The 72,089-nt window shown below is 38.6% G+C and overlaps 1 long non-coding RNA gene across 1 annotated transcript; it reads right to left on the bottom strand.

Moving 5' to 3' along the window:
- Positions 1 to 12,897: 12,897 nt before the first annotated feature.
- Positions 12,898 to 39,004, bottom strand: LOC308658132. Its single transcript, XR_014024146.1, has 5 exons — positions 38,922 to 39,004; positions 37,611 to 37,677; positions 36,053 to 36,575; positions 17,443 to 17,609; positions 12,898 to 14,605 (listed from the first exon to the last, which is right to left on the bottom strand). It is a non-coding gene; the product is annotated as an uncharacterized lncRNA (long non-coding RNA).
- Positions 39,005 to 72,089: the final 33,085 nt, after the last annotated feature.

Genomic DNA, 72,089 nt, shown 5'->3' on the forward strand with positions numbered 1-72,089 from the left:
ACATTTTCTCTATGTCATACTGAAAATACTTTGTTTTTTTTGTTCTGCATCATCTAATTGCATGACAATCCACTTGACAGTGGTTGAAGTGATTGCGTAATGTGGAAGCACTGGACATAGGGTGGAAATGAATACCCAAGTGCTGAGTGTTATGGTTTGAATGGGAGAAGTGCCCCCCTAAAGCTCATGTGTGAAGCAAAGCAGGAATGTTTAGTGGTGAAATGATCAGATTATGAAAGCTGTAACTTAATCAGTGAATGGATTAATAATTTAAATGGATTAATGGTTGGTAACTGTAGGCAGGTAGGGTGTGGCTGGAAGAAGTATGTCACTGGGATTGTGCCCTTGGGGATTATATCATCCCTGGCTCCTTGAACTTGAGCTCTCTCTGCTTCCTGGCTGATGTGAACTGAGGGCCCTTCCACCATGATATTCTTCCTCACTTTGGGCCCAGAGCTATGGAGTTGGCTGACTATGGACTGAACCTCTGAAACCAGTCCTCCTCTAAGTTGTCCTTATCATATAGCTCACAGTGATGCAAAACTGACTAACATGATAGGTCACTGTAAATCACCAAGGAAGGCTGAGGATGCAGTCAAAACTACAACCACCCCAGAAGCTTCTGGAACTAAAACTCACAAGTTTGCTGGCTGTTTAGAGGCAGAGGTAAGCACAGAACTCTAGAAAAAGGAAGCAAAAATGCAGATGACAGGTATAGGGCATATTGTAAGTCGGCCCATATTTGGTGAAGAGTGAGATAGGCTTGTACCATTTAAATATAGTTCAGGGAACATAAATAATCAGAGAAAGAGGAACTTTCTACAGAAAGGAAGATGGTTTCATAAGCTGTTAGAGACAATGACGCTGCTCAATGTGAACTTCTCTCTTCATGGCCTGTACATTCAGACAATGAGTAAAGATGATTTATGGGTTAGGCAACCTATTATATGACCTACAAATCCACCATTAAATTTTCTCTGTGAACTTGGGAGTGATTTTTTTTTTAATGTAACAAGCTGAGGCTCAGAAACTTTTTTTTTTTTTTTTAAAGACAGGGTGAGAGAATTTTTAATATTTATTTATTTTTTTTAGTTCTCGGTGGACACAACATCTTTGTTGGTATGTGGTGCTGAGGATCGAACCCGGGCCGCACGCATGCCACAGGAGCGTGCTACTGCCTGAGCCACATTCCCAGCCCAAGAAACTTTTAAGATACATTCTCAAGTAACTGGAAGGTCTTAAATCCAAAAAGTTCTTTTGACTTCCAATCCAGTTGCTATTGTCTACATAATACTCAAAATATTAGACAGAAGTTGGAATTTGACTTTGCCCAACTTTGACAATTCTTTCATTCACTTGGCAATTTAGTTTTCATCCAATTTTATCAAAGGAGAAGTGCATTTAGAGAACCTCAACAGTAAATTTTAATTTCTGTAAATAAAATGTGCTTTCTGAATGCATTGTATTGCATTAAACCAAGCAGTGGAAATAAAGATCTGAATGCGCTGGGCTGGAAATGGGAGAAGAATAATTTTAGGCATTTTCCTCATTCTGTTTAAACAGACTGAAGATTCTTTTTGGCAGGAGGCCTTTGTTTAACCAGTGTTACTGAATATAGAATAATCATGGGTGGGGAGTATGTTTTCCTTAATTGAGTATGTTTTCTTGAGATAAATGTGGATCTCAGGCTCCTAACTAAGTTAAAGCAAAAGTTTCCAAATTGTGTAAGGTTGTAAAAACCTTAGAGGGAGACTGCTCAGAGACAGGAAGCACAGAGCAAATGTGCCTACAAGGAGGTTAAAACTGCCTTCGCAGATGGGACCACTTCCATTCCCATCACTGACTCTGTCTTCCCTTGCTTCCTGAGTCTCTCCCACAAAGATCATGTCCAAAGGCATGTCCAGGAGGCTATACCGTCAGTGCCCCACTGCTCACTCCCCCTTTGCTGCTGGCTTCAACGCAGACCTCCCCAAACACAGAGGCTTTGTATTTGGGCAATTTAGGCTGAGTGACTGGTTGAATCCTCTTTGGGGAGCATTCAATTGTCTTTTTACACTTAAGGGATTAGTCCTTGAAACAAATAGATTGTCCCTTCCCTTCCCTTTGGCCCTATTGATCTAGGAAACCCAAGGAGGACAGGATGCCCACCCAGGTAGCATCTGCATACATGTAGCTAATTTCTTCATTGCTAGCTCAGCTGCAGGAGATGAAAAGGGGAGAGAGCCTTTAAACATTAGGCCTCAGAGGGTCAGTTGGCACCTGGTTTGATGCTGCCCCATCACAGATTGGATATTAGTCTCCTAGGGCTGCCATAATAAATTACAATCAATAGGGTGGCTTATACCATAGAGAAATTACCTTCCATGGTTCAGGAAGCCATGATGCCAGAACTGAGGTGTTAGCAGAGAGAGCTTCTTCTTGGAGACCCATTTTTTTCCCACTTTTCCAAGCCTCTCCCAGCTTCTGGTGACTGACATCAATCCTTGGTGTTCCTGGGCTCGTCGCAGCATCACCCTAACTCTTCTCGTCACCTCCTTTTTTCTAGGTCTCTATGTCACTTCCTATGAAGATTATTGAAATTATTGAAATAGGGCCCACTCAGACAGATCCAGCATAATCTCATCTTAACTAATTGTATCTGCAAAGACCCTCTTTCAAAATAAGGCCCTGAGTTACCGTGAATTTTGATGGAATTTACACACACACACACACACACACATATATATATATATATATATATATATATATATATATATATATATATATATTTATCTGTAGTTTTCATTTACTTTGCTCAACCAGCCATTGGACATCTTGACCTTGTAAAATATCTATCTAGAAATTTCAGGACAATGAACAAACTCTTACCCGCTACATATACCAAAGTCTAAAATTTCCAAACTTACATTTTATACTTTGAATTGGGCTTCCTTAGATATAAAATAACTCCTTGACTGAGTCACACATTATTGTTCCTTGCAAACACCCTTTGGTTGAATTAATGTAATTAATTTTTGATTTCACCCACAAAGAAATGCAGCATGTGAGGAATCTGTCCAATCTGTCCTGATTTTCAGAAGTGTATGATGATCAGATAACCTGTATATCCAACATTAGGTTACCTTGAAGCATTCCATTATTCCATTGGCCCAGAAAATAATTGCTGGTCAATTTGAATAGTTGGTTACCTAATGGCTTGCTACTCAAAGTCTGACCTTTGGACCTTCATTAGTAGAGCATGCCAGAAATGCAAAATATCCCAAGGATATACTCAAACCTACTGTATCCGGGTCTGCCTTGAATGTTGATCCATCAGGGATTCACAAATGCACATTAGAGTTGGAAAACACTGCTCTAAAAATATCTTTGTAAAATTGAACTGGGGGAAACCTGGGCTTTGGGATAGGATATTAAGGCCAGGTAATGTTCCAAGGAGTGGAAAAAAGTTACCTAGGAAGTCTGGGGCAAGAACAGATAAAGAGAGTAGAATGTGCAATCATAACTACCAGGGACAAGACATAGTCTAGATACTTTGTTTTGCAGAGATCATCTCTTTTAATATTAAAAAAATTAATAAGTTGGGTACTCAAATGATCATGAACACTATTTTTTCCATTGCTGCATCATAGTTATTTTGATGGGATTTGTTGTTACATATTTATACATGCACACAATATAATTTGGCCAATATCACTCCTCAGCACTTCTCCCTCCCTGCCTTCCACCCCTTGGTTCCTTTCTTATACTATCTCCTTTTGACTTTTATGAGCACTATTTTATATGTGAGGACACTAAGGCAGAAAGGCTTAAGAATGTGCTCAACATAAGGGTAAGCATTTGACCCTGAAGAGTGAGATTCAAAAATGGAGTTCTTAACCACTAGGCTCTTCTGCTTACCAGAGACCAGGTACAGAGGCCCCAACTCACTGGCAAACTGATTATGTTAAACTTTGGTTCAGAGCCCCGCTTGAGCATGCATTTCAGCTCACACTATTTTGAAGGCATAGATGGCCCTGGAATGAATCCATTTTCTTCATTTTAATCAAGTCAGGCAATTGATCCTGGAACTCATCCTTAGACTCCCAAATTCCAGCCCATTCGCAGGGCTCTGGGATCACCATCCACTAACACTGACACCACAGCAACTCGTCCTGAGCCTGGAATCTTCCCTCTTGCAGGGCCTTCTTTAGAGCATATGCCTGGAGAGAGGTGACTACAGCTTAGCTTCTCTAGTTTTATCCTCTCCTGGGCCACTGGAATAATTTACTCTTACTCAGCAAACCAGTAATTGTGTGTTACCTGTAAGTGGTAAGATTTTTAGGCAGATGAGGGTTCTAACTATCTGATGTGATCCTCAAATGGCCCTAAGATTTTGCACAATTGTTTGCAATTAAATAAAATCCAAATTGCATTTAGGATAAGAAATGTATTTATATAACTTCTTTTGTGTTGGGGGTGGGGGTGGGGAGTCACTACGGGTGTTTCTGATTCATTTACTCTTAGTTCTTAAAAATATCGCCCTCAGGAAGGATGGATGTTTGTTTGCCATGTCAAGAATATTTTATTGGTTTCCTTTTAGAGAAAAAAAATCCACATACAGCCAATTTTAAACTGACTAGAGTGCCCTAAAGATGTTTACAAATTTCAAAATTCTGTTTCTCTCCAAATACCTTCAAAACATTAAGCGGGGCTCTGTAGAGAAATGCAAAAGGAGGTGAAATGTGGAGTCTCATGAGCAGAAGGTTCAAAAATCAGAAAAATCAAGTGAAACTTAGAGGAACTCACAATTTATACTAAGATATTCATACTTTTTGAGAACTGACTTTTATGTTGCATCTGATTATGTTTAATTTCAGTGACTTTTTTCATTCACATTATATTATAAACACATTTACTTACAGACTTCTTTTGTTTATAGACACTAATAACTTTGCATTGATAGAAAATCTTATTGCTTTGTATGATCCTGATCATGACTCTGGGGTGAACTTGATCCACTATTATTATCCTCTTTTACAAATAGGAAAACTTGATTGTACAACACGTATACAGCAGAATCAGATCTTTAGTTCTTTAGTTCTTAGGGAACTATTTTTCCCATGACACTCACACAATGGCAGGCAGTTTGGGCAGAGTTGGGAGAAACACTTGAACATGTAAGATTTGTCAGGATAAAGTTATCACTACAAATATTTAGCATTAATTAACAACTCACTACCACAATAGGCTAGGGAAGCCTTCATAGCCTTCTTGATGACTTGCAACACATAAACCCAACGGGTTCTGTAATCTCTAAACTACCAGCTGCAACAGATTTCACAGGACGGCAAGAACTGCAGAAAAATAAGTGCCTGTGGCTAGATGGCGACCGTCAAGTTCACAAAGAATAGAGCTTGTGGGAGGGTGATTTCCCTCCTCCCTAAATCCCCAAAATCCTGTGGTTGTTTTTCTCTTCCTTTTTTCTAAGCAGAGAACCTGGAACATTCTATGTGAGCAGAAACTACATCTCCTTAAACTGAATACATTCATTACAGTGTCATATTTATGTTTACCTGGCTGGGAGTTAGGCTGTGTTTACCATTTGTGTTTACCATCTGTGGTGTCAGAAACTAAGATTTCCTGTGTCCCCTGTTGTTGCGGGGTTGTTCTAGACTCCTGAAATAGGGTTTGAGGCTTGCAGTTTTTTTGAGTTGCAATCCCTGGTTATTATACAGGAACATATGATATGTTGGTATGTGTGATGTTCTACAGTCCTGTGATTGGTTCTGTCTTTTCATGAAGCTGAGTTGGGTATTTCCCTTCCCCAGGCTGGTTTGGCCCCTGGTAAAACCCCCATGAGTCAGGCTCCAATGAACTAGTTTCCCTTGAGGCTGGGTCTTATTTAAGAAGAACAGAGAGCTCTGGGTATCTTTCAAACAGCTACTTCCCCTCCTTCCAGAAAGAAGAGTGTTTTTGTTGTTGTTGTAGTTGTTGTTTTCCCCTTGGTCTTCACAGTAGAAACCTGATGGAGGTAAAATTCAGGAAAATGTGGAAAGGCCCCTAGAATTGGACCCTCTGGAGTTTTTCCTTCCGAAACTTGTCCACATGGACCTCCCAAACAATGTCAGTTAGCATTCAGGTCACTGGTTTCTGGAGAGGTTTCTGCTTCTGCACTTCTGCTTTTGGTAAACTGAAGTTCTCTGTATGCATCTGTCTGTCCAGTTTTGAAGCAGTAATCTGTGACCTCAGTTCTCTGAAGGGTCTAAGAGGAGTCTCTAGTTTTCAGTTTGTTCAGGTTTTTGTTTGTTTGTTTGTTTTGTTTTTCCTTGTATGTATGGGAGTGATGATTTCCAAGTTCTTTCCATGTCACATGGGAAACTGGAACAGCCCTCAGTTTCTCTACACAGTGTTTGTTGTTGTTGTTGTTGGTTGTTTGTTTGTTTTCCCAGATTCCCTTGAACCTGGAATCTTCCCAAAGGTAGTTGTGGTCCCAAGTCCAAAAACTAATAAAATTAATGGGAATCAAGAGTCTGGAGTCAACAAATTGGGCAAACCATAAGGCAGGGCCCAAACTTTGGAACAGCCTCTCTTCTTGAGGTGTTCTGTTCCCAAATGGGCCCACTAAGGGCAGCACTGCCCTTTCAAAGCCCACTGCTGAATACGGGTGATGCAAACAGAATGTTCTCTTATGCTCACAACAACTGCCTTTACACACAGGCCAGTTGTTTAGAACACCCTCCTGGGAGGGTGACTGACTTGTTCTGTTTTTTAGATATTTGAGTGCAAAATATATTTGCTCCACATTTTCCAGTGTAACATTCACAGATCAGTGGAAGCCAGTGACATGGAAGAAGAGTGTGTCACTCATGGAAGTTATAGGAAGAGATTGTTGGGTTTGAGGTAAAGTGAGAGAAAGGAAGCATCACTCATGATCCCAAGTTCACCAACAGAAACCCCAGCCTCTACACAAGAGGGAGAAGGGAGGGGGAATGGAAGACAGAGGGCTAGGGAAAATAGAAAGGAAAGAAATATGAGTCCGCTTTAAGTTTCTTAGAGATCTTAAAGAAGGGAAATGAGAGGTATGGTGGACCTAGTTCTTTAAGGCAGTACTTCTTGAACTTAAATGTGCCTCTAAATCACATGAAGAATCTTGTAAAAATGCAGATTCTGGGCTGGGGTTGTAGCTCAGTGGTACAGTGCTTGCCTAGCATGTGGGAGGCACTGGGTTTGATTCTCAGCACCATATACAAACAAATAAAAATGATAATAAATGTCCATCGATAACTAAAAAAATATTTTAAAAAATTCAGATTCTGATTGAGTGGCTCTGGAACAGGGCTGAAGATTATGCATTTTTAAAAAGCACCCTGGGGACAGTGACAACATTGGTTCTTACAGCATATTTGAGGAGCAAGAGTCTAATGGGGCATCTCTCAGTTCCCCTCTATACTCACTTATTGAAAAACAGTAACATCTACTCACCTTACATGCTGAATTCAACATGTATGTCCTTAGTGCAAGATAATCCCATTTCTGGTACAACATGTGGCCTCTTCTCTGTTTCTAGGTCCTCAACATCACTCAAATATCCCTCCTCTACCACTTGAGGTCTCTGTAATTAATGACTTCTTAAGACCTTTCTTGGTGCTTAGCCTTCTTTGCATGCATAGAAGCCTGCTGACCCTGTACATGCGTCTCCTAACTAGATTGCAGCCTCTCAAATACAGAGCCTGTGTCTTATTACTCCTTCACTCTTAGGCCTAAAACAGAGCCTTGCTCATTAGGAGATTGGATTGTGTAGTGAAACCATCCCAGGCTTGGGTTCAAATCTCAGCTCTATCACTCAACAGCTATTGAAGCCAAGATAAACGGTCACTCCTTGAGTCCTGATAGTGGTGATATATGCATGGAATATTTATACCTCACAGGATTTTGGAAGAGAATGAAGAAAATAAAGTTAGCCAAGTGCTGAACCAATTGTCTGACACAAAGTCAACACAATAAATTTAAATCTTCTCCCTGCCAATCCATTTATCCTCACTCACTCCTGAATAGGGTTTTGATGATCTATTCTCTTTGTGACACTCTTTCTTTGAAAAGTACCATGTCAAATACAACAATTGTGGAGATTTTCTTTTATCTCAGTTTAAGGGTCTGTGAATACCTTGGAGGAATGTTCCCTACTTCATTTAAAAAAATGATACTCCTCAAATCCATAGTTAAAACCAGCAACATGCATGATATCAATATCTGATATGATCAGAAATTTAAAACATATTTGGAGCCAATACCACCAAATCACATGAATGCTGTCTTTATCACTTTCCCACATTTTCCAATATTTTCATTTTCCATGAGAGTTCTTCAATCTGTGTGGTGACTCTCAATGTATCCAGGGGACTGCAGGCTGGTATTTATGTCTGAGGGATGATCTCTCTGGTGTTTGGTGGCAAGAAATGTAAATGCCCAGACACACTGAAAAAAAGTGACCTACAAATTACACATGCTTGGGCTGAGGCTCACCAATGAGTATTAGGACATGAATTGATACAGAAGGCCCCTTTTGGGAAGCTATACCAGACAGCCTGGACTACTAAATTAGAAAGAAGATATCAAGCCCGTCCCCTGGCAAAGCAGAGAAGATGGCGTGCATATAAGATGATGGGACAGACCCAGGCTTGACAATACAAGCATGTTGGTTTGAATGTCAGCCCCTTGCTGTTAGCTGTGTGACCTTAGGCAAATTCTCAACCTCTTTAGCCTACTCTTTAAAAACTGAACTAGCATGATCTATCTTACAAGTGTGTTCGAGAATTAAATGGAACCAAGCACCTAAGGCATGCAAAGTGCCAAAGAGGGTAAATGTGCATACCAGGAGTCCAGTGAACATTAGCCCCCTTCTAATACCTCAGGGACAGATGGCACTTGGGGCAGACAGTCAAGAAGGTCTCGCTGTTGTACAATTCTCCCATTGGGTGAGTTTTGAAATGGGACAACACCTGAGACTGAGTGGCTGAGGGACAAACAGTTCTGCTTTTTGAGTCTTTAACAGCTGGTGCTATTATTGTTATTCCTTTCCTCTTCCTCTTCCTCCTTCTCTTTTACTTCCTCTTCTTTTCCCTCTCTCTCTCCTCCCCTCCTTCAAATTTGCTTTAATGGTAACATAGAAACAAATGGCTTATCCATAGTAGATAAGTAACGATTGCTCATAAATTGACTTGGAATTCTACCAAACCCTTGGTTCCTCTGCACTGTGGTAGTTCTGTTTGGTAGTTCTTTCATTTTTTTACCCCACTATTTTTATTGGTGCATTATAGTTGTACATAATGATGGGATTTTTGTTACATATTTGTACATGCACACAACGTAACAATATAATTTGGCTAATGTCACTCCCCAGCACTTCTCCCCCCTCTCCCTGCCTCCCACTCCTTGGTTCCTTTCTTCTACTGATTTCCCTTTGTATTAAGGAAACCCACCACCATCTTTCTTTTCCTTTCTCATCTCCAGATTCTGTATGTGAAAGAAAACATATAACCCTTGACCTTCTGAGTTTAATTTTGCTTAACATGATGGTCTCTAGTTCTATCCACTTTGCTGAAAATGACATAATTTCTTTTTTTATGGCTGAATAAAATTCCATTGTGCATATACATCATATTTTCTTTATTCATTCATCTATGGTTGAACACCTAGGGTGGTTCTGTAGTTTGGCTGTTGTGAATTTTGCTGCTATAAACATGGGTATGCATGTATCACTTGTAGCATGGTGATTTTAATTTTAGGATAAATACTAAAGAGTAGTACAGTTGAGTCGTACAGTGGTTCCATGGCTAGTCTTTATAGTATTTTTTTTTTCTGTATCAGGGATTGAACTCAGGGGCACTCACCCTCTGAGCCACATCCCTATCCCTATGTTGCATTTTATTCAGAGATAAATAAAATGTATTTTATTTATTTAGGGTCTCACTGAGTTGCTTAGTGCTTTGCCGTTGCTGAAGCTGGCTTTGAACTCACGATCCCCCTGCCTCAGCCTCCTGAACCACTGGAATTACAGGTGTGTGCCACTGAACCCGGCTTCATGCCTAGTCTTTTGAGGAACATCCGTACCAATTTCCATAGTGGTTGTCCTATCAACAGTGTGAATGTTCCTTTTTCCCCACATCTTCTCCATCTGTTTGGTCTTTATAAATGAGCTTTCCCACGCTGGGCTTTCTTCAGAGTTTGAAGGTCTCTCTGAATATTAAATTCAGTTATGAACTCCAACCTCTTGGCTTCCACAAATCTTGAAACAAGCATATATGGGAAATGTAGGGAACAAACATGATCACCCAAGTCCTGTCAATGACACTGTACCTGAAGGTCACACATAACTGCAGATGCTTTTACAATGGGAAATCACATCCTGATAAATCCATTGTGGGTTGAAAATATCTCAAGTTGAAAAGGCACTTAGCACATCTTGCTTCCAGAACATCATAGCTGAATAACACATGAAGCTGTAGAGAATTCTGTGATCACATAGCTGTCTGGGAGCAGCAATTTGCTGTGGCTGCTGAGTCTCATGAGAGAGTTTTGTACCACATATTTTGAGCCCATGATAATATCACAATTCTAAACTTAAAATACAGTTCCTACTAAAATCATGTTGTTTTCGTGCTATCGCAAAGTTAACCAATTGTGAACTGAACTATCATAAATTGGGAATCATCTGTACTCAAGACAACTTTGGCAGAAGTTAGGGAAAGAATAGGAATTTTTTGTTGTTTCTTTATATCAAATTCACATGAACCAGTCACTTAGGTAATCTAGAAATACAGTTACAAATCACTCTTGTAGTCTGGGGGTGTAGCTCAATGGTAGAATACATGTTTACCATGCATGAGGCTCTGGGTTCAATCACTAGAATGCCCCCCCCTCGAAAAAAATCATTATTGGATTTTTATCTTAAAACAGTACACCTGTATTATAACAAATTCAAACAATATACTCCATTAGATTTCTTAATTGATTTTTTTTCTGTTAATGTAAATTATTTTGGGGTAAGCCAGGATGTTTTCTTTATATGAGATGTCTAGTCAAAATCACATGCTACCCACTACTAAGCAATGCAGGCTGTGGGTCCCCTACATGTCATGGATGGAGGCAGTGTTATCACATTGGAAACCATGTCCTTGTTCAGAAGTAATCCATTTTAAAGCAGCCAATTCTCTACCCAGGGTCAAAGTAGAGAAGGCAGGAATAAGGAACTGTGATCAGATGATATCCAAGGATTGAGGCAGGGTAAAGAACCTCTAGCAAAATGCAAAGGTCTTTCTTGTGTGTATTACTCTTCAGGTCTTGGGGATTAGCTCCCAACGTGTTTCTACAAAAGGAAAATGTTAAGAGATCAAAAAAAAAAAAAAAAAAGAGAGAGAGAGAGAGAGAAAGTCTGGGATTAAAGGAGATTTCATTCAGTGTTAAGCCCTAGGAAAACATCACATGTGCAAGTGAATTTGAAAGAATCCTGTAGAGTCTTGGATAACAGGAAATATGGGTGGATAGAAGTGGCTACTGCAGGGGTAGATGGTGACTGATTAAAAGGAAGCAGCCACACACCCACTCATTTCTCTGACAATTAGCAGCTGTTGGCTGATAGACACCTTTCCTGCACATGCTCCTGCTCAAGTGATAAGAAGTGAGAAGAGCTCTAGGCAGGGCTATTTTGGGTTCCAGGCGATCTGTGTTGCTATGCCATCTGAGATTCGTGGTTGGGTTGAAGCCGGATGTCATCCAGCAGCTGATCACAAAACCTCTAAAAGTTCAGTTCACTTCTCCGAAATCATCTGTCTGTGTGGGCTATTCGAGAAGGTGATTGGACTGTTCTGTTTCTTGGGGTTTCCCCACCCCCAGCTTAAGTGTACTAAAGGGATTAGTGGCTTTGGTTCTATAAGCACTTTTAAAAAAGTCACCATGTTATTTAAAATGCCAGTATGAGCTCTCCTAGACTGACTGGAGTTGCCACTAATTCAAGTATTGCCCTGTATTTTATGGTGATCATTTTGTAATTGCACCAGAATATCATTTCAGCTTCTTACTAATCATTAGGTAATAGACACTTATTGAAGCATGATATTTCAAAGTGAAATGAATTAGTGAAAACTGTCCCCTAAAGGGTATTGGATACCTGTCACCTGAGACCTTACTGTGGCAGTTTGGAAGCTAAACTTGCAGCTTGGGGGTAGAGAACAGCAGCGGCTAAGCCACTTGTGAATGGCAATTTTCATTCCACATTTAGGGGTGCCCACTTAATTGCTTCAGCCACTATGTAATCCTGGGAAAGATACCCAAATTTTTCCTGCTTCTGTTTCTTCTTCTATAACATGTAGTTAATAATAAAACGCCTACTCCATAGGTTCCTAACACACAGTATGTGCCTGATTAACATTATCTTTCAATATTGTTATTATTAAATATTGTTTTGACTACAGAAAAGTCCTGCACATCAGTCTCCAACAAATCATTAGCAAAGATCAACTTTGATAAAGAAGACCAGGGAGCTTGGTGGTTAGACTCCAGAGTCAGGCTTTCATAGTTATAGGGTACTTGTAGGAGCCCTGAAGACCAAAGAGCGTTAAGAAAGAACATCATCCAAGAATACTTAGAACAAGTATTTCAAAAATCACAATGTTCCCATTTCCTAGATTGACTTCTGGTGCTGCAATCCACTTATTTATGACATATGAGAATCACAGGATACCTGGAGCTTTGGAGATCATCTACTTCAATCACTGAGAAGTCCAATGCCTGCCTGAGGGAGTATCTGCAGCATCACCTTCTTATTCTGCCACATATTTTGTCTCCTCTCTTGTCCTCCTTCTCCAAATTCATATGACCTGGCAGCATATGCAGAGAAATGCCCAGCTCACAAGGAAAAAAAGGGCAAAGAAATTCATGCTGAGACAATGGTGTGAGATTTTATACCAAGAAAGTGTGTGCTGGTGTTTTGTTTGTTTTTAAGTTTTCAAAAGGAGGAAAATAAAAGTCCCAAACACCAGCTGAGTAGACATCCTTGGTGCTAGAGGACTTTTGCCAATGTGTTCTGAACCCAAAGATATTCACACTAACAGATGACCTTAGCCAATTCTCCCGAGTGCTAGTAAGCTGCGGTAGTCACTGTGAGTAAGCAGGTGAACCTCACCTGGGCAGTAACTTGCCCTCAGATGGAAAAGACCAAGTACAATACACTAGAAATTTGTGGACATAAATATAAAAATCTTCTCTTGAAAATAAAAAAGATTTATAGTGATATAAGAGATCTGGCTCCTCCATCATGTCTATATAAAATTTTAAAAATTTTTCAAAGAAAGTAAGGTCAATATATACCAAGTGGGTGTAGTGGTGAGTAAAAAAGCTAATGAGATATTAGGCTACATAAATAAATGGATAGTTGCTAAAAATAAGAATGCCCTGGTTCTTCTGCTTTCTGCACTGGTCAGTGCTTACCAAGAACTTGTAGTCTGCTAAGTGTGCTACCTTCTTCAAAGGGCTCCAGACACACAGTACCACAATCTTAGAAGAGTGACCAGATTAGGGCAGGAAGCCAAATGAGGTCATGTAGAGAATAGATGAAGATTCTGGAAGTACTCAGAATAGTGGCAGAGATAACCTTCAAACACTCAAGGATAAAGATGAGCACAAACAGAACCAATCTGTGACATGTTGACAACTAATTGAGAGTTTATTACACGTCAGGCACAAGTTAGGAAGAACATGAATTAATTTACAAGAAAAAAGACTCTGAGAAACTAAGAATTGCCCACAGTTGAAAGAGTTGGGGTATAAACTCCAGCAGCCTGACTCTGAAGCCCACGTTCATAAGTTGTGTGCCATCTTACCAATGCAGCAAAACACAGCTCAACTCAACAGAACAGAACTCTCAAACTGCTTGGGATATCCAAAGGTGAATTGTGCCACCTTACTCAAAAGGTAGTGCATTTTTTAGTTTCCCCAAGTAGTGAGCTTCCTGTCACTAGAGAAATTTTAGGGGAGACCACATAACCAGTCAGAGTCAAGGCAGAGATGGCCAGCGTTACTGTCCTCATTTTCTTTTTCTGGGTGCACAGTTCCACTGCAGTGTATTTAGGGGTGGGTGGATGGCTGGGTTCTGGCTGATGAATATGGGTGAAAGTGATTCATGGCACATCCGGGCTGCCCTTCTATCCACCCCACCCCACCCGGACACATGCCTCCCCAGTGCATGGGCCTCACCCTCTTACCCCATCTGCTGACTGGAAGGAGACTTAGCTATATCTAAATGAGGGCAGAGCTATAAACAGAAAAACCTGGGGCCCCTAGTGACACAGCCTAAGGTGAGCTGCTAAACAGAGGTGGGGTAAACAGAAGCGAGAAATGGTCTGCACTGTGGTGAAGCCAATGAAATATGGAGGCTGTTTGTTAAAGCCATTACTCTCTTCCAATACAAACCCATACTATGGAGAAAATTTAGGTACTTGATGAACGGTTGGAATTGTTCTCTATGGAGGTCTTCTCAATTTTGACATTCTTTGATTTTTAAATTAAGAAGCAAAGCAGATTTTGAGACTATCCCAGTAAAGAAACTCAGAATTCAATGATTAACAAATGCCTGGAGAGAAAAAAGAGAGAGAGAGAGAGAGAGAGAGAGAGAGAGAGAGAGAGAGAGAGAAAATGAAAGAGAGGCTCTAAAAATCATTACAGTGAAGAAACAGTTTCTTCTGCCCCTCAGACTATTTTTTGGAGAGGACCTCTGGGGGATGTAGCTCAGTAGCACAGTGCTTGCCTAGCATGTGTGAGGCCTGAGTTCAATCCCCAGCTCTGAAAGGGGAAAAAAATTCTCTAATCTAATATACAACTCAGCTATAGTTAAGTTAGAAGGAATGTAAATGGCCAAAGCTGAGCCTGTCCCCAAATACCTTTAGTCAAAAGCATTTGTCCAGGGAACTTACAGCCAGGCTGGCAAATCACAGCCTTGTTTAGCTGTTCAGAAAGTATTCATAAATGAGGGAGATGTCAATGCACCACATCTCCCAGAGCATCGCTGTGGTTCTGAGTGCAAAGAGCTCCAGACATCCACCCCTGTCCCAGGCAGATGTTAGGTGGTTGTAGAGAACAGAATCTGAGCTTTAGGGAGTTAATCAACAACAAAAGCCAGCAGACAACCTAGAAAAAGGTGAATAGCTAAGCCTTAGAAGGGACACAGACCAGGGTATCTGGTTACTTTCTATTCAGGATGCCAACTACTATTGGCATGGACCATCTTCAAAATTTCTGGCTTCCTTTATCATTTAGCTCAGCATTCCAGTTGCAGGAAGAAAGGGTCTAACAGGCCAACTTCTCATTATATTACTTTTCTATTGCTGCTGTTACAAACTACAACTAACTTAATGGCTTAAAACAATCCAAATTTACTTCCTCAGAGTTTCTGTAGGTAGAAGAATCTCATAATGCTTAAATCAAGGTGTCAACAGGTCTGGTTTCTTTACTGGAGAATCTGGGGAATAACTGACTTTCAACTTCATTCAGATTGTTTGCCAAATTCAGTTCCTAGTAGCTGTAAGGCTGAAGACACTCTGGCCTTGCTGGCTGTCAGCCTAGGCCTGGTCATTGCTCCTGGAGTCTGCCCCCATATCCCTTCTCATGTTTTATATGTGACTCCCTCCAGCTTTGGTATGGTGGTTCTCTTTGATACTTTGAATCTCTCTGACTTTTCCAGAAGGAAAAGCTGCATCTTCTGACTCCAGCTGCAGAACGTTGTCTGCTTTTAAGGGCTTATATAATTATTGTGCATCCACCAGGAAATTCAAAGTTCATCTATCTCATAATCGATAACCATAATTACATCTGCACAGTCTCTTTGGATATGTAATGTGACATATCCACAGGTTCCAGGGATTAGGGCATCTTTGGAGAACTATTCTGTCTATTGCAGTTATGCTTTGACTGCCAGACCCATCAGGCTGGACTTCCCTGAGTCAAGATAGGTCTCCCAAAGGAATTCAAGGTGCTATTACTAAAAGAAGAGTAGATAGCATGCTAGGAAGATTAAAGCAAAATCTCTTTCTGTCTTTCCTTACATTCCAATTAGAGTTAGCATCCAGAACCAATCTCTGAAACAAGCAGATTCTTGAAACAGATGTCTGAGCAGCTAGGCTCAAGACCAGAAAATTGAAAAGTATGAAAAGATGAAAGAGAATAAATGATGGGTTCAATCTTCTTAAGTCACTCCAAGCAGTGAGTTTGGAAATTTATTTTTTTTCATTGAATCATCAACCAACCGCACATCATAAGTATCATTCAAGGCTCTTTGTTAGGGGCTAGATGCAAAGTCACATAAAACCCCATGCTCTGGATTTGAAGAGTTCATATGGTCTGCAAACTTTGGAGGTCATAAAAATTATTTAGGAACTTGTTAAAAAAATGAAGATTCCCTGTCCTGCTTCTATGGTTGGAATGTGGAGCCCCTCCAAAATTCATCTTGAAAACCTAATCACCAAGGTGATAAGGTGATGGTACTAGGAGGCACATCCTCTTGGAGGTGATTAGGTTGGGAGGTCTCCTTTCATGAATGGATTAGTGCCCTGTAAAAGGGCTTTGGGGAATGGGTTCACTTTCTGCTGCTCTTCTGCCATGTGAGGATATAGGTTCCTCTCCTCTGGAGGAAGCAGCATCAGGCACCATCTTGGAAGTAGACAGCAGTCCACATCAGACCATTAAATCTATCAGAGCCTTGGTCTTAGCCTTCCCAATCTCCAGAACATAAGAGATAAATATGTATTCTCTATAAATTACTCATTCTCAGGTATTCTGTTATATTAGCACAAAACAGACTGTCGACCTCCAAAAATACTAATTCAGGAGATATGGGAAAGTTCCACAAATCAACATCTAATGCAATGTCCAGCACATACTAAGTATGAGGCAGTTTGGATGAGTGAATGATTGAATTTAATAAACAAGCCTGGTGATTCCAATGAGACAGTCTGGGGAAAAGTTGACCATCGGGGTAAAGACAGAATCATGCAGTTAGTAGAGGATCCATTACATAAGGTACTTTGGCTTTATAGTTCAAAATGTTCTCAAAAAAAAAAAGAAAAGAAAAGAAAAACAGTTCTTTATGAAATTGTTACCTGTTTCCTTTTAAAGAAACTCAATTTAGTCTAAAAGTAAGAAGTGTGGAACCAGAAAGGAAATAAGAGGCATATCCAGGAATTTTAAGCAGAATGAGGTCATAGGAAGCTGTTGTTTTCCTGCATCTTTTTTTTTTTTTAAGCAGAAAAATTCCACCAGAGAAACAGACCAGTTGATCTTGCACCTGTGCTTCTATGTCTGGCACTTTCCTGGATCAAACTGGGGAGAGCAGTTCCAGGCCCTGGAAATAGATGACCCACCCTATCTCTGGGACACACAGCACAAACAACCATTCTTATTGACAGCAGTTCTCACCCAGCATCTTTGTGGGAGCAGATTCCATGTCATTTTAGGCAGCATAGCAGACTGAAAAAATCACACAGGGCTGTCCTTCCCTTTCCACATGCATCATCTCCCAGTCCCAGATGCATGAGGTGCCTCCTTTTGGTGTTCATGGAAATGCATCTGATATGTTTTGCTTTCTGAAAAGTTAAGAGAACAGGTTTTTGAGTTCAGATGGTCTGGGCTCAACTCTTACCAAGAGTTTCCTAGGCATGGGCCTTAGGACCAATTACATAAGCTTTCTATCCTCAGTTGACTCATATTTAAATTTAAGATGCTAGTAATACTCACCTCTTAAGGCTCCTAGGAGGATTCAATGAGAAAATGCATGCAAAGTACAGTACTCAGAATGCATAAGTGCTATAGGTCCAGTCAACCATGGCTAGAAGTTATCTGAGATTCTAATCCTTTCTCCGACCTGTCTATACTCCTGGATAAACCCTGACTTCAGAGTTCATGGGCCAGTCTACAGCCAGAGATCCCAATTTGGTGATGGTTCTGTGTCACTGCTGCCCAGTGTGTGTTCAGAGTGTTCTACCCTGCCCTCCCAATTATACCTCAGCCTGCCTCACCATATCTGTAAATTGTGGCCGTTTTTCAAAAAGGAAAGCACTTATTTAGTTGCTTTGATGACCGACATACAGAGAGAAGCACGGTTTTTCAGATTAACTCACAGACTAATTCTTACCCCTTAAATCACATCTCTGAATCTCACACTGTAAATGTTAATCATCTTTGTTTCTTAACAGCCATGTCAGTCCTATAGGGAAACTGAGGTATAAATGACATTCAAAAAGCACTTGCGATTTTTCTTTGCCAAACACTTAGAACTTTTTCTCATGTAACTTTCAAAAGCCCACTGAAATATTTGTATGTATCATTTGCAGATGTGGAAATTAATATTCAAATGGCCCAAGTTCCCGAAGTCAGAAAATGAAGAGATGAGATTGAATTAAAGATCTCCTACTCCACAGTTCATGCTGTTTTGATTAAGTTGGGTGATGAATGTATGAACGAACATGCTTCCACATGTTTCAGATGCTTATAAAATACACATTTTCTACTAAGATCTGTACTCAGATCACCTGCAGCTGCTGATGACTTGTCCTTTGGCCTTTATCACTCTCCATGGGACTTGGCTTTGGCAAAGTTTTATTGTCATTAAAAAATATTATTCAACTCTAAATGTCAAAATCCTGGAAATTGTGTTAAAAATGTGACTAATGTCACATGTAATGTCTCACAATCATTTCTGAAAGTCTTCATTTCAAACATAAGCAGTGATCAAATTAATTACGGAAGATTTTTAGAAATCGAAGTATTTCTACAGAGACATGTTTCAAGTGGCTACTTCTAGATTTACTTTCTGGTAGCTTCTCTAGTTAGAATTTGGTATCTGTGATTGATGTCTATTACCATTCAGCTTGGTAACGTTTGTGGAATTATAACTGTCTTCACTTTTTCTGAATGAACTAGGAATGAACTTTCAGATTAAATCCAGTTTATTAATTTTCTGGTTCTTCAGTAAAATTAATAACATTTTTTTCATACTGTGCCTTCCACAAATGAATAACTTGGATATGATTGCTCTTTCTTTTCTCCCTTATCCTATCAAAGGAGTTACTAATAAAAATTAGCATGGCTGGGCCAGAATAATGAAGGAAATGTTTGACTATGAAAGTAGAAAAAAATGCAGTATGATTCAAAATACCATATATTTATTGAGTAGTGATTCTATATTCTGTTGGAAATTAAAAAGTGATATATGATCTCTTTCTGGGTTTCAAGCATGTAGAATCTAGCTAAGGGAACAGCATTTACACATAAAATAAAATTTGACAACACTATGAGCTAGAATCTCCATGAGCCAAAGACTTTGGCAAAGACATTAGTAACCTAGGGAGTCAGGAAAGAAGAAATTACTGTGGGCTGGAGATGGCTGGGAACATGAGACAAGGAAAACTGGCTTGTGACTGGTAAAAGAGAGAAATTTAGAGAGAAAAAGAGAGAGAGAAAGAGAAGAAGTGAGAAAAAGTTGTCAGAAATAACAAGGAAGGAGGGGGACAGATAAGTAGTACTTTTTCGTACAAAAAAAGCAATGTAATCAGAAATGGCCATCCCCAATGGCCAGGCTGGACACTTGGGCCTTCCCTCATTTTTATGTGCAGAGATTCAAATCTGGAAGACCAGAATAACCTAACAGTAAATAAGTGCTTTTTTTTTTTTTATTACTAGTACATATTTACATCAATGATTTTTTTTTTATTTTTTAAGAAAAATCTGTTCCCCACTATAACATATTTGTCAAAACCCTGGTTTCAAAATACTTGCTCTACTTTTTTAAACCAAAGGAAGGAATATTTTCTCTGCCAAAACTCTCTGACCTTACTTTTAACCAGTTTCTCCACCACGTCTGCACTTAAGCCTATTTAATACCATGTGCAACTTATTTCTAAATAAATCCCCTAGCAGCCAGGCATGGCAGCCCTTGCCAATAGTTCCAGCTATTCAAAAGACTGAGGCAAGAGGATCCATTTAGCCCAGAAATTTGAGGACAATCTAAGCAACATAGCATGACTCTGTCCCATCCCCACCCCCCACCCCCCGCAAAAAAAAAAAAAAAAAAATTTAAATTCTACATAATATTCTTACAAAGATATTCAGGTAATTCAATTGCTACTTCTTTATAAACTTAGGCATTTTCAGGGGATTATTCATTGAAATGGCCTCTTGCTGTGCTTCTACTGATTATTACCACTGTAACAGTCTAAAGTGCATGAAGGCCACCTACTAAATATTTCATTTCCTTGGTGGTCATTTACAATTTCAAGGTTTTTGTAATAGTACAGAAAGATTTAACTTACTTTCTAGACTCGTCCCAACTTATGATTTCTATTAAGATAAATTTCCTTCGTGTTACATAGAAACTTTTGAAAAAGAGAAAACTAGTGAATCTATTCCGGCCAAAAATGAGAGCAGCATTCTATCAAATTCTGGAAAGTCACTGCTGAAAATTATTCAGTTAATAACAATGATGACAATTAATTATTAGACGTATGTGTGTGTGTGTGTGTGTGTGTGTGTGTGTGTGTGAGCCACATAATATGTGAACCATGTAGATTTTAAGATGTAAATGTGAGAAGGTTCTAGAAGGACCTTCCTGGTACAATTGCTGATGATTTAAATGAACTACTACATCCAAAGAACTCGGCACAGAAATCAGTAACTTTTAGTTTTTAGGATTGTTACTATTCTGATATTTGAATTAAAGGTTAATCAGCTGAGAAACATTCATAAGAGTGGACCATTTTAACATGTCCAAACTTCCGGCACTGGATGTTTCTATTGTAGGTCTTTGTACTATTTTCCACCTTTGGACTAGGTCCATTCTGAAGCAAATGTACTTCTAAACACCAGATGAGTTTTGTACCACATCTTGACATTTTTGTTTTTACTATGACTCAGCTTATAATAAAACAAAGCCACGCATTTTCTCTGCACTGTTAATCAAGGTAATGAAAGGTTGACTTTATGAACAAAATTATCTAACTTGTGGATCTTCTCATTGTTTTCCTTGCTAAGGACATTAGGACTTGACTGTCTTGTGCAAATCAATTATTATGGACTAAAGCTTATCACAAATATTTGACAAATATTTTCAAGTAATAGGAAATGTTGAATTTCACCTAGATACCTTTTATTAGTAAATTATTTCATCTGATTTTAAAACTTTTTGAAAATATTCTGCAGTCATGGATTTTATAAATGATTTTATGACATTGCCATAGTTCCTCACGATTATTCAGAATGTATATCATAACTGTCATTTAATATTTTTACATAAATTATAATTCAAACAAAGACTGGTCAGAACAAGAGCACACATACATTTGACAAGTGCTGTGAAAACTGGAAGATGCCACCCTGACCCCACTGCCGGGAGAACAGTCAGTTTGTTGTCCTCTCTCAGGACCAGAGACCTGGTGTTCCTGAAGTCAACACCACACTTTGCATTTCAGAGTGACACCTCTGAAATCTCTTCGCTTCTCAGCCCCCTTGGAGAGTCTTCTCACATAGCACCAAACAATAAGTGTAGGAAGTGAAGTTCCTAGAGTGAATAGGTTTCTAAAATTAAAACTGAGAACAATTCCAAGGACTGGGAAGGGGAGGAAACATTCTACAGGAATGTTACCGAAAAAATACAAGACAGTGTGACTTCCTATGGGGATGGCCCAGAAACTTGGGAAACACAGGAAGAAAAAAAGAGATTGGAGTTTGAACCCCACTGCGATGGTTCGTTTTCTGCATCAACTTGAATGGTCTAAGTGATACCCAGATAGCTGGAAAAGCACAATTTCTGGGTGTGTCTTTGAGGGTGTTTCCCAATGAGACTAGCATTTGAATTCACAGACTGAATAAAGCAGATGGTCCTCACCAGTGAGCGTGGACATTATCAAACCTGGTAAGTGCCCTATAGAACAAAAAGGTAGAAGAAGAGCAAATTCCCTTTTTCTTCTTAAGCTAAGACATTGATCCTTTCCTGCCCTCCCACATCAGACATCCAGGTTCTCTGAACTCTAGCATTTCAACAGGTGGCCCTTGCTGTCCTGAGGCAGGAAGTTAGACCATTAACTTACATGGTGCTCAGGCCAGAGGACTCAGACTGAAAAACACCTCCAGCTTCTCAACAACAGCTCATGAAACTTTTCAGCCTCCATAGCCATATGAGCCAATTCCCACAATAAATCTTCCCTTACATATCTGTATATATCCCATTAGTTTTGTTTCTCTGAAGAATCCTGACTAACATATACAAACTACTTGAGCTTAGTACCTAATAATAATGACTTTATGGACATTTTCTAGCATAATTATGTGTGATTCAGATGGTAGCGTTCCCAGAATCAGGAGTATGAGCTAGGATGACCAACCACCCTCGTGTGCCCGAGACTAATGGGATTCCCAGGATGTGAGACATTCAGTGCCAAAGCCAGGAATATCTCAGGAACTTGTGGATGAGCTGGTTGTGCCACATGAGCTTGATTATCTAGATGGCCATTGAAAACTTTCCGTGGCTCTCCACTGGGTTGCTTTGCTGCCCACTGGAACTGCCCCAGTCAGACTGGAAGGAAGCGAAGTCGCAGTGAGGGAGAATTCATCACTGATGTTTCTACAGTTCTTTCCTGGTATGTGCTCCTTCTTGTCAGGAACCCTATTTGTTGAGAAACACCATAATATTTTCCTTCCTTAGAGCTGTTCAAGGTGCTCTTTCTTATAGATTTTTTTCCTAAACCACTTCCATTAGGTCAAAGTACAATATTCCCATCACTATAGCTCATGGCCCTTTTCCTGACCATCTGAAGAGAAGATCAGCTCTTCTTTCTTACGTGTGGCTACATAGGAAGAACCAATTGCTAGGTAATGAAATATGACCTGGAATAAAGGTAATTTCAAGGTAAAGCTCAGAGAAGAAAACATTTTCTTCATATGACAGATGCAGGGGGAGGAGAGAGCATCTGCTAAGTGATTGTGAATAAAGACCAAGGTCAAGCTTCACAACGGTAGAACTCATTTTAAATAAAAGGCATTGGGTCAAATCTTTATGAGAGTTTCCAGCTTTCTTCTCTTCCAAATAAGTGCCCATTATACATGGATCTCAAGAGCAAAATTATCAAGGAAGTTCATGTCCATGAATACTTCAATGTCTCTCATGAACTGTGTTCCCATCATTATTCAACATATTGCATGAACAGTATTCTACTCAAAATGGGTACTCTGTAATTGCTGATGAGATAATAAAGGGTCTTGTGCACCACAATCATTCATGCAAACGGCCCACAAGAATCATCAGGCTCTTGGATGCACCTTTTGTTTTTACTTTTTGAAAAAGAAACAGTGGTTTGTCCTGGACTCCATGGGTTATGAGAAGAAAAGTGTTAGGACCATGAGTGTGGGGCCATGAGATAGGAGAGAATAAGGAGAAAAGGAAGAAAACAGAACTATGGGGCAAACAAACCTATAAAGCCCGAGAATCTTTTAAATGCTAAAATGCACGCTCACTTAAAGAGAAAGGTGCTAAACAGCCAGGCTTCTCCATTCTTGGCAGCAAAACACTTACCACCGTGTCCAAACTGCCTTAGGAAATGAACAGTAGAGTCAAACCTAAAAGCACCTGAAATTTAAAACAAACACCAGTTTACATGTTATTTAAGAAAAGCCAACAGATGGGCCTGCTAATAATGTCAAAATCCAGTTTACACAGAGAAAAACAAATATGGATCCCCAAGTCAAACGAGTCTGAAATTAAAAGGAAACTATTCAAAAAGAAATAAACATGGACAGAAGTTGCCACCGCCTCCCTCAGCCTGTGAAATTTTGGCACCTCTCATTTTCCCTTCTTCTCACACTTGGGTCGGGGCAAAACATTCAGGGACCACACACTCTGGCAAAATGCAGGAATCTTGGCAAAGCCAAGGTTATCTTTGGGTCTTCTGCAGGGACTTGAAAAGAAAGCAAACTATGCTCGAAAAAATGGCTTCATGTCTATTGGTTTGAACCGTGTGAAATTTATAAGTAAAAAAAGTATACATATTGGCAATTTCAAATGATTAAAGCTACTAATGTGTGATTTTGATTATAGATTTAAACAGATGCAGGTGATTATTCAAACCTTATATCTACACAGTTCAATACAAAATCAGGTATATTCCTGACTATAATTAAAACAAAGACAGTTTCCTTTAGCTTCTAATCCTTTTGATGTTAGGTATGAACTATCAAGTTCAAGAGCCCACTTGTCCAGGTCTGGGTTGTTTCTCCACTTCTCAATGGTTCTGCTCTCCTAGCCATTCCCCGGGTTCTGAGTTGTCAAATAAAATGACTGCTGTGGCTCTACTTCCTCGTGTTGGGGTGTGTTTTTATTCTTGCAAGTGCATTGGTCTCACTTGGTATATTTTACACTCTAGTTTCCAAATTAATGTTCTTGTTTTTATTGGCATTCCTCTTCCACGTTCATGTGTTTCTCCTGATCTCTCTCACCTCCATTTTTCTTGTATTTTCTTCTGTGCTTCCCTTATCCCATAAATGTCACTCAAGTGTCTTCTTTCTTTTTCCTTGGCACGTCTCTGATGTCCACAGACATAGCCTTTTATTTTTGATCTGAAATGCCATTGTTTGGAAGGCAAACATTTTAGCAAGGCCCACTGAGAATTTCCCCTTAAGAGAATCAAATCACCATTTCCCTCATTTCCTAGATTCTAGGAACCAGACCCAAACAACTCACTACCTCAGCATGTTTAGCTTAGGTTCAAGTTCAGGCCGAAGTAGGGTGACCGAAGTGAACTTCTGAGTGCTGATTCAAACATTTGGCTTTATCCAGAGGCAATTAGATTCAAAACCAATAGACAAGACTTATCTATGAGTGTTCACTATCGATAACACAAAGAACCAAGAGGTCATTAGTCACTGAAGTCCTCATTTAACTTGACTAGCTCATTATAATTAGGGATATTTCCCCTTTATTCTCACATGATCCTCAGTGTGGGGTAATGAATGAATTGACCACCTCAGTCAAGAGAGGTAGGAGTCAAAAGAAGATCTCCGGTCAACAGAACTCACTATAGACCTGTATACAGACAGAGTTGGATTTAACACAAAGGATGACTACTGGGCACCTAGCACCACAGAGTGTGATTGGACAGGACAGATATTTCCACAGTACGCTAAGCAGTAGAGGAATGGAGAACTGGGTCATAGCACAGAAGGAAACTTCAAGTTGACAAGCTATCACCTTCAATTACCCGAGAGCCCTCTGGGGAAATTATAATCTGTAATTATGATAGAGCTGACACTGTTCAAAGAACTATGCTAAGCCCTTTAAATGGATTGTTTTTTAAAATTTAATTCTCATGAATAACCTAAGCAGTGCATACTATTATTATCCCACTTTACAGAAGGGGAAATTGAAGCTCCTAAAGGTTAAGTACCAAGACCAAATTAAAAGAACTTGTCTGGCCAGGCATGGTTGTGCACACCTATAATCCCAGTGACTCAGGAGGCTGAGGTCTGAGGATTGCAAGTTCAAAGCCAGCCTTAGCAACGATGAGGAGCTAAGCAACTCAGTGAGACACTGTCTCTAAATAAATACAAAACAGGGCGGGCGATTTGGCTCAGTGGCTGAGTGCCTCTGAGTTCAATCTCCAGTACCAACCAAACAAAAAAAGAGCTTGTCTGCCAAAGTTACTAACTCGGGTAGTCTAACTCAGGTACAATAGCACGTTTACAGTGTCAGATATGCCTGAATTATAGCAGCATGCTCTCTAGCTAAAAGAACATATGGATCAATTTCCTATGAGGGGAGAAAATATTGTATAAAGTGATAATGCAGAATTTAAATTTTTTGTAAACCGTCCAAATTTAGGTATTACTACTGTGATGGGAGTGGGAGGGAGAGAAAGAGCTAAGAAATAGAAATACCACCGGAAAGGAATAAAGGGAAGAAGAGAGTAAATTGTCTTCCAACATTCAGTTTCTACAAATTGGAAAAATGACATTTTTCTTATCAATTAATGAAAAAAATACTTCATCTAATATTTTATTAAGACTAAAAGATGCTAGAAAAACAGTACATCATTTGGCCTAATATAACTTCCTCAGGAAAAGAGAAAAGTAAAGAGAACAGTAGAGAAGCAAACAAAACCATCAGAAAAAATATACAATTGGAGAAGGTTGTTAAAAATTTGGGCTTAAACTAAATTATATTATAATCTTAGCATCCTATTTCTTCAAAGTTTGGTCTGCATCAATATCACTAGGGAACTTATTATAAATGCAGAATGTTAAGGCCTACCCCAGACTTGCTGAATCATGATGCATATTTTGAAGAGATCCTCAGGGATTCATCTGCATATTAAAGTTTAAGAAGCTCTGATGTAGCATGTGATTGTTTTCCATAATTTAGCATACCTAAATTTCTTAAGGATAAAACCCATGCATTAGATTCCGTCAGACTTGTGCTTGCTGTAAAACTCACTAGCTATAGGACCACAAGCAAAAGACTCCATCTTCATAAGCCTTCATGTTCTCATCTGAAAAATGGGGATTATAATAATTTTCCCTTTGGTTTGTTTTGGGGGTATTATGGTTTGGATAGAAGTTGTTCCCCAAAAGCTCATGATAGACAATGCAAGAATGTTCAGAGACAAAATGATCAGATTATGAGATATGGAAACTAATTAGTAAATTAATCCATTTGATGGATCAATAATTTCAATGGATTATTGGGTGGTTCAGTGGGTAGTTCTAGTGGAAGTTCAGAATCTGCTCTCTGGGTGCTAATGCCTCCCTCCACCTCTTTCTTTCTCTCTCTCCTTCCAAGCTGCTATAAGCTGAACAACTTTTTCCCCTTGTGCCCTTCTGCCATACCTTAGACCTAAAGCAATGGAATTGGCCATCCATGGACTGAACCTCTGAAACCATGAGTCCCAAATTAAACTTTCCCCCCTTCTAAGTTGTTATTTTCAGATATTTTCTGTCACAGCAATGAAAAGTTTACTAACACAGAAATTGGTATGGAGAACTGGGGTCATTTCTGTGACTAACCTGAGCCTGTGGTTCAGAAGTCTTTGGAATGGGTTTATAGGAAAAAATTAGAAAACTTTGGAGATGCAGGCTTGAGAAATCTTAGAATGCTGTAAGCAGATTTTAGTGAATAATTCTGGTGGGGGTTCAGAAAACCAGAATTATCCTGCCCATAGGAATGTGGACAATAAAACACTGTGCTCATGAGGCTTCAGAGGGAAATAGCGTTTTGGAAATTGTACTAGAAGTCATTCATGTTACATTTTAGTGAAGGCCTTGTCTACATTTTGCCCATGTCCTGAGACTGTGTGAGGCTAAATTTAAAGGTGATTAATCAATCTGATATAATGCATTTTTTACTAATTTTTTTTGAGAGAGAGAGGTGCTAGGGATTGAACTCAGAGTGTTTTTACCAGCTTTTTTCATTAAAAATAAATAAATAAATAAAACAGGGTCTCACTTAGTTGCTTTAGGGCTTTATTAAGTTGCTGAGGTTGGTCTTGGACTCGTGATCCTCCCAAGTTACTGGGATTACAGGTGTGTGCCACTGTGCCCAGCTGATAGAGGAAATTTCAAGGCAGTACAGCATTTATGTGGTGGCATTGATATTGCTGGCTGGTTTTAGCCAGGTTTACTATGATAATCAGGAACCAAAAGCAGAAAGCAAAATTTCAAAAAGCTTGCAGAAGTTCTTCAGCTGTAAAAAATATAAACCCAGATCAAATTGCAAGGAATTATAGTAACTTCCTTGGGCCAAGGAAGTTACAATTGCTGCAGAGATTACCTCCACTACAGAGAAGCTAAGTACTTCCCACAGAAATTATGGAAAACATGACTTGAGGGCATCTCACGAATCAGTGAGACCACACTTACCACAGGTTCAATTATGTAAAAGTGAAAACTCAGTTGAGAAGATACTGTGGGGGCACCCCGCTCACACAGGGGGCCTTGGAAATTGTTTCCCTGGGATTTGAATTACCTTTCTTAGCCACTCAGGCAATAGGAGATCACTGCTTACCTGTGATCCAAGAGGGCCTACCCTGCTTGCACTGGCAGCAGACCATGGTATCATCTATATGATACTGGCTCTGAAAGAGTATGAGATGCTGGGATAAATGTGTGTGTGTGTGTGTGTGTGTGTGTGTGTGTGTGTGTATTCATCCCCCACCAGATTTGCACAGACTTTCCCATTCTCCTCATTTGCCCAGCTGCCACAAGCTAAAAAACTTTTCTCAACCAAACCCTTCTGCTATAATGTTTTGCCTGGATTTCCTATAGACTGAACCTCTGAAATTTTGAGCCTTAAATGAAGATTTTTTCTTCTCTAAGTTGGTCATAGTGATGAAAAGCTGACTAAACAGGGTTTGTTCAATAAATGTTCCTTTTATTCATTTATTTATAGAACCCAACTCAGACAAGTCTGCTACCAGTCTTTGAGGTATTGTTTGCTTTCTAAAGTTAACAATATATGTAATTGCATGCTACCTGGTTTTATCTAAACTAAACTGATTATTCACTAATTTTTTCAATACAATAGAATATGGCTTAGCAAATTGCCTCTTACGGATATTATTTTACATTCTATATTCTCTTACCCTGAGTTGATGGGTAAATGATATGTCACCTCCATAAATCCAATTACATTATTTATATAGATAGATAGATAGATAGATATAGATAAATAACAAGCTTGAACTTATATTAACACATATTGAAAAGCTGCTCTGTGACCTGCACTAGGATAGAGTGCACCATATACTACTACAATTAGCTATAATTATTAATAATTACCTTATAGAACTGCTATGAGAATTAAGTAATAGAATTTTCCTCCATTATACCAAGAAGGAAAATAAGTTCAGAAAGCATGAAATGCATTATTGATGATCACATGTAGTAAGTAGTAAAAATTCGGAAATCTTTTTACTGATTATATAGCTCTTTGGGAAGGCATACCAGGAAATAATTTCTTAATAAACCCAATTTTTTTTATTGAGATCCAAGCAAAACCAGGCTAACATGAACCTCTGTAGACAGATTCTTTCTCAAGCTATAGTTGAGTCCTGAATATCTGTGATCACAGATATTGTGTACTACCACACACACACACACACACACACACACACACAAATGTTTGCGAGGCCAGAGGGTTAGGTTGGTGTTATGTTCCCTTATACCAATCATCTCTACATGGTAGCCATATGAGTACCAAGTCTTTGAATGCCTAGTCTTTTTACACCACTCTGCTTTGATTTCCTGCCTATCAGATCTGTGGTCTTCCCTAATTAGAAGTTCTTCAACTGTAAAAAATATAGACCCAGATCAAATTGCAAGGAATTATAGGCAATAATTGAGAAGTCCATGAGAAAAACTGGCTTCAGACGTAGCTGAATCCAAGGACCAGGCACTACTACAGAACTAAGCTGTCTCCTTCCCTACCTCTTTCGTTGCTTTCCCCTTCAATGGATTCCTTTCCAGACACAAAATAGAGGCTGGCAGTCACAGACTCACACACTGCCATCTTAGTGCTCCAAGAAAAGGGAACTTCTCTGTGTCTTTGGTCCAGCCTAAGTTCTGGCATTACGCTTCTCTGGACTGACATGGGTCAAGTTCCCATTCCAAGGAAGGGGGATAAAATTCTCTGGACTCACTAGTTCTAGCTATTCATTCATCCCAGGGTGGCCAGGAAAGGACTTCTGTCCTACTCCATCTGGGAGGTCTCAGAGATTAGGAATGATTCTTCAAGGTAAATCAAGGCACCAAGGACAAGTTTATAGATGGTTGATAGAAAAAAGTAAAGGGCTTCTACACACAGGTCTATTTAGATATGTGGTGTCTCTTTCTAATCTAAATCCAGACATCTGGACTATTGGGCAGACACTTCTTAACCTTCAATCTTTCCCTTTAATCTCTGGATGCCCTAGTCTCAGCTCTGCACACACACACACACATACATTGTGACCAACTGCCATTGTGGGAAAACCTTCAGGGCCAAAAAAGAACTAAAAGCTTCTCTAATCATTTTAGTTTGGAAAGTAACTGAAGAAGCTCTGTGGAATCTGTGAGGCAATCTATTGATGCTTTGTAAATTCTACCTCCTGAACTCAGTCAATGATCCTGAGGAAAGAAGAGTAGGTAATTCAAGGACTAATGAAAGGAGGCCTGGGCAGAGGACGAAATTCAGGAAAGCTTTGGTCCATTTTCTTGTCACTATAACCAAATAGCAGATAATTTATGAAGAATAGAGATTTATTTAGCCCACAGTTGTGGAGACTAAGAAGCATGCCGGCATCCACTCAGCACCCTGTGAGGGCTTTCTTGCCGCCTCATAACACAATGGAGGGCATCAATGATGAGACAGAGCAAATGTGCCAAAAGAGCTCTCTTTTATAACAAAATCACTCCCATCATAACCCATGGATCCATTCATTCAAACCACTTCCCAAAGGTCCCACTTCAAAATACCATTAAGATAGGAGTTTGGAGATTAAGTTTCCAACACATGAAATTTGAGGGACACATTTCAACCACAGCAGAGAGTCTATTTTTCTAAATAACTCATTCTAAGTTGGGTATTTATAAATTTATAATAGGTAATATTTTGACCATTGATTCTGAATTTCAAACTAAGTTGATTGGGCAATAAAATATATGTCTAAGCATCCTATTGATGAAATCCATGGGAAAAAAAGAAAAATGTTACATGCTGTCAGAGAATATATTAGTGGCAAATACTTGAAAAGTAAAAATATCATGCTATACTATCAGAGCACATTGAAATTTTAACAATATCTATGAAATGATTCAATACAGTTTTCCTACTTAAATATCCCAAAGTCCCTGTATACGTATCCCTTGCATGAGTTAAATTACATTTTTGAGTTAAGTTAATTTTCAAATATCTGGTCAATTTGTGCCTTTTTTTCCCCAGCTGTGAAAATAAAATAATTATTTAAAAATTTTCAATTCTTTAATAAGCAAAAATTAACTTACATCACAAATAGATCTGGGAGTAGGAACTGGAAGAGGCCAATGGGTTAAAAAAATAGATGGGTACATAATTAGAAGAACAAAAATGGGCAGAATTGTCCTCCTTATGTCTAACTTTCCTAGATGTCCTCATAACCCTTTACACTGGCTCTGTGACCTCTTCAGAGAAACTCTTCATATGTCCTTGTTTATGACAGGACTTTGCTGAGCACCTGTCTCTACCTTCTCACCATCTGTATTTTTTTCCTTCATTGAAATAACCACGTTATGGTATTGTATGATATACTTATTTTTTAATCTGTTCAGTTAACTCTTTTCCACAGAGTAGAAGCTACAAAGGCAGATGCCCATTGTGTTGACCTGTGTATTCTTCAGGCCTCAACAGGGGCCTGGCATGGGGCAGAGCATTAATGGTAGAATGGACATCTTCAAACTGTATTGATGATTAAATTCACAAGTTAGGAAAGGATGATATTGTGATTTTTATTACTTTAAGTTTAAATTTTGAAAAATTAGAGACTGGTGGAAATTTCTATTAGTTTCTCAACCTTACAGAACTCTGACTTCATGCCACTGAATATAACCTTGAATGCAAGTGTTTTTGGTGAAGAAAACAGCTGTTGGGGTCTGTGTTCCCCAGTGGTCATCTCATTGTTGGCCTATTCTTTATAAATTTTAAAAGATAAACAAAAGCAAACAAAGAAATCCAAACCTTCTATCTTTCAGACACTTTGTGAAAATTCAAGTTCATTCTGAATGGATGGAAAATTACATTTGGGGAGAAAGTTTTTCAAAAGATCAACAACGATGTCATTAGCTGGTGCTTTGTAATCCCACAGAAAACACTAAGTAGTTATTTTAATTCCTATTTTCCCATTCACCCTTGAATTTATTAAGTAGCATATAATGTAATATCATGGAAAGTTTAAGAAATTAGAGTTTTAGGGTTTCAGTCCTGAATCTACTAATTCATGGCCATGTGAGTTTGGAAAAGTTATCCATCTTCTGGAGTCTTGTTTTCATCTGAAAAAATGGGGGGAAATAACAAAACCTATAGCACCAGAGTTATAAGGTTTAATGAAATGATGCAAAACTAATCAACAACAGTCACAAAAGCCCTTCAAGAATTCTTTAAAATAGGGCCTGACATAGAACAGGGACTTGCTAAATATTTATCAGTATTACTTCTTCATTTATTCTAGGTTTTCAGCCAAGAGTTTTAAATTTCAACTTTTTTTGTGTTGGTAATCTGAAACAGATTCAATACAGTTTTCCTGTTTAAATATCCCAAACTCCCTGTAAACATATTCCTTGCATGAGTTAAGTTACATTAAAATCATATTTATGTGAGATATTATAGACTAAAGTAAATTAAAACAATGTTCCACATAAGAAAATGAAGGGCATTTCAAAAAAATGTGTGTGCACACTCACTTGTTTGTGTGTGTGTGTGTGTGTGTGTGTGTGTGCACGCTGTGTATGTGCAAGATACACTTTGGTTGTCTCTATAAACCAGTGGCTATGATTTATAAGACTAAGTTTTCTAAAGAAAATGAGATGATAACAAAAGCCCTCTTTGTGTTTAACTCTTATCGGGGGCAAAAAAAAAAAAAGAAAGAGATAAAACAGCATGAAATGACGAGACCAAGTGATGAAATTCATTCACAATGATTACTTTCAAGAGTAATTTCTCTTGGGTAATTGAGCGGCCTGTTACTATGGCTCTCCAGAGTGATAGCTAATGTAAATGAAGCTACTAAAAGTGGATTATCATGGTAAGAATATACTCAACCAATAATGCAATAGAAATCCATTCAAAGCATTCGGGAAAAATTCAAAAGGAGAAATGCCCTTTTTTATTTTGTTTTATTTCAGTTAATGACCTACAAAACACTTCTTCCCTGACTAACAACCAGTAAGCACTTAAAAATATCCAGCCAGGAAAAGAAATGAGTCAACTCATTTGGATGAAGTAGGAACCCACCTGAATTGTCGGTATTTGTGTTTGGTCCCAGGGACTCAGATTCTGAGCTAATTCTTTGAGCGATCTTGGCAAAAGTCTGAAATTATTTTTTTGCCAGTTTTTCTTTATCCTGGAAAAGCTAGAGTAATGTTTTATGGATAGGTATCAAGGAATTTATTAATTTCAGAAACCTTTCTTGCAGAGGTGTATAGTACTTTAAAGGTTTTAATGAAAATAATCAGTATCCTGTAGCATGAATAACATTGGAAGGATGCCTTCTTTCACAAACCCATACAAATTGCTTTTTGAATGCCCACACTGAGCAGCTGTATTTTCGCTTTCTGTGTATCTACATCTTGGCTGGGTGAAGACAGGTTCTAAAACAGTGATTCTCGCTCTTCTTTCTGGAAATATTCACCCTGGTCAATTGGTTTACAGGTTTAAGCCATGTCCTTATGGTCAGCGCTGATGAAGGGGCAGCAGGCAGAGGAACAGAGTAAGTTACATTTAGAAGCATGCCCAGGGAATGTCATGCAAGAGGGGATGAACTCAAAGGTAGTCTTTGCAGAAACAGAAGAGGTGGGTGATTCTATGTGGGGCAGAATCTGTTATCTGAAAATTCTGATGAGAGAAGAAAAAGAGGAGAATCAAAAAGAATTACAGTTTTCATCTACTGATTTTGCAGGAGGGAGAATCAGCTAAAGAAAAGGAAGTCAACTTGGCTAAGTCTCATAAATCCAGGTGTAAATAATGTGGACTTGGGGGCTGGGGATGTGGCTCAAGCGGTAGCGCGCTCGCCTGGCATGCGTGCAGCCCGGGTTCGATCCTCAGCACCACATACCAACAAAGATGTTGTGTCCGCCGAGAACTAAAAAAAAAAATAAATATTAAAAATTCTCTCTCTCTCTCTCTCTCTCTCTCTCTCTCTCTCTCTCTCTCTCTCTCCCCTCTCTCACTCTCTCTTTAAAAAAAAATAATAATGTGAACTAGAGTAATTTCACTAAGGACAGGAAGAAAAATCACGAATAATAATTCAGAAATCAATGGGGTTTGACTTTAGGACATATATGGGGACTACTCAATTTGAAATGAGAAGACAGTTGACATTTTTTTTTCTTTACTTTTTTTGGGGGTGGGGGGTCATCTTTTTAGTTAGACATGCAGTAGAATCCACTTTACATAATGATAAAAGCATGGAATAGACCTTGTTCTAATTCAGTCCCTAGTACCTCTCCTTCTCTTTCCTGTTCCCTTCCCTCTATTGATCTTTCTGCTATTTACCTATAGTTATTTTATATTTTTCATAGTTTTTAAATTAATTTCTTGCAAATGTACACAATGGTGAGATTCACTGTGGTGTTAAACAAAAGATTCAACCAACTTATGAGTTTATTAAAAAAAAAAACTTGAAAAGTTTTCTTCTTCTACTCACACTTAAGCTAACTCCCTCAAATTTCTTATTATGTGATGCAATGACATTATTTTACTTATTTATATATTTATTATGAGACCCAAGGCAAGAAACCTACCAAGGTAGAGCAGTTTTATTTCTAATTGTTGCAAGGGTGAACTGGGTAACGAGCAGAACTACTGTGGAAGGGAACTTTAAGTTGTCCTCATGTAGACTGAGCATGATGGTGCATACCTGTAATCCAAGGAAGCTGAGGCAGGAGGATCCCGAGTTTAAGGCCAAATTGGGCGACTTAGAGAGTCCTTGCCTCAAGATGAAAAAAAAAACTTTTAAAAGTGCTGGGGATGCAGTTCCGTGGTAGAGAACTTACCAAGCCATGTGTAAGGCCCTGACTTCTATTCCCACTACATTAGGAAAAAAAAAATGGCCCCATGGGAGTGAATTTTCAGGAATCCCAGTTCCTCTTTCTCATCCTTTGCCCCATTTCCATTGTTTCATAGTCAATGATGACAATATCTCATTCCTCAATCTTATGAGGTCTTCTCCCATTTATGAAAACTACTTTCAGGGAAATTTTTAAACCCTGTCCCCCAAAGTCTGACTGGATCCCTACCCTAGATCACAGGTTTGAGCTGAAGGAAGGAAGGGCACCTAGGAAATTTCAGACATCCATGAGTCAGAAACTTGTGAAACCATATCAACAGCTCTCACTTAGTTGACCACCTAGAATGGGGCAGGCGCTGCCCTTTTGTTTCTGAAGAGAGATTAGTGAGACAAGTAAGGTTCACCCTTCTGAAAGAGGTGCTACCTCATCCTATATAAACCATACTATTCTAGAGACTAAGGATTTTTCTAGCACATTGGAGTATCCAGTAGAAAAATCTCAAGAGTGAGAAGTATAAGGGTGCCAAATAGTTTAGAATAAAGGGCAGAAACATTGGGAAAAATGGAACCAAGTCATAATTATAAGCAAGACAAATACTGGCAGTGCAGCCTAGTGGTAAAGAACATGGACAGCAGAGATGGACCATGGGGTCAAATCCTGGCCCATTGCTGCCATTGTGCAGTCTTAACTGTGGTTCTTTAAACACCTTGTACCTCAGTTTGATCATTTGTAGAAGAGGGGTAATGATAATAAAAGCGTCTACCTTCTAAGTTTATTAAAAGCATTAAGTGCCCAAAACATGGTTCCAAAATAGTTTGTTAAATGAAAATCTTAAGAAATTATTCACCCCCATATAAACCTTCACCTCTTAATCACTGAAAATGATCAAGACCCAGAATCTGAGCAGGTCTCCACAAAGACAAAAATTCTCATTTCTTTTGCTCAGAACTGTGCCTAGATCCATACTCGGTGATACGTCATGCTCGATGAATATTGTTGAATGAATAAATAAACCTATTTTGGTAGTTATACATAAATGTTTTGCATGAGTATAAATTGCAACAAAGTGACCTTCAAGAAACTTTCCACTTTAAGGATCTGTGATTTCTTTAAGGAACTAATGAATTGGAATGATATGACACCAAAAACATGCCTTTATGATTTGAGAAAAAAATCTCTCTCTCTCTCTCAATCTCTCTCTCCCCTCCCTCCCTCCCTCTCTCTGTAAAACAGAATGTGTCTACTAAGTGAATACCTTTTTCTAGTTAAAAGGTTAAACAGGAATGTGAAGCACAAGAGTCTCCAGTCACCTCCACAGTGTCAAATCATTATCTTCTTTTACAATTTCCTATCTCCAGGCCTTTCAGTTGGGTCAGGTTGGCATTTCACTGCCCTTTGTGTGTGACAAGTAAAAAAAAAAAACTTGGAAAGAAAAGAAACATAAGTGAAGAAACCCAGAATCCACACAGCAATATGAGGATGGTGGTCAATGGCACCCACTCTGCTGCCTCGTCAGGATGCCAGCATCCTGCCTCTGGCTCACCTTGCACCCTTGTGTCAGTTCCATACTTCCTTTCCCAGAGCATAGTTTCCCACTCTTCTGCATGCCACCCCACACTTAGCCAGACAAGCAAACAGGACCCTCAAAGCTGACCTGCTTCCCCAGGCACTGATGTCATGCCTTCACCCCAAGGATAGAAGTCTCAGGCTGGGTTGTGGCTGAGTGGTAGCATGCTTGCCTTGCATGTGTGGGGCACGGGATTCAATCCTCAGCACCACTTCAATAAATAAAATAAAGGTATTATGTCCATCTACGACTAAACAATTTTTTTTTTAAAAAAAGGATAGAAGTCTACCAGAAACAATGTTGAAAAAGTGTGGATCCCCCAAAATCTCCCTCCTAAAACTCAGTTCTCCTAATTCCCTCAAGATACTAGAATGTGACTGCTTACTTCTCCAAAGAACTGAAAATAGTCGATTCAGATACTTAGATCTGCCTTAAAAAATCTCAACCCCAAAAATATTAAATAATTTTTGTTGGAACAATGAAATAACTAGCTTGCTAAAAGTTGGGCATCCACAGATGTGGGGAAAATATTTTCGATCAGGTCAAATCACTCTACCTTTGGGATTATAAATTTATTCACATTCTCAAAGAAAAAACATTCAGTTATAGTGGAGAAGATAGAATTAGTCCTTTAGCTCAATAAGCAACCAGAAGTTCTTCCTTTAAACCTTGACATTTAATCAATCTCAATTTGGTTTTGGAAAACTGTTTCCTAAGAGGTCCTCTCCACCTGTAGCATCTGGACATCTTTTACCGCATTGGTCAGACTTTTACTGGTCAATTTCCACCGGGGTCTTAACTCCCAACAGAAACAGTTAATACTGCCTTCTCTTCATGTCCCCTAATGGTGACAAATGTTTGTTAAAATTGAGCATTAAGCATATTTTATTTCATTTGCCCCTGCGTGGGCTGCTAAATTTTGATCTAATTCAAAAGATTGGTAAAACTCTTCAATATTAATAATATTTTGTTTCTGCATTATCTTAGAATTTATCCATTAAGACAGATATCTTAGTATGGTCCCCAATTTTTGAAAAATAAAGCTAAGATTCAGAAGTGTTAAGAGAGTCTTCTAAGATCACTCAGGTAACAGAGTTGGGTTTTGGTCCAGGTCTGTCTGTCTATATCTCTCAGGGACATACATACCTTTTTTATAACATGTCATGAATTCATTAACAAGGCCATGTTCAGGGACACAAGTCAGAGGCCAGCAACCTTTTTTTCTGAAAAGAACAAGTGGTAGTACCTTAGGCTTTGTGGACTATATGATCTGTGTCACAACTCTTCACCTCTGTCATGTAGCACAAAAGCAGCTGCATGAAAAATAAATGAACCAAAGTGGCTGTGTTAAAGACACAAACAACACACACACACACACACACACAAAAAAAAAAAAAAAAAAAAAAAAAAAAAACAACCTTTATTGCAGAAAGTTGGCAGCAGGGTAGATTCAGCCCATGCACTATAGATTTCTTGACCCCTAAGTAAATCTGACATTTAGAGGCAAAATTTAGATTGTGTCCTGCTGAGTAGGAGTAAGACATTGCCTCAATTGAAGGTCAAGGCTAGAATTGGGAAGTGAAGAGGATGTCTAGAGCTAATGGTAAGTGAAAAGCTAAAGTAGAAGATGCCAGTAATAAGAAGCAGAGAGGTACAATAGTTATGACCAGAGACATAGGATAGGAATGTCTCCATTCCTGGCCTGGGCACCCTAGTTGTGTGGTTTTGGTCAAGTTACTTATTTTCTGTGTGTCTCCATTTTCTTACCTATAAAATAGGGGTAATACAGACATTTTTCCTTGTAGAACTGTACATTAATGCATGCTAAGCATATAGAATAAGGTCTAGCCTATATTAATTAGTCCATCATAAATGCCAACTATACTTGTTTGCTATATATTTTCATTCATTATCAACAAGTATTGATCTACAAATTGGCAACACAAGGATGGAGCATTACTTGATATGGACCAAGTTAAGAAAAGGAGGAAGCAGAAATTAATGTAAAGATTATTCTTGTTACTGTTGATCTGTAACTGCCTCAGAATAGTGACTTACAGGAAAACAATCATTCATTTTGCATTCAGCTCTGCAAATTGGACATAGCTTATCAGGGAAGGTTAGTCTTTTTTCCATGTGGTTTCACCTGGGGAAGCTAGATGGAAGGTTGAGTGTTCACTTCCAAAATGTTCAGCTCCAATTTACTCACAGGCCTGCAGGCTGGTGCTAGCTGGGGCTGGGAGCTCAGCTGGGATGGAGAATGGGGGGCTTAACTTATTTCAATTTGGTACCAACCATGTGGCCTGAGCTTCCTCACATCAGGATGGCTGTATCACAAGGATAAGCATTCCAAAAGAGCCAGGATAAAAGTGCATTATCTTTTAAAACCTAGACTTGAGAATTAGAGTAGCACCACTGCCAGTCCTAATGTATGTTTTGAAAGTGAGTAACTAAGGTCAATTCATATTGAAAAGAATAGGAATTAAACTCCACTTCTGTGGAATAAGTGTTGACAATATTATGAACATGTTTTAAACTCCACAGTCTAGGTACTTACCCAAATTATTTACATTTCTCCCACATACAAAGTACACTCATGTGTTCTATGCCTCTCACAAGACTCAGATGCAGATACAGATGTACCAATCCTCTCAAACTGAACACCTGTAAACTAAGTGATAAGTTATTTGCAGCCTACACCTGTAAAAATCAATGGTTACATATACTTAGGATGGGCACTATAGAAGCTATTTAAAGCAGAAGAAAATAAGAGCACATGAAAGTCATTGATTCATAGTAACTATGAAATCCAGCTAACAAACACTATCTGTTTTGTTTTGCTTTGCTTTGGTCCCAATCCCAATGCTTTGGAAGGATCCTCTACTACTCTTGAATCTCCTAGAGTTCTTGGTTTTTAGACCTCTTTTCATTTAATTCTATTCCTGTCCTCTTTAGTCTAAACTGACAAAATACATGTTAGTGCAATTCTGTTAAAAATTCTTTAGACTTCCTATTATTCTTATTAGCATATATTCCATTAGACAAAAAAACCTACCTACAAATCTCTTTGATGGAAGCTCTTCTTTACCTAGGTCCCTGCAAAGTGCTACAGACCACAACCTTAAGATTATTAGAAGCCTTATTCTTTAACTGAAAGAACCTGCTGTGGCCCTTAGATCCCTAGAAGAACTTTGACTGTTTTAAAGGGTTTATGAGACACTACTCCATATCTTTCTAAAGTATTAACAAAGGTTCTTTTTCTTTTATATTTGATATTTGACCTTATGCCTTTTCTTAATTTGAGAATTCTACTGTACAGAGGAACTGAAAAGGAGAAATAGTTTTATAAATGTATTTCACAAGTCCCCAATCTTTTATACTTATTATTTAAATTTTCTTGAAACGGTGTCTTTGTGAAAGTCATCTTTCTACATACTTATATCATGTGATGAAAGAAACCATTGACATTTTCAATATTCAATGGGATTTTTCTCAGCCAAATCTACCAATTCCTGACGTACATTTGGTATTTCCCACATCATGGCAGATGACAGTTCTGCTAAGATTTCTGCCACAACACAACAAGAATTCCTTTATCCAGTTTTTAGTAACAATCTCCTCACTTTTCTTTAAGCCATTACTGATAGCCTCTCTCCAGGGCTTCTACTAAAAGTCGTTTTTAGCTCCTTTCAATTTCTGCCCATCAACTAGTTTCAGTGTCAATGCCCCATATTTTAGGTTTTCTCACAGTAGCAAATAACTTCCAGTTCTTAGAACCTATTCCGAACATCTTTTACTGTGTACAAAATATTTCAAAACAGTAGTTTCAAGCATTAGCACTTATTTTGCTGACAAATATGGAGGTTGACTGAGTTTCAGTTAGATAGTTCTCTATTAGAATCTTCATGAAGGTGTCCAGGCTGGAACTAGGAATATCACAAAGCCTTCTTCATTCCCACCTGATATCTAGGCTGGAAGGACTCAAAGACCAAAGGCTGAATCAGTTGGGGCACTTTGGTCATCATTCTCTCCACTTGGTAACCCCACATGATCTTTCAATGTGGTGGGTACCTGGTAAATGGACTTCTGGAGAGGTGAAAGCTTCCAGAGTAGCTGTTTCAGGAGAAATTAGCAAAAGCTGCATAGACTTTCCCAACACCAACATCTCAGTATTCTGTTTTTCAAGTCAGACCTGCCAGGTAAGCAGGTGGGACTTTGACTCTACCTCTTGATTCCTTCTCCTATAAAGACTCTATGGACAAATTTTAACATCACATCAGAAATACTTGGAGACTGTTCATTTTAGTAGGAATGCAATCCAAATGTCTAGTTATGGTCTGGTTTCTGCCAATGATGTCAGAAACATCCCATGGATGAGGCTGTTGATCTCTGTGGATGATCAGGAGAGAGATGGCTACCATTTTTTTTTACAAGAAGATAATGGCATCAACTACTTGAGGATGTGGGTCGGTAGAGAAAATTAGAATTCCAAAGAAGTGAAGACAATCACATTCTTAACATGTATATAGATCCATCGTGTTCAAGAAGTGAGAATATGTTTTTAAGAATAGGGAAAATTGAAAATGATACTCTTCCTTCAGATTTGGGGAAACTCCAGGGTATAACCCTATGTTCCAAGAATCTCAGGCTTATTGAATATGCTCTATTGGAGGCAGGCAGGAAATCCCCTGCTGCAGAGCAGTCAGCATCTTCATACCCTGTCCTGTGAATGCAAACAGGAACTTGCTCCAAATTTTTATTGCCTTTCAGAAAGTTACAGGGCTTATATCTTTGTATTCTCTTTATTTCTGCCCTTTATAACAGCCAGCTCAGGATTCAGCTATTGTTATAATTCAATACTTTTTAATCTTTTATCTGAGAATCTCATTCCCTTTGTACCAAGTTCGGGGTTACAATAAAGATTAGCGGAGTCACACAGAGTCAAGATACGTGGATTTTGCTCTGCTCCTCTTGGGTCACCTTAAGTGCTGTCTCTGAGCCATGTTTTCTTGTATATGTACAGAGAATGGTGGATATTGAATTGTAATGGAATTTGCTCCCATGTACAATTTTCTTGTTTGGGGATAAATAAGGAATAAAAAACAGTGTCTTTGAACTAAAGTCTCTTTAGATCCTCTCACAGTGTTATGATTGCAGAAACAGGTGAATTCCTTTATTTTCTTCTTTTTTGAGACATTGAGATTTTTGAAGTATCAAAACCATCTTTAGATCTAGATTAATTTCTGAAAAACTGTGCTATCCAGAATGTTTCACCTTTTTAAGAAGTCTCCATTTTCATGAGTGTAAGAGTCTGGTCTATAACTCCTTGCTTAGAAGCTAAAGCTTGCCTTTCCAGAACTTGTTGAAAAAATGAATTGATTACTTTCTCTCTTGTATACATCAGAGACCTCTGATCCTTCCCTATTGACACATTTCTCCATCTTTTGACACATTTCTCCATCTTTTGATATTCAAGTAAGATGTTTGGGATTCTTCACTCTTCTTCTGGTCCAAGCTCCTGCAATCTTGCTTGAAATATATCATGACTCATCTCCATTCCCGAGTGTCATAGGTTTATATTTCCTGAAGTGAACACACACATAGAATTTGAGGTACAAGATGTTTGATAGGAATTGACCCTGGTGAAAGGAAGGTGGAGGAAGTGGGATTGGGCTAAAGGAGAAGTCTGGCTGTCACACAGTAAAACCCTCAGAAAACCCAGTGCAGAGCTTACGAGTAAGTATCGCCTACTAGAGTTGACCCAGGTCAGACCAAAATTCCTGGCTATTTCTGACTGTGTCTGGTTCAATCATGGGATGCAAGCTGTTTTGGAAAGGGTTTGACTGGGAAAGCTGGATGCCTATAGCTGTTTGGCATGTTTTCTAAGAGGGATCTGTATGATGCTTCTTTACATCTACCACACCAAACATGGCCTCTTAGACTACTTGCTTCCAAATATAATATGCATGCACATGCATGAGGATTCTGGGAATAATGGGATAGAATGTGTGACATAAGGATTGGCCTAAGGCATCTGGCCTAGAGTTTACCCTAATGGTTCTGAAAAATTCCCGAACAGTGGTCTGTCCTGGTTATAGAATGATCTATAGGAAAGAGTGATAGCATGAGATTCAGAGGATTGGATTCTCCCTTCATTCTATTAGTCTGCTTTTTTTCATTTTTTAAATCCAGACCAGTTCACATTGAGTGGATCCACTTAAATGAGAAAGGTCCAATTGTGCATGTGCTGCCACTAATCCACACACCAAATCAAACCATCCATTGATGCTCAGACACATCCATTGTCAGCTCTCTGTTCTTGCCCATGCCATGCCCCCTGTCCATTTTTGCTATGGTTTTTTTATGTCACCCTTACTAAGAAGGCCTCCCTTTATGCCCATAGTCACAGAGCCCCCCCCCCCTCTCTCTCCCTCCCTCAACCTCTCCCATGGCTTTCTCCATTAGACTATGAGCCCAGGGTCTGGCACAGTTTGTGGCACATGGACAATGTTGTCAATTGCTTCCAAGCTTTCTGCTGTCAGTGGTTGCTTTATACATTTACAGTTTTGTCCTTTCTCTGCATTCAATGTGGACTATTGTGCATTTCTGTTTGTTTTTTAGTGCCGTTGTCCTGCTCCTCTACCTGTATTGCATGCTCCAAATGCCTGGTGTATTTGTGGATGCTCCACATATACTTGAAAAATGAATAAGTTTGTTTTCTCATCACCTTCTAAAATGTCTACATGCATTAGGCCTCAGTTGGAAGTTGGAGATTATGACATTTCTAAATTCGGATGCACACAGAAGCTCTTATTTCTCCCATCTTGAGAAAGTCATGTGAACATTGGAGATCAGACAGGAATGGACTAGTTAATACTTCCAGACAGTCTGCTACTCAGCTTAGGCTGCTATAATAAAATATCATGGACTGCATGGCTTAAACAACATTTCTCACAGTTCTGGAGGCTGGAAGTTCAAGATCAAGGTGCCAGCATTATTAAGCTCTGAAGAGAAGAAGGTCTTCTTACTAGTATGCTGATAGCCACAGTTTTACTGTGCCCTCACATGGTAGAAAGAGAAAGATCTCTCATCTTTCTCTTACTATAAGGATAACAATCCCATCAAGAGCTTCACTATTCTAATGAATTCAACAAAATCTGATTATCTCCAAACTCCAAATGCCATCACATTGGGGGTTATGGCTTCAAAATATCAATTTTGGACACAAACTCTTGGTCCATCCTGTCTGTACTCCAGAGAGCACGCTGGCTGCCTTTCATTCCACACAGCTGTAACATGAGTGGCCAGGTCATTTGCCAACTTGGATTCATTTCCTATCTCTTGACCTGGTCTTGCAAATCTACTGATATTATCAGGTCATTATATATTTCAAACTCACTCAGTTCCCAGGAAAACATCTGCGGTCCTAATCAGCTTTCAGTAAGGAGTGGAAGCTGTGGTAAGAACAACAAACAGACTTGGACTGAGACAAGGCCTGTTTAAATGTTGTTCCTGTCAAACCCAAGGGCAGCATTTGCATACATTTCCTTAATGATGATGTGTTAGATTTGGCTTCTTCATGCCGTAATCAACTGAAAACAATCCATTGTTGGCAATATTTTATCTTCTAATCAGTTTAGCTTTGTAGATCTTATTATTTCTCATTATTTTTAAAACTATTAAACTGAACAATAAGTGATCTTTCAGGGAAATGCTGCGAGGGAAGTGGTTTCTGGAGAAGGCCTCTTCATGGTCCTTTATGATATCTAATCAGTTCTGTTTCTTCTAAATAGTTTACTGAAAATATTCAATTGCTTAAATGACCTCATTTAAAAGAGGGACTTCCCCCCGCCATTGCCTTCTTGTTTTTTTTTTTTTTCTTTTTTGGTACCTGGAATTGAACCCAGGGGCACTTAACCATCATCTTTAATTTCTGTTTTTAATGACTAAAAAGTATACTGATTACAGTGTTCACCTTCCCTGTGACTGTGATTGCAGTTTTGGACATTCTACATTCAAAATGGTAATCCCCACAAGTTCTTCAAGTTGCCACACACAGAAGTGCTAACTTGAAAGCAAACAGGACCCCTGAACCCCATTCTGCCCTGTGGTACAGATACATTGTCTAGTAATTTGCTTTAAATTCATATATACCCAGAGTCCCATCTTTCCAATACGTATCGCTTGTCTACCTTAAATCCCTACATCTCAAAGCATATCTGACTGCTGTGGTTCTGCTGGGGGAAAGATTTCAAACCCTTCTTGGCATAGGGGTATCAAATATTTCATTATTTATTTCCAAGTTCATTGAGGGTCTCTCCCAGAAGTTTGCAAGAACACATCATTTGAATAGGCTTGCCTTGTTGGTGCGGGTTTCTTCACATCTAGAACAATTTTTTTCTTTACCTACTGTAGACACATTTAGGAATTCCTGAGAGTTTTCATGACAACACAATGAAATGAAATGATACAGGCTTTGCAGCCAGAGACCTAGGAGATGTGGATAATTCATTAACATCTCTGGGCCTCTACTTTCTCAGCTATGAATGAGGTATAAGACTTGCTCTGAAGGGTGATGATAAATGTAACAGAAAAAAAATTATATACCTCTGAATGCATTAGTTTGGCATCAGATAATCTAGAGAGGAACAATATGGAAAATCATTTTATTGATTCATATTATTTATACATTTTTATTTATTTCTACCACTTTTTACTGAATATTTGTGTTCCCCCTCCCAAAATAATTTATGTGGTGAAACCCTAATTTACAACGTGATTGTATTTTCAGGTGGGGCCTTTGAGAAGTAATTAGATTTAGATGAGGTCAAAGGGGTAGAGTCTCCATGATTAATGCCTTTATTTAAAGAGAGAAAAAAATATCCCTGTCTCCTTCTCTTCTCTCTCTCTCTCTCTCCCTCCTTCCCTACCCATTTCTCTCTCACTTTCCACCTGTGAAGGAAGTGAAGATATAACCAGAAAATGACCCTGACCAAGAATCTGACCATGCTTCATTCTGATCTTAGACTTTCTGCCTCCAAACCCTAAGACATATTTTCCATTTAAGCAACCCAGTCCACAGTATTTTGTCATAGCAGCCTCAACCAAGACACCTGCTAATACATGTTCCTTTCCTTCTCCCCCATCCTCATGGCATATGTTACTGGTGTCTGGAACACCTCGATGCTAGTTGGTAGTTCTCTCATAGAAGAAGATGATAGAGGGATACTGAATTGGTCTCAGCCATGGGAAAGCTTTAGGCCAGAAGAAAAAAAATAATAAAGTCAGCTAACAGGAAGCTGGCACCCTCTCTTGCCAGGCTTCGGCAAAGAACTAATTCCCATGGGTAAAAGGAGTAATTGTTACAGGGAAACAGACCTCGTGCATTTATATAGTGAGAAGTGTTTTATGGGATTAAGTGGGTGATGAAAAGTTATCATTATAATAATTTTATAATATAGACATAAAAGAGAGAGCTCAAAGAAAGACTTCTCTTGTGAAATGGTTGCCATTTAATATCTTTTTATCTTCGGGCAAGTCCACTTATATCCTTATAAATCAGCAGGAGCTAGGCACATATATTTAAGAGAAGAAATGGACCATGGGGCACCATCTCCCTGTCATAGAGCAATAGGCAGGACCATCGGGGGCATGTGAACATGTCAAGGTCAGATGCTACCAATTGTTCTCACTCCCCGTAGAGAGACCTTCTCATGATATACACTGCCTCTCTCTTGAGAATGAGGTAAGGTCTGCTCACTTCTAGAAATAAGGTCAGTTACAAATGCCTGTAGCAGCCACCTTCTATCTTATTATTTAGAAAATGCTCGTCTGGACTTGTTATCAGAAGACACAGACTGAGAGAGAAGGGATATATTTTTTTCACACGTCAGGAAGCCAGGGGCAATGTAACCTCCACATTGAAGAGAAAGGCCAGATAATAAATCTCCATGAAATACAGACTGCTCATAAGCTGCTTTTGAAGTCCTGGCTTCTTGTTAAAGAACCAAAGGCAACAGAGAGTAAACTCCTTACCTGTGTGCTTTCTGCAGAGGTGTGTGGGACTGAATGCACATGTGACATATGATCATGGGGATAATCAAAGAAGGGGGACGTTGTTTTCAGCAGAGGGGAGGAGGAAGGAAAACAACGTTTGCTGAGCTGTCTTTGGCCCTAGACATGTTTTTGCAAATGGGAGAGTCAGGATTTGACCTAGAGCAAACTGAAATTCAGAGCCCAGGTTATTTCTCAATAAGCCAAAGAAATTTCCCAACTTCAGCCTGTTCCTGGCATCTCTTACAGACAGGAATTGTGCACAGCGTTGGGGAAGAGGCCAGTAGCCAACATGCTCAGCATCAAGGCAGTGACAACATGAGCTATTCCAGGCGAACTGGTCATCACAGGTGATTAATAAGGGAAGATCTATTTCAGACTGAAGTCTGCAGGCATCTCATCACACCCTAATGTCGACAGACTAAACTGATTGGGCAGACTAAAAATTAGATCAGACCTTGTTTTGGAAACTTAAGTGTTTATGGAGATAAGGAAGGGGATAAGCTTGCCTGAACACAGACTGTGAACAGTCCAAGAGAGAGCTCCTGGCGGAGGGAATTCCCCTCAACATGGAAATCCAGTGTTTCAAGACTGAAATTGCGATGAGACATTAAATGGGGATGGTTAAGTCCCCGATCATGAAAGTCATAGAGTAATAGCTCTTTGTGTATTTTTAACAGCAGCCCAAGTTTTACACACATTCTTCTGATGGACTCGCTGAATTTGAAACGGTCTTGTTCACTCTCCCTCCTGAGACAGAGCACCTATGCCTCCATTAAACATGTTTATCGGGAGCTCAGAGGGGAGAGTGCTTTGTCCTCAGTCTCCAGGGTCACTTAATTGTCTAGGCTCAGACAAGCGAAGCTTTTAAAAAATAAAATACTTGCTGCAACCACCGCACAAAGTTTCCTTCGCTTGATGTCTCCTGGTACAAATTGATGTCTCCTGGTACACGGGCAGGACTCAAGGAGTGAAGCCCTCTTCTTGGCCAGAGATCCCGGAACTCCAGCCCACCCCTCCATCTCCTCTAAGACCTTTCTCCTTGCTAGACGGTCATCAGGTCAGGTTTGCTTACTGACCATTTTGAAGGTGACATTTACTATTAGTATTGAAGGTGGCACCAAATACTCAACTCCCTTGAACTTAGTCTTCTTATCTATAAAACTAGGGATAATAAAATCTATTTCATAAGTTTAATTATCCATATAAAGTGGAAGAACACGTATAAATCACTCAGCACATCTGATGACCCTTTGAATGCACATTCATGGAGCAGACAGAGCACTTCTGTGTCCAAATTGCCCCGGCTGGACTTGTGTTCAGCTCATTCTCCCCCCAGGGACCTGGACATCTTAACTCTGAGTCTGAGGGGATTATCAGCCTCTTCTGACCTGGCTTTAGGCACACTGTATAGGTAGAAGCTAATTGGTGTTTTCAGCTGGTTGCACTCCTCTCCTCTCACTCCTCTCCCTGTCTCCAGCCTCAGAATCTCTTGCATTAGTTTTTCTCCCAAAATTCCTGCTGAGTTCAGATTTCATAGTTCTATTTTTTTTTTCAGCATCTGCTCTTAACTAATTCAAAATTTCCCAGGTCTTATTTCAGGCTATATTTTATTAGGTCTCTCCAATACTTGTCTTAGACTACAACCTTTATGCCCCCCACACCTGGGATCCACGTGGATTATGATATTTTCCACAGTTTGTAACCCTGAACCACTATATGACTCTAAGGAAGTTTCTAAATAGAGGTGTGTGGAAGGTTGGGAAGTGTGGATGCTATTTATTCATCTTTCATTCTTTCTTCATAAACTACCTATTGAACTCCTCCTACTAGTTGGCATTTTTAAATTTCAGGGAATACATATATCCATGCAAAGTAATTCCAGCTCTCAAGAAACTTCAAGATAAGCACAAAACTTTTAATACATAATGTTGTAAAGTTTTCAATAAAGCAATGGATCTCAGTATTTACTGAACCCTGGAATCATCTGGATCAATTAAATGTAGACACCTGGCCCACCTTATACCATCCAAAAGAATAAAAATTTCAGTGAATAGGGCTTGTGCCCTGATGTATATGATCTCTTTCCAGGTGATTATGTTACATAACCATGTTTTAACATCCCCTGGGTAGGAGGAATCACGGAATATTTTGGAATCACAAAGCAAAGGCCCCTACCCTGATGAATAAGCTACTCAAGAATACCAAGGAAAGATGCATCTGAGCTGAATATTGACTAGTGACTTGCCCATATGAACAGATGAGTTTATAGAAGTGCAAGTAATTCTGGGTAGTTGAAAGTGATAGAGCCTGTGGACTTTATTTGGCCAGCAATGAGAGTCATTAAGGGATTGTTAGCAGGAAAATAATATGATCCATCTTGTGTATATCTAAAGTATCAGGACATCAACTAGGGAGCCAATTTTTCTTTCATCATAGTGTCCCCCAGCAAGAACTATCCTCCCCCCATAATAAAACCTTCAACACTGCTGGCACCTCCCTTGGTTTCAGACCTCACAAATAGGAAACACTACCCAGGAGCTAACCTTTACCCTATGCTTTTCTAAAACAAAGAACAGCTGTTCTCCAGCTTAGATATGCCTGGAGTCAACGGGGTCTCCCAGGTTTTCTTAGTTGACTGCAGAGACATGACATAGCTCCATACAGATTCGTCATGCAGTAGATTGCAGAGTCAAGTGTACTGAGACATTTTAGTTTTAAAAAGTATTTTGTCGCTGATCCCATGCTGTCAGAAACCCAGGGATCATAGCTGCTACAGACAAAATGCAATTTATTCCCTGGAAGAGAGAGTAAACTCTAAAGAAATTAAACAGCAATGACATTTTAAATGTTCTTCCTCTAATTTTCAGTATTCAAGTTCATTCATACATCAATCAATCAAGCCTAATGAGCAACTTAGGTTAGTGCTCGCTGGTGGTAGTGTTTATGTTTGCTTGCTTGCTTGCTTTGACTTTAATTCTATGATGTACAATCAATTTACTCACAGCTTTACAGGGGAAAATGAGGAGACAGAGAAAGAGAGAGAAGGAAAGAAAAAGATGATCAAATTTAATGTATGTTTTAATTGTGAACCAATCTGGTTATAAAACTGTTCAAATATATGTGTGGGGAGGGGATGAGAAAAGTGTGCCCTATACTAGAAAAAATTCCCAGGAGGGAAGTGAAAGATATTTAAAGGTACCAGGAATGTCATAGTCAATGGCAGCAAAAGCCTTATTTTTAGACTGAGAACTCTGAGGCCTAGGTAGATTGGGAAACTGGCTACAGGTTCTTGAGGGAATTACTTGATCAGAGGAGCCAGAATCAGAAATCTCATCTCCAATCCTCAGGTTTGGTTTGCTTTTCATGACACTAAAATATTCCAGGTAATGTCTGAGAAGAAAAAAACCATCTCATCATTTTTACTCATATTCATGTGGAAAAAAATACACATATCTTACAGCTAAGTCCATTTTAGCCAAAAAAAAAAAAAAAAAAAAGGACCAGGTCTCAACACACATTTGCTAAATTTATTCAATGGTTGTTATCTTGAATAGGTAACACTCACTTACTTATCAAATTATATGCTGGTATGTTGAACTGACAGGTTTTGCTTGCTTTATGGTTCCCAAGGCTAATTATTATTTTAACACCTTCTGATATGCTAAGTGAGGCTAATAACAGTAGGATTTCTCATATGTTTATTAGTCATCACCATCATCTCACATATGTATATATATTTTTTACTCCTTTCAAAGTGTCAATAAATGATTGCATTTAAACCTCACAAGCAGGTCTTATCGTAGTATTTTTTTTTCCCCTAAGAAATACTTAATGGGAAGAATGGTGGTAAAAGATATAGAACTGGAATGTGCAGTTTCAAATTTGTCCTGTCACAGCCAGTTCATGATCTTGAGTACGTCACCTGATCTTCTTGTACCTCAGTTGCCTTATCAGTAATAGGGAGCAACAGGATCAGGGGATTCGCACATCTATTTTTAGAATGAAAAATAAGGTATAATTCATGCAAGGTGTTTAGCAAGTCACCTGGCATAGTCTAACTATTCTATAGTGTTAGCTCGGATATTTATCCATTCATAAATGATGTATTCATTGCCTGTAACTAAACTTAATGAATGTTTATTATATACCAAGTATTTTTCTAAGCACTTCACAAGTAGTACCTCATTTAAGTTTTATAATGACCCTTTGAAGTAAGAACAGCGATTATGATCGCTGTCTTACGGGTGAGCAAATTGAGACACAAAAGAAGTAAAGTCACTTGTCCAAAATTTCAAATCTGGCAAGTTGCAAGACCAGGACTCAGTGTTGAAAAGTCTGGATTTAGGCTTTGCTCTGCTGCCCCCTGGGAGGGGCTCTGTGCTGGACAGTGGGGTGACAGTTGTGAGAATCATACAGTCCTGAGCTCAAGGAGTTTACAGAGAATCAGCGCAGTGAGTTGACCCTAAAAGTCAGTAAGCCCTCTGCAAAAGTGTGATACAGAAGAGAGAATTCTGAACTCTCCCTAAGAGCTAAGGGGAAGCATCAGTTATTCCCAGCCCTCTGTGGAAATTCATTATACAAAATAGAGTCCTTCCTGTCACATTCACTACCATGGAGTCCAGAGACCAAGAGAAAGAAAGGAAAACACTCAGGTTATAAATATATGCCCCAGGAACTATTTCCTGAAACCAATCTAACAAAACAGCCTGCTCTTTTATTTTATTTATTTTTTAAGACTAGTTTTTCTTAGCAACTGACCATGGAACTGCCAACCAGAGCCTTAAAACTAGCTCTACGTAGTCACTGCCTCATCCACCAATCAGAGCTCACCAGCTCCTGTAAACACCAAATATGCCAAGGAATTTACATGTGGAGATTCCTCTGCCCTAATAAAGCCCCCAGTCTTCCCTTTGTTCTCTGGACATGGTAAAAGCTACGTGGCCTCTGTATGTGTGCCAGATTGCAACCCTAATCTTTGTTTATTCCCAAATAAAAGTTCCTGTATTAGGGATCCATCCATGTTTCTCTGACTCCTATTGTTTAGCTCTGCTTGCTGTATAGTCATGCACATGCCTGAGGGTCACCCTCACTCTGGCTGCTTTTCATGACACTTGCTACCTTAAGCTGGACACCAGCACCCAGATTCCAGGTGTCAGACTATCTTTATATATAGGCCTGTCATTTTCATGTAACCCTCTCTCATGTTCTAAATTGCCTTTCTATGGGTTGCCAGGAAAAAAAAATTGGCACTCCATGAGAACTCCTTGTTCAAAATGCCACACATTACCAAGCTGATGATTCAACATGTGTTTTCTGGGTGCATCCAACCTATAAGCTCCAGTGCGAGAAACAAGTTCACACTACTTTTATGCTCTGGCACCATCTTTCCCAAGGGCGGGGCTCTTGTTTCTTCTGTGTCCAACTTCTCATACGTATATTATGATTTCTGCTTTTGCAAAACAGGACGTTGCTTAACCAAGTCCTTCTGGGAGGAAGCACAGCCCAGCAAGCAGAACAATGATTTGAAAGTCCTGGGTTCTATTTTCAGCTCCGCTGTTGACTAGCTATGCATTCAGCTCTAGGAAGGTCAAAAGCAGAGGGTCCTTGCACTGACGACTTTGTCTGTGCAGCTCTAGAAGGAAAACATATCAGGCATCTGGCTCTCAGCCTAGGGAGCTACAGTCTTTAGAGAATAGATGTATAGTTGTGCTTTGTTTTCAGTTTTAAAGCAAAAGAACAGGACAAACTTCTGACGTGGGGAGAAAGGGCGGGTAGAGAATGAAAAGAGGAACCTGATAACCTTTTAAACAATCCAGGGGTGAAAGGATTGCTTGAGTCATTCAGATCAAAGAAACCTCTCTGGTACAAGCTGAAGTCTCCTGTGTTTGAAAAGGAAGAGGCAGAGGGAGCTAAGCTTTGACACACTTCTCTAAACTTTGAGGATAGCAGGGGGTCCAGACTCTGCCTCTAGGGCCCAGACTGGGAACCCAGGTTGGCAGGGCCTGTGGACAAACCAGAAAACCCTGGCTCCTTCTAAATTGGTCTGCAGCTGCTAGTACCAATCTCACATCATAGGGAAAAGCAGGCTACTGTTGCCAGTATTGCTGAGTTTTTAAGAGAAACTCAACACTTAGATTTTTGTCATTAGAATTTCTGATTTTTTAAAATGACTCTTAAAGAGATATTGGGCAGGCAAAGATAAATAGCCTAACCTGTGCCCTTCCCATGTCAACTTCATATGTTGATGGGATGGGTTCCATAAAAGTTTAAATCATTGTTCTGCTATGAATGAACAGCAGTTATACTACATGCAAAGGCTGTTAGCAGTGACACTCCACTCCGACTACATCTTAGAATACCTGGGAGTTTTAAAAATACCCATCCTTAGGGACAAATGCAAGGATTCTGATCTAATTAGAGAGGGATGTAGCCTGAGCATTGGGAGTTTTAACTGCTCCTAGTTAGTCAAACAGTCTATGGTGATTGAGACGCTGTGTTAGGGTATTGCAAGAAATTTTTAAAATTTCAGAAGGTTGTAAAACATGATAAAATGCACAGCCAATTCCTAAATGTGGATGGGAGAATTGACATGCAATATGAACCACTTTTTATTTTTTTATTAACTGGGATGTTTAACTCTCTAGTATCATGGCTGGTAGCCTTCGTGTCTTTGGGCTCATTAGGAGCCAGCTGACAACAGACACTCACTGGGCAAAACGGGTATTGTCATAAAGGTCAAACACAACAAAAGCCAAAGGACAAGTGCAAGCTTGAGCATAGACAAGTATTTAGAGGAGAAATTGATTTGTTGTCTGATGGTTATGAACTGGGCAGTAGAGCAAAGTAAGTCTTTTACAAGTGAAATTCAATCTCTGTCCACATTCTAATGGCTGCAAAGCTCACCATATGAAGCTAATAAATGATGCATAAAACTAATACTTTTAGTTTTTTTCTTCCTTGTTTTGTAGATTTATGCATTATAAATAACATGATCAAGTGTCAGTGGTTATATCTATGGCTAATTCTTTTCATCTTCAGTTCCTGTTGCTATTTGCTATATTTCTCATGAAAGATGCTCATATGAATTGAGTACATTAAATCATAGACAATGGGATATTAAGTGGGGGCACTTCCTTTTGTCTAGGTATAACAGAAGAGGCCCAACATAGTTGGTGCCAAAGAACTCCTTATTCTAAAGCAAAGTGGGAAAGAGCCAAATGAGAAACACTTCAATGGGACACCCTGGAAATCTTGATATGTGTTTTCTGGACTTTAAGTAACATCAATCCTGATGGCTGACTCATACCTGAACAGGAGACTGTGTCTAGAGCTGCCCTTCCTGATGTCTGGGACAGAGCAATGTTGTAAATAAGCAGCACTACTAAAATTTAGTGGGGCAGATAAGGACTTTGCTCAAGAAGGGCAGACTGGGTCATCTTGGAAGAAAATTGCCTGGAAGGGTACCGTGACTCCATTACTATTAGAAGCCAGGAGAATGAAGTCATAAGTGGCTAGCCTGGGAAGGAATAAGTGGAGTCCAGGGAACAGTTACTGAAAGATGCTTGTGATATAGGGGGAAAGAGACATCTTGTAATATAAATTTCAAAAAACCAACCAAATGTCCCATGAGATGAAAATCCATGAGGGTCCACTACACCCAGAGGGCCCCAATGACAAATTGCAATAGCACTGATCAAGCTAGAACTTCTTATTCCACCTTCCCACCTTCCCCCTGCTTCTCTGGCTTCCTCTTTGAAGAGGCCAGAAATTTTAGCTAGACAAAGGGAGGAGATGGAGAAGAAGTTGGGGAAACCAGCCTGGCTGCTCCTTCTGTTCCTGGATTTCCAACCTGAGATACAACAGAGCTGGGAGAGGAGACGAGACAGAGCTGAAATGTACATGGATTAGACTTTGGACTAGATTTTTTACTACCTTGGAAAAGAGACTTTTTACTTCATTTGTTTTCTGTTGGTAATTACAAATGCCAACAGAGATCTGCCCAGAGCTTTATTGGTTAGTGGAGCCTGGGAATTAGGGGTAAATAGTCAAAATACCAGTTTTGAAGGGGCAGAAGCAAAATAAAAATTGCTTTTGACTGTAATCCACTAAGTCAAGCCCACAGAGTAAAGCTATTAAAGTTAAATAGAGAAAAAGGTTTTGTAGCATGGATTCAGTTTTGTAAGTCTGCAATGTGATGTCATGGTCATCCATTAAATTCTGATCTTCAGAGTGAGCTTTGCTCCCTGCAAGATATATTGGGGTAAGGCAGCATTTCTGCAGGAGGCTAGTAAGTAGTCCCTAAAAAACAGCTTCATTGTCAAAGATATTGGTTAAAAACTTAATTACTCAAAAATAAATAAATAGACTTATTTACTGTAGGTCTTCCTGAGACCTTTAATAGGTTAATATGGGTTGTGAAATCTGTAAAAAGAGGCCGCATGTTCTCTGTGATCTGCAAATGCTAAAACACAATAAGGGGGTAAGGAGGGAAGAATAGAAGTTCGTTGGATTAGACAAAGGGGAATGAAGAGAAGGGGGGCAATGGGAATAGGAAAGACGGCAAAATCAATCAATCAATCAGACTTTCCTATGTTCATACATGAACACACCACTAGTGTAACTCCACGTCATGCTCAAGAATGGGATCCTAATTAGAATAAGTTATACTCCGTGTATGTATAATATGTTAAAATACCCTCTACTGTCATATATATCTAAAATAAATAAATAAATAGAAGGGACAACTGATGCAACATTTTTACGTTCTTTTGTCCAAGGAATATTATTATTCCCCAAACTTCAGGCTTTCATTCAATTAAAATTTTCTGAGCATCTACCACGTGCAGGTGTGGAGGATGGGTATTGGGAATTAACTGAATATATTACATGTGGTCCCTTATCTGAAAGACCTTTTGGTCCAATGATTGCTTATTTCACTCCTGTGTTGTTTAGTTTGAAAGTTTTTCAAGGACCTCTATTCAATTCCATTTTCTGGGTTTCTGCCACTGCAGACCTTTTTGTTAACAAACATATGCAAAACATCTGAGGAAGAAGTTGCCATGTATAAAGAATGTGCTTTTGTACAAAAAGGGAAAAAAAGGTAATGAAAAAGGGCATTCACGGCCAAGCATAACAAAAATGTTTGGTAACCTGTTCCAATCCTTGATGTGTTTTAGATGACCATGGAAAGTCCTTAATTGAAAGCCTAAAGTCATTCTCTTCTTCCTTGGATCTTATATCCTTTCTGTATTAGATACCAAATGGCCATATTTCTCTCCCTCTGCTCACTCGGAAAAGATGCGACATCAGCCATGTGGATGTGCTAGGACTTCCTGGAGGTATTTTGACAAATATTTTTGTTATATGTTGTTGAATATTGCTGGATAGTTTTGGTCTTTCTTCTTCACCAGCCTAACACACATGCATACACAAATATGTACATACCTACGTGCACACATACCCCCTTCCAAAACAGGACAAGTCTAAGATTCTGTGCCCTTGCAGATGAAGCAACCAGTATTAAGTGACAGGAATTCCTCTACCTCAAAGGAATACAAGTTCCCAGCAGATATTCTCATCCAAGGGTTTTATATGCGATGGCTCTCCTCTATTTCCAGTGAAAGGTCTTTCAGATAAGGGACCACATGTAATATATTCAATTAATCCTCAATACCCATCCTCCACACTGCACATGGTAGATGCTCAGAAAATTTTAATTGAATGAAAACTTCAGGGAATGGAGCCTGAAATCAAAACCATAGGTTCTAGAGATGTGGCTTAGTGGTAGAATACCTGCCTGGCATGCATGAGCCCTGGGTTCAATCCCAAGAGCAAGAACAACAACCACAGGAGAAAAAATAAATAAAAAGATCCAAACAATAGCAAGTTGTTTTATAGCCTTGACCCAGTCAACATATTTCTTAAATACATCTCAACTTTCTTCTACCTTTTTCCATCATGCACATCACTATTAATGTCTAAGCCATCATCATCTAGAAACATAATTACAGGTATCAATGGGTTTCCCACTTTTGCTTCTGTCCACTATAGTTAAATTTTCACATAGAATAAATGTCCTTAAAACTGAGTTATAGTATACAATTTTGGCCAAAATAAAGTAACAGGGCTAACTTGAAAAAACTAGAAAAATGAAAAACACACATACACTTTCAAATGTTGGGCAAAAAAAAACCCAACATTTAGGGCTGGGGTTGTGGCTCAGTGGTAAAGTGCTTGCCTAGCATGTGTGAGGCACTGGGTTTGATTCTCAGCACTGCATATAAATAAATGAATAAAATAAAGGTTCATAAACATCTAATATATATATATGTGTGTGTGTGTGTGTGTGTGTGTGTGTGTGTGTGTGTGTATCCAACATTTATATTTTTCAGATGCTAGATCCAAGGTAGAATATTACTTTGATCCTTACAATAAGGGAAAGCAACAATGTATTATGGTGTCATCAACCATTCCTGTTGTCCCAGCTTGTCTGAAATGTAGAGAGGTTCCCAGAACTGAGCCTTTCAAGGCTAAGACTAGGAAAGTCCTGGAAAAATAGAATGAGTTGTTCACCTAAAAGTCCTGTGTGAATGGATGACTGCTTGTGAGGAATTGATAAGGTACAAAATAATATTACCAGTCTTGATGAGACAAGGAGATAGAGGTAGAAGTTTAGACAGGCAGGGAGGCTAGAATTTGAGAGATGACTATCAGAAAGAAGGCTATATGGAGAAAGGATTCTGCAGATATACAGAAGGGTCCGTCCCCACAAGTCATTGGCTGAGTTCTGATTTGTACATCCATAACAAGCAATTCCCTGAGAATGAGAAATGAAACACCAGAAAGGAATAGTTAGGAAATTCTTGTACCTCACACAGGACCGGGATTAGTTTCTGATCCCCCAAGCAAGAAGAAAAATGCCTCACAATTTAGCAAACATTGGGTAGAATTCTTAGAGCGGCATTATCTTAGTAGTGGGAATAAATAGTTCTAGATTAATGACCATTATGGACCCATCCTAACAAACTTTACTTGATGGGATGTCTCTGTTTCCAAGTAACCTAACTTGGAAAATGAAATGACAAAAAACAAAACAAAACAAAAAACCCTAACATTACTTTAGAAAATTCATAAATCCAGGAACAAGTTAGCAAATAAAAATAAATAAACAAAGATGCAGCAACTAGCAAATAAGGATTTTAAAATGTCTATTCCAATATTCCCCACATGTCCAATATGGTTAAAGAAAAATTAGAAAGATAAAGAGAAACCTAAAGATAAAAAAAATTCTCAAATGGAACTCCTATACAATAAAAAAACCTGATATAAAAATGCTCTAAAAGGATTTATGGAAGATTAGACACTGTAAAAGAAAATATTGGTGAACTTGAACATAGAACAAAAGAAAGTGATTCAAAATGTGCACAGAAAGAGAAAAAAGACACAATATCATTTATACAGTTTACATGATTACATGTAACATGTGGGCTAAAAGATCCAAGAATTTCAATGAATCTCAAACAGAAGAAAACTTTCAAAAATAAAAATAAAAATTTAAAAAAGGAAACTCCAAAAAATAATGATATTGAGGTAGGAGGGGATGATAGAAGCAAAACCTTAAAGGAACTAGAGAAAAAATATTCTACAGATAGGACCAAAAATGAAAATGAAGCCATCTCCTCAAAAAGTATTCAAGTCAAATACTAATAGAAAAGAATCTTTAAGTTATTGAAAAATAGAAACCATCAGACAAGAATGTTTTACATAGTGAAAATGGATTTCAAAAAAAATAGTTAAGACTTCATTTTCCAAAAATAATGAAGATTTTTATATAAGCAAGAGGAGAGATTATTCATCACCAGCAAAACATTAAAGAAAGCTTTCTCAGCAAATAAAAAACAGCAGGTAGAAATGTGTGTCTATGTAAAGGAATGAAGAACATCAAAAATGTAAAATTCATGGGAAACTGTAAACAGACTTTGGTGGTAGTTGTTATTTTTACAACCTTTTTAAAATATGGGTGATTCTTTAATAAACTTTTTTTTTAAGGAGTGAATTCTGGGTTTTATGTTATATAGAGAAGTAAATGGCACAACACAAAAGATGGAAGGGAAAACAGATGTGTGTGTGCTGGTGTAACGTTCTTATGTCACTTGTGAAGGAGTATAATTACTTGAAAGCTTGAATGTAAGCATGTGTTAAGAAATGCATGCTGTAACTCCCAGAGAAACCACTAAAAAGTAAATGAAAAAGTGAATGGTAAAAATAAAAATGTAATAATAAAAATACTTTCTAATTTCAATAAACAGGGAGAGAAGAACGAAGAAACCAAAAGAAGATAGATGATAGAAAATAAACAGCAACATGGAAGATCTGAAACAATAATATCAATGACTATGATAAATGCTACAGGTCTAACCATCTCTATTGAATAGCAGGTATTATTGGATTGGATAAAAAAAACAATAGCCAACTATGTGCTGCCTGAAAGCCAAAGATATATACCATGGAAACATTAACAAAATAAGACTGACTGAATTAATATATGACATTTATACCTACCACATTTATAGTTGGAAATTTGGGCACCTCACTGTTAGTAATTCATAGCAAAATTAGACAGAAAATCAATAAGGATATAGAAGATTTGAACAATACTACCAACCAACATGACCTAATTGAAATTTATTTTATTTTATTTTATTTTTACAAAACCTTTTATTTTTTTTCTTTCCTATCCCCTACTATCCCCCCTCCCCTCCCCTCCCATCTTCTCTTTCTACCCCATCTACTGTAATTCATTTCTCTCCTTGTTTATTTTCCCATTCTCCTAACAACCTCTTATATGTAATTTTGTATAGCAATGAGGGTCTCCCTTCATTTCCATGCAATTTCCCTTTTCTCTCCCTTTCCCTCCCATCTCATGTCTCTGTTTAATGTTAATCTTTTCTTCCTGCTCTTCCTCCCTGCTCTGTTCATAGTTGCTCTCATTATATCAAAGAAGACATTTGGTATTTGTTTTTTAGGGATTGGCTAGCTTCACTAAGCATAATCTGCTCTAGTGCCATCCATTTCCCTGCAAATTCTATGATTTTGTCATTTTTTATTGCTGCATAGTACTCCATTGTGTATAGATGCCACATTTTTTTTATCCATTCATCTATTGAAGGGCATCTGGGTTGGTTCCACAGTCTAGCTATTGTGAACTGTGCTGCTATGAACATCGATGTGGCAGTATCCCTGTAGCATGCTCTTTTAAGGTGATCAGGGAATAGTTACTAGCAGGGTCAAATGGTGGTTCCATTCCCAGCTTTCCCAGGAATCTCCAAACTGCTTTCCAAATTGGCCGCACCAATTTGCAATCCCACCAGCAATGTACAAGTGTACCCTTTTCTCCACATCCTCGCCAGCACTTGTTGTTGTTTGACTTCATAGTGGCTGCCAATCTTACTGGAGTGAGATGGTATCTTAGGGTGGTTTTGATTTGCATTTCTCTGACTGCTAGAGATGGTGAGCATTTTTTCATGTACTTGTTGATTGATTGTATGTCCTCCTCTGAGAAGTGTCTGTTCAGGTCCTTGGCCCATTTGTTGATTGGGTTATTTGTTATCTTATTGTCTAATTTTTTGAGTTCTTTGTATACTCTGAATATTAGGGCTCTATCTGAAGTGTGAGGAGTAAAAATTTGTTCCCAGGATGTAGGCTCCCTATTTACCTCTCTTATTGTTTCTCTTGCTGAGAAAAAAACTTTTTAGTTTAAGTAAGTCCCATTTGTTGATTCTTGTTATTAACTCTTGTGCTATGGGTGTCCTATTAAGGAATTTGGAGCCCGAACCCACAATATGTAGATCGGAGCCAACTTTTTCTTCTATCAGATGCAGAGTCTCTGATTTGATATCAAGCTCCTTGATCCATTTTGAGTTAACTTTTGTGCATGGCGAGAGAAAGGGATTCAGTTTCATTTTGTTGCATATGGATTTCCAGTTTTCCCAACACCATTTGTTGAAGATGCTATCCTTCCTCCATTGCATGCTTTTAGCCCCTTTATCAAATACAAGATAGTTGTAACTTTGTGGATTAGTCTCTGTGTCCTCTATTCTATACCACTGGTCCACCCGCCTGTTTTGGTACCAGTACCATGCTGTCTTTGTCACTATTGCTCTGTAATATAGTTTGAAATCTGGTATCGCTATACCGCCTGATTCACACTTCCTGCTTAGAATTGCTTTTGCTATTCTGGGTCTTTTATTTTTCCATATGAATTTCATGATTGCTTTATCTATTTCTACAAGAAATGCCGTTGGTATTTGATTGGCATTGCATTAAACCTATAGAGAACTTTTGGTAATGTCGCCCTTTTGATGATGTTAGTTCTGCCTATCCATGAACAGGGTATATTTTTCCATCTTCTAAGATCTTCATCTACTTCTCTCTTTAGGGTTCTGTAGTTTTCACTGTATAAATCTTTCACCTCTTTTGTTAGGTTGATTCCCAAGTATTTTTTTTTTTTTTGAGGATATTGTGAATGGAGTGTTTTTCCTCATTTCCGTTTCAGAAGTTTTGTCGCTGATATACAGAAATGCCTTTGATTTATGCGTGTTGATTTTATATCCTGCCACTTTGCTGAATTCATTTATTAGTTCTAGTAGTTTCTTTGTAGACCCTTTTGGGTCTTCTAGGTATAGAATCATGTCATCTGCAAATAGTGATAATTTAAGTTCTTCTTTTCCAATTTTTATGCCTTTAATTTCTTTCGTCTGTCTAATTGCTCTGGCCAGTGTTTTGAGAACTATATTGAATAGAAGTGGTGAATAGAGGGCATCCCTGTCTTGTTCCGGATTTTAGAGGGAATGCCTTCAACTTTTGTCCATTCAGAATGATGCTAACCTGAGGCTTAGCATAGATAGCTTTTACAATGTCAAGGTAAGTTCCTGTTATCCCTAGTTTTTCTAGAGTTTTGAACATAAAGGGATGCTTTACTTTGTCGAATGCTTTCTCTGCGTCTATCGAGATGATCAAATGGTTCTTAACTTTAAGTCTATTGATGTGGTGAATAACATTTATTGATTTCCTATGTTGAACCATCCTTGCATCCCAGGGATGAATCCTACTTGATCATGGTGCACAATTTTTTTGATGTGTTTTTGTATTCGATTCACCAGAATTTTATTGAGGATTTTTGCATCTAGGTTCATTAGAGATATTGGTCTGTAGTTTTCTTTCTTTGAGGTGTCTTTGTCTGGTTTCGGAATCTGGGTGATGTTGGCCTCTTAGAATGAATTTGGAAGAGCTCCCTCTTTTTCTATTTCCTGAAATAACTTGAAAAGTATTGGTATTAATTCTTCTTTAAAGGTTTTGTAAAACTCCGCTGTATACCCATCCGGTCCTGGGCTTTTCTTGGTTGGTAGTCTTTTGATGGCTTCTTCAATTTCATCCATTGATATTGGTCTGTTCAAATTGTGTGTATCCTCCTGACTCAGTCTGGGCAAATCATATGACTTAAGAAATTTATCGATGTCTTCACTATCTTCTATTTTGTTGTAATATAGGTTTTCAAAATAATTTCTAATTGTCTTCTGTATTTCTGTAGCATCTGTCGTGATATTGCCTTTTTCACCCAGTAATTTGAGTTCTTTCTCTTCTTCTCTTCGTTAGCATGGCTAAAGGTCTGTCGATCTTATTTATTTTTTCGAAGAACCAACTTTTAATTTTGTTAATTTTTTCAATAGTTTCTTTTGTTTCAATTTCATTGATTTCCGCTCTGATTTTAATTATTTCTTGCCTTCTGCTACATTTGCTGTTGTTTTGCTCTTCCTTTTCTAGGGCTTTGAGATGAAGTGTGAGCTCATTTATTTGTTGGTTTTTTCTTTTTTTGAGGAATGACCACCAGGCGATGAATTTTCCTCTTAAAACTGCTTTCATTGTGTCCCATAGATTCCGATATGGTGTGTCTGTATTTTCATTTATCTCTAAGAATTTTGTGATTTCCTCCTTTATGTCTTCTGTAACCCATTGATCATTCAGTAACATATTGCTCATTTTCCATGTGATGTAGGATTTTTCCCTCCTTCTTTTATCATTGATTTCCAGTTTCATTCCATTATGATCAGATAAAATGCATGGTATTATCTCCACCCCTTTATATTTACTGAGGGTTGCCCTATGGCATAATATATGGTCTATTTTTGAGAAGGATCCATGTGCTGCTGAGAAAAAAGTATATCCATTTGATGATGGTTGATATATTCTATATATGTCAGTTAAGTCTAGGTTATTGATTGTGATATTGAGTTCTATAGTTTCTTTATTCAACTTTTGTTTGGAGGATCTGTCCAATGGTGAGAGAGGTGTGTTGAAGTCACCCATAATTATTGTGTTGTGGTCTATTTGATTCTTGAACTTGAGGAGAATTTGTTTTATGAATGTCGCAGCACCATTATTTGGTGCATAAATATTGATAATTTTTATGTCTTGTTGGTGAATGGTTCCTTTTAACAGTATATAATGTCCTTCTTTATCCCTTTTGATTAACTTAGTCTTGAAGTCGATTTTATTCGATATGAGGATGGCCACCCCTGCTTGCTTACGAGGACCATGTGCGTGGTATATTTTTTCCCATCCTTTCACCTTCAGCCTGTGTATGTCTTTTCCAATCAGATGTGTCTCCTGGAGGCAGTATATTGTTGGATTTGTTTTTTTAATCCATGATACCAGCCTATGTCGCTTTATTGGAGAGTTTAAGCCATTAACATTCAGAGTTACTATTGATATATGGTTTGTACTTCCAGCCATGTTTGATTATTTATCCTTTTTTTAAAAAAATTTAGTTTGTTTCTCCATGATTATCTTTCCCCTCACCCTGTTTTTACCGAGGCACTTCCCGCTCATGGTTTTGGTTATTGTTTCTCATTTCTTCCTCGTGTAGTGTTTTGCTCAAAATGCTTTGCAATGCTCGTTTTCTGGCTGCAAATTCTTTTAACTTTTGTTTATCATGAAAGATTTTTATTTCGTTGTCATACCTGAAGCTTAATTTTGCTGGATACAGAATTCTTGGTTGGCATCCATTGTCTTTCAGTGTTTGAAATACATTGTTCCATGACCTTCTTGCTTTCAGTGTCTGTGATGAAAAATCCGTTGTTAACCTTATTGGTTTACCCCTGAATGTAATCTGTCTCCTTTCTCTTGTAGCTTTTAATATTTTCTCTTTGTTCTGTATATTGGATATCTTCATAACAATGTGTCTTGGCGTTGGTCTACTGTGATTTTGTGTGCTTGGTGTCCTGTATGCATCTTCAATTTGTATATCTGTTTCCTTTTTTATTTCTGGAAAGTTTTCTGTGATTATTTCATTCAGCAGGTTACTCATTCCCTTGGTTTGAATCTCTGTACCTTCTTCTATCCCGATGACTCATAAGTTTGGTTTTTTTATGTTATCCCATAACTCTTGGATGATTTTCTCGTGATTTTTTACCAGCCTTTCTGAGTTGGCTAGACTCTTTTCAAGATGATATATTTTGTCTTCATTATCTGACGTTCTGGCTTCTACTTGCTCCACTCTGTTAGTGATACTCTCAATTGAGTTTTTAATTTGGTTTATCGTTTCCTTCATTTCTAGAATTATTGTTTGATTATTTTTTATAATCTCTATCTCCTGATAAAGATGCTTAACTTCTTCTTTTATCTATTTATGTAATTCATTCTCAATGTGTTCTTTTGCTGCTTGAATTTGCTGTCTTGTATCCTCTTTAAGGTTCCATTCCATCTGTCTAAGGTGTTCCTTGAGTTCTTTATATGACCATTTTTCTGATGACTCTAGGTCCTCCTGAATATTTAGGCTGTCCTGCATTGTTTGTACTCCTTTCCTTCCTTGCGTTTTGAAGCTGCTCATGTTACTTCTTGTTCTGTTTGACTGCTGAGTTACTGTTTACTCCTATAAATTTATTTGATGCTTGGGAGGAAAGGTATTAGAAGGGAAGGGAAGAAGTCACTAAAGAGAATGAGAGTAAGCAGGTAGAATTCAAGGAAGGGGGGATAAGATAATTGAAAAGAAATGAAAAGACAAAAGAAGAAAAAAATAGGAAATAAAAAGAAAAAAATTTAAAAAAAATAATAAAAAAAATTAAAATTAAAATTAGAAGAAAAAAAATTTTTAAAAAATTGTAAAAAAAAATTAAAAAAACAACAAGAAAGAAAAATGAAAATGAAAGAAAAACCCAAATCAAAAAAAAAGAGAAAAGAAAAAAAGAAAAAAAAAAAACTAATAAATGCAGTCTTAGAGTTTGATTAACTTCTCTTCCAGTAGGTGGTGCTGTGCCCACCAGGCCAAGTTTCTCCTGTCAATACGCAGGAACCAATCACTGTGCAGCAGCTCCTCCCAGACCGGGCGAGTCTCCAATCCTGAGTGCCTAGGGCTTCCTCTTGTGTCTAGTCACTTCCCACTTTTCCTCTAGCCAGGCCCCTCTCACAGGTGCCACTCATCACAATACTGGCTACACGCCAGGTCTGATGCTCCCGGGAGCCCTGTTTTCATGAACGACTGGGCACACTCTCCCTGTTTGCCATTCCCTCAGACCCTAAGTTTGTAGAGCTTGGGGCTGAGAATCCTCAGCGAATTTTACTTGCCCTCCGGTAGCCACGCCCCCGGTGCAAGAGACCTCAGCTGTCAGCCCTGGTGGGTGTGGTGCAAGAGACCTCAGCTGTCAGCCCTGGTGGGAGCGGTAGTTCCGTGCCGCAGGTCCCGAGCCACCTCTGATTCCCTTGGGCTGGCTATCGCGCTCACGGGAGAGCTGGGAGGGGCCCTTAAGGTTTCCCCGATGTGTGGAGAGGGAAGGCTAGGGAATTACACACCTGTATCCGCAGGTTTCAATGAAGTTATCTCCTCCGCCGCAGTCTGATGACGTCAGTTCTCTGCCATGGTGGTGTCTCTTGCAAATGGTGACAGTTCGTTTCCCTTTGCTGGGCGACCAATGCAACAGGTGGGTCCTTACTCTCTCTCCCAAGCCCCGTTTCAAACCTGTGGCCACTACCTATGAAGGCTCGGTAGGCATTTACCTCCGTAGGATGAGAAGGGCTGACCAGTTGTTTCAGCCGGATGGATTAGTGCTGAGTCACAGCTGTATGTCTGCAGGAAGCAGGCAAACGGGAGCTTGAATTCAGCCGATCCAGGCTCAGTGTGTGTTCTGAGAGGCCCAGACTGTTCACCCCAGATCCACGTCAGCTCAGCATTGCCTAGTGATCCTGGGTGGCATTTCTTGGGAGTGAACCATCCGATTCTTCCCTACCCTCGCGTAGACAGGGCGGGGATGCGGCGTGCCTGGCACTCAGCTCCACCTCCTGCGGCGCGCGGCTCCTTTAAGCGACCTAATTGAAATTTATACAACACTTCATCCAACAACAGATTGCACTTTAAAAGTGCACATAGCACATTCAATAATAAAGATAATATTCTAGGCCATAAAACAAATCTCATTAACTTTAAGAGAATTAATATTACACAAAGTGTTTTCTCTGAATTGAAGATAATTAAGCTAGAATTCAGCCATAGAAATACAGTCCAGACATTTGGAAATTGACCCATAGGTCAAAAGGGCAATCACAAAGGACATCAGAAAATGTTTTGACCTGAAAGGAAATAAAATCACAACATATCAAAATCTGTTAAATACAATAAAAGCAGAACTTAAGAGAGTTTGTAGCATTAAACACAGGTTTACATTAGAAAAATCAAATCAATGATCTTTGTTTCCTTAGAAGACCAGAAAAGCAAAGGGTATTAAAGCCAAAGTAAGCAAAAGAAACTCATAATGAAGATAAAAGCTACCTTTCTTGAACATTTACTGTGACCCAGGCATTGTCTTAAGCATTGAAGGCCCAGTATATTTTCTAATCTGGCCACAACCTCTTGGGTTAGTCATGATTATTATTCTTTATTTCAGATGAAGACATCAAATCTTGCTGAAATTCAGTAATTTCTCCAAGTTCACGTAATTACCTAAGAGCAGGACTTGTGATTTGAACTCAGATCTCTATGCTATAATCCTTTAATATCCTATAGATGTTATTGTAAGCATTTACACTATTAGGCATATCTTATTATTCAGATGTTTGATATTTATCTGTTGTGTGTGCCTATATTATGTTGAATACAACATACATACAATGCAGATATGTATATATATGTACACACACATGAATTCTTTGTTAACCTAAAACCAGAAGGCCATTCTTCTAACATGATGGAAAGTAGTTTAGAGACCAATCCTTCTTCCTATAATCATCTCCGAAAATTGTTCTACCAATGAAATGATCTACCATGAAGGACATTTATGAAAACTGTGTGACTAGAGCCCATGAAAAATTTCCACTGTTCCTACCAGTCTTTCAAACTAGGTCCTTAGGTCACAGAGACATGGATGAGCAGCTGGGTGTCACACTGTCTTGCAAGGCCACCATGGCTTATTCACATTCTAATGTCACTTCACAAGAAGAAATCCAGCCTCCCTAAGATATTAGAAAATAAAACCTGTATTCTTTATGTGAGAGGCCAAATGTATCTCTCTCTTTGCACAAAGTAATAAAGGGCACCAGATACTCGATTCCTACTTCTGGGACAAGTCACTTCATTTTCTGTATTCTCAGTATTTTTAGTTGTCAAGTGGAAGCAAGAAAGCACCTCCAATACTCTCTCCCTTTTAATATATTCTACCCCTTCTCTCCTATACAGTTTTGATTTTGATTGCCTTATCAAATGACTCCCACACAATCTTACCGGTATTCATGAAGAAAAGAGTCAGACCATATTAGTTACCAGCTCCAAATCCTCCAATGGCTTCCTATTTCACTAAAAATAAAACCTAAGTCTTTACATTGGTCTCCCAACATAATTCTCCCCATCTCCCATGCCCAGCCCCCTATTATTTCTCTGATTGTATCTACTATTCTTTCCCTCTGTATTAATTTGCTAGGGATACCATGACAAAATATCACAGGCTTAAACAATAGAAATTCATTTTCTCACAGTTCTGGAAGCTAGAATTCCAAGATCAAAGCCTCTGCAGGTTTAGTTTCTACTGAGGTCTCTCTCCTGTGCTTGCAGGTGACCACATCTTACTGGGTCCTCACATGGTTTTTCCTCTGTGCATACACACCCCTGGTGTCTCCTTTTGTGTTCAAATCTCCTCTCATAATGACATCAGTCTGATTCGATTAGGACCCACCATGACAAACTCACTTTAACTTAATTACCAATTTAAATACCCTTTCTCTAACTACAATGATATTCTGATGCAATGAAGCTTCTGGATTCAATGTTAATTTGTATCTGATCTGTGCCAGGTGGACCATACAATTCATCCCATAATACCCTCACTTACTCTGCTCCAGCTTTCTGCATATTCTTCAAACACTCTTGCCTCAAGGAATTGCACCAGTTGTCCTTTGTCTCTGGAACACTGCAAAATACATTACTGTCTTCTAAAGTCTTTTAACTTTAAGGACATTCTCATAACCTAATGTGTATGTTAAACATTAGCCAGAATACTATGTTTTGAAGATGCATACCAACCTGTTTTTGCCTCCTACCTGCTTTTTTGACTTATTTCCTTTCCCTCCATAAGTCTTCACTCAAACAAACAACACCTTTATAGTGTGGCTTGCCTTGTTTCATTCAACCCAGTTTCTGACTTTCATCTTCACTTCTAACATGGCTACTATATTAGATTTTGCCAAGTCATCCATTCAACAAAATGTGTTGAATGATAGATAATGTACCGTCTTCATTAGAATCTAAGCATGCACAGGAAAACATTAGGTTCTGGATCAATCAACATTAAAATCATGGTAGTGATTACACACAGTCTCAATCAGTCCAGAGAGGAAACATTTAAGTGACTAAGCATCCAGAAAATATCTGGGAAGAGTTGGCAGTATACTTGAAGGCTGAAGAATGTTCAAAAACTAGCCAGTAATATAATGGGGGAAAGTATTTTCTAGACTGTGCTGACATCAAGTGTGAAAGTGTAGAAGCATGAAAATGCATGATGTAAACAGAGAAAGAGACATGCAGAGAATGTGAAATAAAGGGGATTGATTGACATAGGGCTAGAGAATAAAAATTATGTGTGCTGAAATACTAATGTATTATGAAAGCTCCAGGGAGCATTACAAAATTCTTAATAAGGGAATAATTTGGCCAATCTCTAATTAAGAAATTTAATCTGCCATCATTGAAGAGAGTGATTTATAAGAGCTAGCTCCACACAAAGGAGATGAGTCAGGACATTATAATAATTCTCCTGTGAAGAAATAAGGATCAGAATCAAAGCAAACGCAACACAAAGAGAATAAAATATATGACCGGATAATATATTAAGGAAATTGGATACACAGGACTGGTGTTGAGTTTAGACATGTAAGCTGAACAGGAAGAAAAATCTAATATAACCTAGGTTTCTAGGTTTGGTAATGAAAGAGATGATAGTGTCATTCATCATGAGAAGGAGAAATAAAAATGAAGTAGGAGAAACATTGAGTATCCAAAAGAGACACCCAGTAAGCAGCTGCATACATAACTTCTGCAACAAAAAGTGAGAGTATATGGTTGAGGATAGAAAGTTTCAGTGGGCTGAGAGTTACTTAGTCATTTTGTTTCCTTGTCAGAGTTCTATAGAGCTGCTTTTACATGAGATCAAGTATTACCAAGAAGATACAGTATACCTCTGCAGCATATCCTAATGAGCAGATATGTCCTGGATCCCAAAAATTGCATGTGGGTGACTTAGTGTGACAGGGGAAAAACACCACACTACAGTGACTACACAGTATTCCTTTGACTCCCTAATGTAAAGCAAAACACACTACATTATTAATGCAAATGTATAATGCTTCACAGGTAACCAAATGTTTTCTATGGACCTCAGAAACTTAGTAGACAAAAGACAAGATTATTTTGCCCACTTTCACTTTACTGATGAGTAAGCTGACGATCTGAAGTTAAGCAACTTGTTCAAGGTCATACTTAGCCTTTAATAAGCAAGACTAAGTTTTCTGTCTCTTAATATTGCTCCTTTCAAGAGATCACACAGGTTCTCCTAGACAGCATGCTTTAGAAGGACATATAATCTGTTCCCTATAATAGTTTTACACTAACAGCAATTTAATCTTCTAAGTAATCAGCCTAGGCTTTTTCACTTGCCAGTGAAATTTCAGGTGGAAACTATAGAACTTGAAACTCTATCTTTCACATTTCTGTATTGATCTTCTTTGATGGTCAGTGATATTAAAAGAATAAATGCCAATCATCTAATGTTACAAAACCCAGCCTTTCAAAGTAGATGAACACGACACAAAAGGTGCCCTTTTACCTTCTTGACTCTGAAGGTCATTAAATGTGGACCTTTTTAATTTTTTCTTCTTCTTGGCTTCTTCAGACAAACTGGCTTTTATGCTAATCATTATCATTATAATTAATATTTTATCAGTTCTATTAAGCATTCACTAAATTTTAATCTGGCTTGGAATACCTGCTGAGATCATATTTTTATATGTACTAAGCGATAGTGTCATAAATTACCATCTGCAAAACACTAATATTTCAGAAGCTGTAATTCTCTGTCAGATTCTTTATTGTGTTATCATACTTTGCTGTGTAGATTTTTAAAAAGTTAAATTTTACATATTCTTGCATTAATGACTTTCTTTTGATTCTTGTGGTGTCTCAGAATTGCTATATGGAGGGTTTTCAAAAATATTTTTCTTTAATGTGATAAATTAGGACACGAATCTTTTGCAAAAGAGAGAGAGGACAGTATTAAATACTGTCTCTGAAGAGACCGCAGTGTATTTGGGAAAAGCTTGAAATCTTTTCTCTTTCTCTACTAAAAGATCAAATTCTAGGTTGGACTGGGAATATGGCCCAATGGTAGTACATGTGTCTAGCACGTGTGAGATCCTGAGTTTGATCCCTGGCATGGCTAAATAAATATTCTAGGTTTAAAACAGTCAATTGTCTCCTTTCTTTTAATGCCTTACTCCGGTAGCATTATAATATAATTATTCACAAAAGTATGCATTGCTGCTCAATCACTATCTTTCCCTTGGAAATTTCAAAGGTAGATAGACAAAATAGACATCAAAACGTTATTCAGAAATCAGGCATGGTGGCACATGCCTGTGATCCCAGCATCTCTGAAGGCTGAAGCAGGAGGAACACAAGTTTAAAGCCAGCCTCAGCTACTTAGCAAGGCCCTAAGTAACTTAGTTAGACCCTGTCTCTAAATAAAATACAAAAAGGGCTGGGGATGTAACTCAGTGTAAGTGCCCCTGGGTTCAATCCCCAGTACCAAAAAAAAAAAGATTCAAAAAACATCTTTGTATTGGTTTTGCTTTTAATAAGTGAAACGATATTCTCACTTTGAAAATATGTAAAACGTTGAGTTGTTCTTCTTTCTCCACAAGGCCTAGGAGGCTCTGCATACCTGTTCTAGCCTCACCTCCTTCCACTTTCTCCAAAGTCCCTGTCCTCTTTTCAATTCACTGAAGAGCCTGAGCTAAAGAACTAAGGGCCTTTGCAGCTGCCTTCTCCTTCCTACCCACCACTACCTCTAAGGTCTATTTGAGTTGGTTTCTCCCATTTTTTTTTCCTCTTTGATTTTGCCCAACCATTTCCTTAGCACTTGTCAAAATTTACAAGGAAAAAAAAGTATTCCTTCTTAACTTTCTTGTCCAATTCCTTTGGGGCTGTTATCAAGTCTGTACGGGATGCCATATAACACCAGTGGCTAGTACCAGGCCTGATACATCATCATTGCTCAACATATATTTGTCCAATGAATGAATGGTAAGAATTCTTCTCAAATTATCAGTTGCTGCCTTATTTTCTTATGATCTAATATGACCCTTATCATCTAAACTCGAACATATTTGTATAAATAGAGGAAATTTGCCCACAGAAATGGCGTACTATGAGGGTAAACAAGAAAAAGATAAATGAACTTTTCTGAAATTCAGAATCCATTCTGGTAATGTTCACTTTCTAATGATTTCCTGAGTCTAGTATATGTTCCCATATCATTGGGAAACAAAGTACTGGCTATTAATGAATGTTCAAATATGTTGTCAGATTGGAGGATGAGGCCTGAAACTATCAATGGGATGTGAATCAGCAAAAGGAATTATGTAATTTGTAGATTCTTAGAAAGACCCTATCTTCTTGGTAGAATTAAATAGAATACCAGGATCACTTCCCTTGATTATGGAAAAAGTCCCATAAATTACAGTTCAAACTCCAAGAAAGTAATTAACTTAAATAACAAGCAAGTAGCATGGTCTAGATTCAAAACATAACTACAGGCCTAAAATCTTTCACCAGCAGTTTTGTTTTGGTTTGCCTTGGAAAATGTATTTTTCCCACATTTTTTATTAGTGCATTATAGTTGTACATATTAATTGGATTTGTGTTACATATTTGTTCATGCACATAATATAAAAATACAATTTGACAAAGAGAAGTCCAATGGCATTCCAAAAGATTTCCTCCCTCCTTCCTTACGCTTGGTTCCTTCCCTCTACTGATGTCCCTTTTATTTTTAGGAGATCTGCCCCCACTTTGTTTCACTTTTTTTCTCTCTAGCTTTTACCAGTAGTTTTGATGTCAGAGGGGGGCTGGAAACTG

This window comes from Spermophilus citellus (assembly GCF_964194105.1).
Source record: "Spermophilus citellus genome assembly, chromosome: 10".
Classification (NCBI taxonomy): Eukaryota; Metazoa; Chordata; class Mammalia; order Rodentia; family Sciuridae; genus Spermophilus; species Spermophilus citellus.